We start from the raw sequence: 72,089 nt of genomic DNA, 5'->3' as shown, positions 1-72,089 counted from the left end.
GGTCTACTTCGACGACATCTTAATCTATAACAGAGGCCTTAAAGAACATCTTCACAATGTTAGGAAGGTCTTGATTTTGCTTAGACAACATCATTTCTTTGGAAACTTTGACAAATGTATTTTTTTGTCACGAGAGTGTAATTTTCATTGGATTCCAAGTTGGGAAAGACATTGTCCATGTTGATCCTAAGAAGATCAAGGCTATCCAAGAGTGGCCTATTTTGAAAAAATGGGAGAAGTAAGAAATTTTCTTGGTTTAGCTAGACTCTACAGACGTTTTGTAGAAAACTTCTCTACTATTGCTGCTCCCCTCAGTGAGCTTCTTAAGAAAAATGTGCCATTCAATTGGGGTGACAAACAAGTTTTAGCCTTTGAGACCTTAAAGCATAAGTTAACACATGTACCCATTTTACACTTACCTGGTTTTTCCAAAGCTTTTCATGTAAAATGTGATGCATCTGGGTTAGGGATAAAAGTTGTGTTAATTCAAGAAGGTTATCTCATTACTTATTTTAGCAATAATCTTAGGGGACCAACTTTGAACTATCTTACCTATAACAAGGAGTTATATGTCCTCATACGAGCATTGAAGACTTGGGAGCATTACTTGGTCTCTCGAGAGTTTATTATCAATACTGACCATGAATCTCTCAAGTATTTTAAAGGGCAAGGAAAATTAAACAAGAGACATGCAAAAGTGGGTGAAGTTCCTCGAGCAGCTTCCTTATGTCATCAAACATAAAAAAGGGAGTATTAATGTTGTTGTGGATGCTTTATCTAGACTTCATGCATTATTAGTCACCCTAGGTTCACAAATACTAGGATTTGATGACATCAAACAACTCTGTGAAACTGATCAAACATTTGCATCCACTTATGCATCATGTCTTAAGAAGCCATTTAAGGATTATATCTGTCTGAGGGGTATCTTTATAACAAGGGAAAACTTTGTATACCCCAAGGATCCATTAGAAAGCTTCTTATTAAAGAAAGTCATGGAGGAGGACTCATGGGCCATCATGGAGTTGATAAAACTCTAAATATTTTGAAAAGCAAATTTTATTGGCCACACATGAGACTAGATGTTCAAAGGCATTGCTCTAATTATATAGCTTGTTTACAAGCTAAATCCAAAGTTATGCCTCATGGAGTTTACCTTCCTCTTCCAATAACTAGTGCCCCTTGGGAGGATATTAGTATGGACTTTGTCCTAGGCTTACCAAGAACTCAAAAGGGGTTTGATTCTATCTTTATGGTGGTTAATCGATTTAGCAAAATGGCTCACTTCATACCCTACCACAAAGTAGATGACGCTAGCTATATAGCAAGACTCTTCTTTAAAGAAGTAGTCAAATTACACGGCTTACCCAAAACTATAGTATCTGATAGAGATGTGATAACGGTTGAAAAACCTTTACTTTTATACTTAATTTTGATATTAAAAACACCCTTTCTAACTTAGAAACTTGTTTTAACTCATGTTTTTGCTTTAGTTTTGTGAATAAGAGAGTTGAAGGTGAATTTAATGGTTTTGTGCTAGATTCGCTTGATTTTGTAGGCTATTGGAATGATTTGAAAGAAGAGTTAAAGTACCGAATGGTTGGAATGCAGAAAATTCAACCAAAGTGCAGAAAAGTCAACTAGAGTGCAGAAAAGTCAATCAAAATACATAAAAAGTTGCCCCGAGTGCCAATGCCGCAACTACCGCTGAGTGCTGACGACGTGGGCTTGGACCTGTTTTTTGTTATTTTTATGGGCTTGGACCTGTTTTCTGTTATTTTTATGCCCTATTTAAAGACTTGCACGTCCTAGGATTAGTATCTTTTGATGGTTTGAGCATAAAAACACATTTTTCACCCCTTGGGAGTAGATTTGGGGATGTGACAGCTCTCCTCTTCTCTTTCTAGGGTTTTTCTATCTCTTTCATTCTTACATTCCATTGTTCATCTAGTTTCTCCATGATAATGGGGAACTAAACCTTATTTGTTGTTGGGAAAGATGTAACCTCTTAAACTCTCATGTATTCAATTGATTCTTGATTATATATGCTTTACTTCATTAATTGTTAGGGTTTTTCCTCTATACTCTATGCATGCTTTGTTTAACTCATTCAATTGCATGATATTTGATTTTGTCGATATGGACACATAAGGGAAAATCTAGAACTGGGGAAATTCTCTCGGAAGCAATATTACCTAGACATAGGAATAGGAGGATCGGTTGCCTTTAAGCTTCTGTGCGAATGTAATGCATGATTAATTGCTAGGGAGACAAGACATTGTGAACTAGTAATTAGGAGTAGGCTTTCTTCACTGAGACATCGGGTTTAAGGTAAATTAGAAAGTGGCATTAACATTAATGATGAAGATGAATTCATATGTGCATGAGAGTAAATTAGGTTAACTCTAAACCCAACAACAATATCCTCAACTTCATCCATTCATTCTTGTGTTTAGCCTCAATTGATCAAATTGCATTCATGTTTATTTTATTGCATTTGCATCCAAAAACCCCAAAATTTGTTCTTTAGAGTCTTAATTAGTTGAGTAATCACATAACTGTTTAGTGCCGTGAGTCTCTTGGGAAACGATACTTGGTCTTACCATTTATTATTACTTGATACGATTCGGTACACTTGTCAAGGTATTAACAAGTTTTTGACTCTGTTTTCAGGGATTAAAAATTTGTTTATCAAGATGTTAATTCCTTAGCTACTTTTGGAAAACTTTACGGGCTAAGCTAGGAACTAAACTCCTATTTTCTACTACGTGTCACCCACAAAATGATGGGCAAATCGATGTAGTAAATAGATTTCTATCTACTCTATTATGGGTAATGTTAAGAGGTAATCATAAGAATTGGGATGCTCATCTACCTCACATAGAATTTGCTTAAAATAGAGTAGTCCACAAGAGTACCAATCTTTCTCCTTTTGAGGTTGTCTATGGTTTTAACCCTATCACACCTCTTGATCTACTACCTCTTCCAGAATCATCTTCTTTTCTTCATAAAGAAGCAGTTTCTAAAGCGAAGTTTATCAAGAAATTGCATGAAAAGGTTAAAACCCATATTGAAAAACAAACTCAAAAATATATTGAGTACAACAATAAAGGGAGAAAACAAGTGATTCTTAAGGAAGGTAACCTAGTTTGACTTCATTTGAGAAAGGATAGATTTTCATCTCAACGCAAGTCCAAACTTAGTCCAAGAGGCGATGGTCCTTTCAAGGTGGTCAAGAAAATAAATGACAATGCATACATGTTAGACCTTCCTGAAAGTTATGGTGTCAATCCTACTTTTAACATTTGCGACTTAATTCTTTTCACAAGAGATGCCCAATAGGTACAATCTGAGGATAGATCTAAAGACATATCCTTTTCAAGAGGGAGGGATTGATGGAGGACCATCTAAGAGGCACATAGGACCTCTAACAAGAGTTATGGCTAGAAGGATTCAAGAAGAAGAAGGATCACTTACTACATTACTCCTATGGAGAATCAATTATTAATCCTTCTTCTCTTTGCTAAACACACTTGTATTGTTTTGTAGGTCATAAATAAAGGTTGGAGACCATGCCTATTCATCTTAGGTGGCTTGGCAAGCTAAAGAAAGCAAAGGAGACAAAGAAGAGAAGAAATATAGTTCTTTCCGGATTGAAGTCAGTACATTCTGGATTGGAAAAGCAAAGAAGATTACCTTTTGGAACCAACACCACGCCCAACCAGAACCACTAGGCACCCAGCCTTTTCGCACCATAATTCATATTTTAAAACACGTTTTTAGTGTGTTTCGCATGGGACTTGCAGCCCAAGCTTAGTAGCGGCTTAAATACTCTTCTTTAGTGATTAGAGAAGCTTACAAAGTATGAAATGGAGTCCTTTCTTCACCTATAAAAGAGAGGCTCTCCCCTTTGTAATTTTCAAGTTTGAAATGATAAAGAAATGTTGTTGAGTTTATTCGAGACTTATCCTCAGAGTTCAATCTTCCTTGTGCTTATTCTGCACTCTTTTCTCTAGCTTACTTTCCCCTTGGAAGGCCTTCTGAGCTTGAGAAACCTTACACACTCACCAAACCTCCATTGAACCTTTCATCAAACAGTTGGCGTGCACCAGAGACATCACTCAGCCTTCCATTCCACTGCTTGATTTTGATGTGCGTGGTTGCTCTAGCATGAAGTGTGAAGCTGCTTCCATCAGGACAATAATGAAACTTTAGGCCAAGGATGAGATAGATTCAAAGGCCTATTGCGGAAAACTCCCACTGATAGATTTGATGAACCTACAATGCTTAATTTGTTCCTTTGAGGACTTAAATCTCAAATTAAATTGATGTTAGATGCCTCAATTGGAGGAAACATCAGATGGAAGACACCAAAAGAAGCACATGAGTTGATTGAGAATATGGCTGCTAATGATAATGAAGTTCAAAATGGAAGAGCTCAATTTCAACAAAAAGGTGTTTTTCAACTACAGTCTCAAGATTCCTTGTTTTCACAAAACAAGATAATAAGTCAACAACTTGAGGCCTTATTGAAGAAGCTCTCTTAACTTCCTAAAGAGCTCCAAAATGTCTCTTGAGCTCAACATCATTTAGTAAGGTTGTGAGCTATGTGGTGGAGATCATCCAAATGGACAATGTGACATGCAATCCAAGTCTCAAGAAGAGGTCAATTACATGGGGAATCAAGGCCGCCAAGGCAATTACAACCAAGGTTGGAGACTTCACCCAAGCATGGGCCAAGGACAAGTTGGACCATCAAATAAACCACTATCGCAACAATATCAACAACATCCTTCCTTATCGGACATGACTTCAAAGTTGGAGGAAACACTTCAATAATTCATGCAAGTATCCATCTCTAACCACAAAAGCACTGAAGCTTCCATTAGGAACTTGGAAATACTAGTTGGCCAACACTGAAGTTGGAGGAGAAATCAGAAAAGAATTTTGTAGCCAACACTGAAGTTAACCCTAAGGAGGAATGCAAGGCCATTGCTACAAGAAGCGGAAAGTTGTTGCAAGAGAAAGAGAGAACGATAAAAAAGAGAAGAGAGATTATGTGAAAGAATAAACGAGAGGAGAGAAGAGTAAGGTTAGTGAAAATGATGAGAAAAAAAAAGATCGAGAGAAAACAAAATGAGAAAGTTAAAGATTAGTATACCCTTCTCTAAGGCACTCTAACAAAGGCCTTCATATACAAGATTCATGAAGGAGTTGCTCACTAAAATGAGGAAGTACATTGAAGAAGAAACCATTGAAGTGCAAGGAAACTGCAATGCCATCATCCAAAAGCTTCTCCCACCAAAGTTCAAAGATCTGGGAAACTTCACTATTCCATGCACTATAGGAAAGTTGGCTATTGGAAAGGCTTTAATTGATTTAGGAGCTCGCATTAATTTAATGTTCTTCTCTATGTTCAAGAAGATTGGAGAGTTGCAACTCAAATCTACTCGAATGACTCTACAATTAGTAGACAGATCCATCAAATACCCACATGGAGTGGTGGAGGATGTGCTTGTGAAGGTTGACAAATTTCTATTCCTGGTGGATTTTGTTAAAATGGAGATGGATGAGGATATGGAAGTTCCTCTCATCCTTGGAAGGCCTTTCATGAAGATGACAAAAGTGCTTATTGATGCAGATGATGGCAAACTCAAGTTAAGAGTTCAAGTTGAGGAAGTAAACTTCAAGGTCTCTGAAGCCATGTCCCACCCAAATGATGATGAAGCATGCTTTCAAATTGATGTACTTGAGGAAGTGTGCATGAGTGTGGAGAGGAAAATGCATATGACAAGTTTCTCTCATCCTTGGTGGACAAATGCATGGTGGATATGAGGGAAATGCATGGTGGAGGATGTGCTTATGAAGGTTGACAAATTTCTATTCCTGGTGGATTTTGTTATAATGGAGATGGAGGAGGATATGGAAGTTCCTCTCATCTTGGAAGGCCTTTCATGAAGATGGCAAGAGTGCTTATTGATGTAGATAATGGCAAACTCAAGTTAAGAGTTCAAGATGAGGAAGTAAACTTCAAGGTCTTTGAAGCCATGTCCTACCCAAATGATGATGAAGCATGCTTTCAAATTGATGTACTTGAGGAAGTGTGCATGAGTGTGGAGAAGGAAATGCATATATCATCCCCTCTTGCGAAGACCCTTATTGATGCTTGTCAATCTCTTAATGAGGAAGGAGAGAAAATGATTGAAGAATGTTTGACCAATCTTGATGGGTTGAAGGAGATCCCACCTTATTAAGTGAAGATTGAAGATTTAAAGATTAATGAAAAAATTGAAGAAAAGAAACTTAGGTTAAAAATGTTGCCCTCCCATTTGAAGTATGTTTTTCTTGAAGAGGGTAGCAACAAGCTGGTGATTATTAGCAGTTCCTTATCCCTTACTTAAGAGTATAAATTGGTTGAAGTCTTGAAAAATAATAAAGGATTTGTAGGCTGGTCAATATCTGATCTGAAGGGGATAAGTCCCTCTTATTGTATGCATCGGATATTCATGGAGGAGGATTTCAAGACGGTGGCCCAACCACAAAGAAGACTAAATCCTATGATGAAAGAGGAAGTTAGAAAAGAAGTTCTGAAGCATCTAAAAGCAGGAATTATATACCCAATATCTGATAGTGCTTCGGTGAGTCCAGTACAAGTGGTTCCTAAGAAGGGTGGCATGACAGTTGTTTGTAATGAGAAGAATGAATTTATACCGACAAGAACTGTCACCGATTGGAGGAAGTGTATAGACTATTAGAAGCTAAACAAGGTCATAAGGAATGATCATTTTGCCCTCCCTTCTTCTTCCTTAGGTCTCCACCTCTTCCATTTTCTTCCATGAAAATGGAGAGCTAACTCCATTTTTGTTGGGGAATGATGTAACCATGAAACTCTTATGTATTGCAACTGTTCTTAATGATTATAAGCTTCTTTCATTGATTGTTAAAGCTTATTATTATTTGATCAACCATAGCATGATTTTTGGTTTGCTTGATATTAGAAAATATTGTGTGAATCTAGAACTGGATGAAACACCTAAAGGAAATTGTATCTAGGAATAGAACTTGGACCTTTGGTTGTCTTAAATCTTAATTCTTAAAGCGGATGAACTTGTTAGGTTTTCCAAGGGATTGGAGTTTAATAAGTAAGTCTAATCTCTCTCTACCAAAGGATTGAGTTTGTGTAAGTTAGTAGATTGACATTAGCATAGCAATGAGGAAGTCATAAATTTTACATGCATAAGAGTGAAGTAGGTGAAATCATACCCCAACAATACCAATTCATATCATTTCTAATCTCTCCATTTCGAAGTGTTTTAGCAACAAAAGTTCATTTTACTATCGAAGCATTATGTTTATTTTAATTGCACCTAAATCTCAATTAATGGAATCATTCTTTAGTCTTGATTAGTTAACAAATTATACGATTGTTTGATGTTGCACAAGTCTCTTGGGAAACAATATCTGGTCTTATCGGTTTATTACTTGAAACGATTCGATACATTTGCCGAAGTATTAACAAGTTTTTCGTGCCTTGGGTCATTGAGTATTGGTTTAGAAGCACACAAGCCATAGAGTTTCTCTACCTCTTTCGTTCTTCGCTTTGCTCTTAGGAAACCCTAGCTTGAGAGTGATTTTCCAGTTTTTGGAGCTTCTCTTGCGAAGCTCGAATATTACCCCCTTTTCTCACTCTCTGATTCACCATAACGATGCTTTCTTGTTGATCACAGCCCAAACCAACACAGTGGTCCGAAACACATGTGAGACTTGTTAGAAGTTCAAACAACCCAAATGGACCAAGGCCCAACTTACTCTGCTTACAGATTCAGCCTAATGCACCTGCTCTTTAACCTTTGAGCCTAATTCACCTACTCTTTAACCTTTTAGCCCAATGCTTCATGCTAACCATGTGCAACCCAAATTAGAAATAACCAGTCCAATTCAAAAAACGACCCAATTGTCCAAGGCTTAATCTGCAAAAAGAATGAATTAAAGGGTTAAAATGCAATTAAGAGAAAATATAACCTATTCTAGCAAAAAATATTTTTATTTTGTTTATGAATTTTTTATAAAAGGAAAAAGAATATAATTATTTATAGACCAAATTTATTTGCCTAAAAAGAGAAAGTTAACCTTATTTTTATTAAAAGCCTATTTATACCTTTTTAAATTAATATATTCTATTTATAAATAATTAAAAACTAAAGAAGTCCAAGAAAAGAGTTTTAACACAGAAAAAGAAGAAAAACTAGGAAGTTATCACTATGGCAAGAAAGATCCAAGAGGATTGAGCTTCATTAGAGTTAAGTTGGCCAAAGTTTGTGTTCATATAGGCTAAGGAAGATGTGGTAACCTAGTCTAGGATTCTTTTGTAAATATCAAAATAGGATATTTTAGGCCTTGTGTAATGGGCCAAGTAGTATAGGTTTTAATATTAAGGCATTGTATTTGGGCCATAGTTTAAGCTTGGGCCTAATAGTCTAGTTTAGCCTAAACTGATATAGGCCTAGTTTTTGGGCTTGATGTGAGACGCATGAAATTAGGGTATCTTAAACCTTTCTATAATAGTTGTCCCAAACTCAGTAGATTTGTTTGAGTCCTGGCATAAACAAGACTTCATCTATCACTACTTCTCTCCCATTTTCATCTCGTAGTACAATCCAACCAGACCCCTCTACAGTCAAGCTCCTATCATCTGCAAATCTAATTTTGCTATTCAGAACCTCCTTCATCATGACAAACCAATCTCTCCTTCTAGTCATGTGAGTCGAACACCCTGAATCAAGGTACCATGATGCCTTCTCTAGTTCATCTCCACTTGTTCTTGCCATCAACATTACTGCTTCTGAGTTAAATGTGATGTCTTATGCAAGATTGGCTTGGTTCTTGGGTTTATTCTTTGCACCTTCACCCTTCCAGCATTCTTTTGCATAATGTCCAAGTTTTTGACAATTAAAACATCTAACCTTCTTTTTGTCAAACTTCCAACTCTTTTCTTGATCACCATTATACTCTGACTTGTGATTCATTCGATTCTCAGAGTCATTTGAATCCTTCTCTTGCTGTTCTTGAGCCTCCTTGTGCTTTTTTTTGCCAAACCTATTAAACCCTTTTCACTTTCCATTAAATTGGGATCTGACTTGCAAGACTTGATCTTGATATTGCCTATGTTCATTCAATTTATTCTCATGAGCCTCTAGAGAATGTTGCAGCTCTTCTACCTCCATATTCTCTAAGTCACACGTCTCTTCTATTGCCACTACAATATGATCGAACCTTAGTGGCAAAGTCCTTAGGATCTTATCAACAATGTACTAATCCGTGATTGTATCCCTGCACGCACGCATTGCACGCACATGTTCTTGCACTTTATCAAAATAATCAGCAACGATATCGTTCTCCTCCATAGCTAGACATTCAAACTGCCTCCTTAATGTCTACAACTTCACTTTCTTGGTTTGGTCTCTATCTCCATACCTTTTCAGCAAAATTTCCCATATCTCCTTTGCTGTTTGTGCCTTTGAAATTCTGTGAAACACTCTCAGTCCAACATATTGAAGAGAATAAATCGAGCCTTATTATCAAGCTTTTGCTGAATCTTGAAGTTTCTCTTTTCTTCATTAGAGGCCTTGGTGCTTAATTCAGGCAACCCTTCAAACACCACATCCGCAACATCCTGGAAGCCAAAAATGACATTCATCTTGATATGCCACTCATTAAAACATTTCCCATCAAAGACTGGATAAGACCCTTACATCATTCCTCCTAGTCCAGCCATAACTTCACCGTAATCTCCTTCTTGCACTCCTATCCTTCCAGACGTTCTTCTTCCACATTTCTTGAAGACTCAAGATATCTCCCTTCTTGATGGCCTCAAGATTCACACTCTGAAGAACTCTCACACTACTCTGGATACACTTCTTGAAACCTGAAGAACAAACTAGGAAACTAGTTTGTCTCACTCTAACACTCACAGGTTTCGAACATATGCTCTTGATACCATAAAGGATTAGGCACAAGAGAGGAGAAAAGGTAACATATTTTAAACTGAATGTTATCTGTATTAAAAAAATTGAATGAAAAGCAGAGTATAACCCTTTATTTATAGGGTTGTAACCTCTGATCAGTGCATCAGAAACCAAAAACATGAAAAACAAACAACTATTAGAAAGAAACAACTCTTACAATATTTTTGGCTTAACACCTGTACACCTGAACATATTCTAACACTACCAACAACATGGTCGTCGTTGGAGGCAGCATCGTCCGAAAACATATTTGACTACACCACAACTATCTTCCTTAAGTGAAGTCGTAATCCATCTTTGGTTATTCCTCCAACTAACCTCTACATGTAGTCACCATCCACTGTTTTAAAATCCTTAGCCAAAAAAGTCATCACTGCAACCAACATCAAAGACACTTACTACTAATTTTAGAAAAATTAAATTCAAAACTTTCTAAAATAAAAAATCAAACAAAATCAAATTTTTAAGCTGAGACCAATTTTAATTTTGAGTTATAGTCAAGGAAGTAAAAATATATTTAACTTTTTTTATATTATTTTTTAAACTAAAATAACTTCCCTTTATTCTATTTTAATTTAATAAATTTGACTATGACCATAATTATGAATAATTCATAAGCGTTTAGAGTTTATGGTAATATATTAATTATAAACTTCCTAAACAAACTTTTACTAATTCTCTTACACATAAATTTAAAAATATAATTAAATGCAGTTAAAGTTTTTAGCATATTGAATATAAAATAAATAATCGGTTTCATAGAATAAATATTAATATATTATAAAAAATAAATTTAATATAAAAACTTTAATTTTATTTAAATTAAATTAACAATTAAAGTAATTAAATACACATTTAAATTTAAAAAGAGAATTACTATTTAAAAAAACTTTTTATTCTTTACTTTTGTTTTTCTTTATAAATTTAGCATTCACATTTTTAAATAAAACTAACGTAAATAAAGTTTTTATACCAAAATTAATATTTTTTTAGTATATTAAAAATAAAATATATGAATATTTGTAAGATTATTTATCATTAAGTATATTCAACTTCCATTTAATAATTTCTTTTTAAAATTGTACACAAGTTTATACAAATGAAAAAAATGCTTAGTTAAATTACTTACCTACATAATGAACGATGACTCGAATTTAAATTCTTCAAATTTCCCCTTTACCCATTTTGTTTAATAACTATAAAACAATTACGCTAATTTCTTTTATTTGAAAAGTATTACCTTTACCATTATTTCTTTATATAAGAAATAAAAGAATATTTTTGTTAACATAATTGTGGACATTTGTTAACATATTTATGATTCATTTTAAAGTTTACTAATGAGATAGTCACTAATTTAATCTGTTCATGAAGAAAAATCCATTAAAATAAATTTATTTTAATAATCTTGTGAGAATTTCCAACTACAAGTTGGAATATATCACATAAATCAAATAAGTAAATAAGAAAAATAGTTGAAGATTGACTTATGCAAAGGGAAGTGCCACCACATTTTCATCCTAATCCTTCCACACTACTTAAAAATACAAAGCAAATAAGACAATAATAGCACTGCAAAACCAATCCTCTAACATTTCAGCACCGCCACGTGGCATCCACCTACAACCAAAAAGCAATCGAAACACGCCACGTGTCATGGGTCCGCCCAACATGCCACCTGTCAGTCGCAGAGGGATACGTACCAACAATTTCATATTAGTGTGAGAGAATCTTCCCTGTGCCACACAAATTTACTAAAGTACCCTCCCTCCTTTCCCCCATTTACAAGCACCCTCTATTTTGTATATAACAAATTAACAATAATAGCACACTCGTATGCGTACTTTTGTGTATTCAGGTACGTATCTCTCAATATACGTTATGGATAAGATATACTAAAGGCATCAACTAGATTTAAGCCTCAAAGTTCTAAAAGAAATTTCAATTTTCTCTCTCTTTGTCGGTGTACGCAGATCTTATGCATTCAACGATCTTGGCACCTGCTTTCTGTTGTTGTTCTTCTGGTTTGGCTTTGTGGGGTGAAACAAATTGTGGTTTTCTGGTTGAGGGTAGCTGAAAGGTGGATTTTTGTGTGGAAATGAGAGTGCTTTTGCTGGTGGGGTGGAGTGTATGTTAGAGGGTGGTTTTGGAAAGGGAAGGTGCATGTGGGATCTCAATTGGGTTCTATGTTTGGTGAAGAAGGGTTTGGGGGAAGGGAGAATTAGCTGGTATTGTTGTGGGTTTGTGATAATGAGCAGGGGTAGGTGGGGCAAATGTGGGTGAGGAAAACGGTGTGAGAGATTTGAGTTTTGAGGGAAGTAAATTTGGGACCTGGTTTTGTTCAGTTTTGGGCTTGATCTTCACTCTATAGGTATGTTTTGGAGAATTTTTGGGTGTCAGGGGAAAATGCAGCAAGATCACCGGAAAAAGGTGGAGTTTTTATTGTGTGGTGTGTATTTGTGTTGATTGGCTTTGTAATTGTGTAATTGGGATTGGGGAATAAAGATTGGATTTGGGTGCTTTTGTTTAATCTGAATGTTGTTTGAGATAGACAAATTTTCAGTGTGATGAGTCTATGGTTGTGTTGGTGAATGAATGGTGTGTGCTGAGAATTTTTTAATATAGCATTTCTCCTTAGGGTCCATCCATGATTTAGTTCCTCTCTCTCTCTCTCTCTCTCTCTCTCTCTCTCTCTCTAGAATGTTTCTTACACATGATTTGGCTGGCACCGCTAGATCTTCTAGTTTCCAACATTTTTCGGAGGGTTTGATGTAATGTACTTGCATTTTAACGAATTAGATTGCTATTTTGTTGACCCCATCATATTTTATTTTTCTCTTTCCACACTTGTTGAGTTGAGCCTTTTCAAGTTTGTGCCAATACCTAGTGGCATTCACTTTTTTATATGCTTACAAGTTTTTCCTGATCGGATAAGATTTTGTCTACTATTTGTTCTTGTTTTATTAGGTTTCTGGTTTATTCTATTTTCTCTATGCTTGCATTTCCTTCTTTTATGGAATGGGTTGAATTTATTTTAAATAATTAATTAGGTGTAATAGATTGTATAAAGAGTTGGGATTTGGAGTTGGTAACGCATGTGTATTTTATGTGTTGATGCTCTTCTTGCGGAATCAGTGTGTACATTCCTGCTGAATTGAAAGAAAATAGAAAATGTTGATTTGCTTCAATGCAAATATGTATTTGATTTTGTACAAGTTGAAATATGAAGTTGATTTTGAATTGGATAAAGATGTCGTTTTTTGTAGTCTATATATAAACTTATTTTTATCAATAAATATTGAGGTATATTATTAAAATGCCAATTTAAACATGATACACATAGTTTATTTAGACTTTTATATGTAATTTTAAATGTTAAGAACCTATAAAATTGTGTTTTATTTTAGTTTTTAGCATCGACAAATTATGATATTGTATATTTTTTTAATATTTTTTGTGTATTTTTAATTATTAAAATAATTTTCCTAATACTTGTTCAATCCCCCTTGAGCCACCAATTACCAGTTCCAATACTAAAATATTGATGGAAGCAATTCATGTTTTTGTATTTAATATATTATATATGTATGTTAGTTTGCCTGTGTTACTCCAATGCGTGTAAAAATGGTCATTTTCCTGGAGATAAAATCTGACTGTTGTTGAGATTATAACTCTTTTTGATACTATGATATTTCCCTAATGTGAATTCTCCAAATCTAAAGCAATTTTTTTTCAATTGTGTCTGTTAATTTATCTGCAAGAAGGAAAACATGCTTTTTATTTTAATTTCTATCTATACTGAAGCTTTTGCTTTTACTTTGTTGCTTTAGTTTGATTTGCTAATGTTTTCAGACTTTCGAATTCTAACTTTCTGGATTTTGCAATGGGGAATAAGCTACAGATATGGACTTTTTCTCTGAATATGGTGATGCCAACCAGTTCAGGATTCAAGAAGTCATTGGGAAGGGTAGTTATGGTGTTGTCTGTTCAGCCATTGACACTCGCACCGGAGAAAAAGTGGCAATTAAGAAGATTCATGACATCTTCGAGCATATATCTGATGCTGCTCGAATTCTCCGTGAGATAAAGCTGCTCAGACTTCTTCGACATCCTGATATTGTAGAAATAAAACACATTATGCTGCCTCCATCATGGAAGGACTTCAAAGATATCTATGTTGTTTTTGAGCTCATGGAGTCTGATCTTCATCAAGTCATCAAAGCCAATGATGACTTGACAAAAGAACACTATCAGTTTTTCCTTTATCAATTACTTCGAGCATTGAAGTACATTCATAGTGGTAAACATTGCTATGTCTTCGTTACTTGTATATGTAAATGCACATTGTGTGGCTAATGCCTATAACATGTGCCTTCTACTTTCAGAAGTTGTATCTGAAACTGAATAATTTTTCAGCATTCGCACCAATGGAGATGTCAGAATTGGGCACATTATTTTTATCAGTTGCTTTTGTTTCCTTTTTTATTATCAGTTCCCTCTTAAATCATCTTAAAATTGTACACTTTTAGTATTTGTCAAAATGTGAGACCTTCGTTAAGGGAGGGTCTAACATTTGTCTACTTCGTAATGAGTATGCTTGCATTGATTTCAATATTGTGTATCTGATTCTTAACTTGTACAATGCAGCAAATGTCTATCATCGAGATTTGAAACCAAAGAATATACTGGCAAATGCAAACTGTAAGCTTAAAATCTGTGATTTTGGGTTAGCTAGAGTTGCCTTCAGTGACACGCCAACAACTATATTTTGGACGGTATTTTTCTCTAAATATTTGCATCGTTTGCTTCCTTCATATATTTTAATTTATTTTGGCTTTTCTTGTTTTCATTTTTGCTGTTATTTTGGAGGGAAGAGACTGATGTTTCTTCTTGTTGTTATTTTAATGCATTTGTCTATAGGATTATGTTGCTACAAGGTGGTATAGAGCTCCAGAGCTATGTGGATCATTTTACTCAAAGGTATGGATTTTCCAGATTTCTGTGGACATTGAAAAAGTGAGAGACGAAGTATATGTACTGAGTGTCGACTTATCATACCATCATCAAACATTCATTCTTTTATCTCCTTTTCTATCCATTAACTAACCACATGACCTAGGATTGAAGGACAATCTGTTTTTTGTTATTCTGTAAGTTACATATGTTTTCTGTTATTTTTTATCTGCCATCAAACTAACTCTTCAGTATTGACTGCAATATGAAGCAAAATCTGTGATACATTGAACTAACATTTTGGTGGTTGATGATAAATTATTTACTCAATGTGAAGCTATTGTGTGTTTGATAGGTCTAAGTTTTTAGTAAATCTTGATGCAGTATACACCAGCAATTGATATATGGAGTATAGGTTGTATCTTTGCTGAAGTGCTAATGGGAAAGCCACTTTTTCCTGGGAAAAATGTAGTCCACCAATTGGACCTGATGACAGATCTGCTTGGGACACCTTCACATGATACTATATCACGGGTAAATATTTTCTTCAATTCTGTAAGAACCATTTTAGTTGTGTAGCTTAGGATGCACCAGAAGTTGCTGAAACCGATCATAACCATTTTTTGTGATGGATGCAGGTACGCAATGAGAAAGCAAGGAGATACCTAACTAGCATGAGGAGAAAGCAGCCTGTGCCGTTTTCTCAAAAGTTTCCCAATGCAAACCCTTTAGCACTGCGTCTGCTGGAAAGGTTGTTGGCTTTTGATCCAAAAGATCGGCCTACGGCAGAAGAGGTTGGTTTGTTACATTCTGCTCTGCTTCTTATGTTATGTGCATTGAAATGTGCTATTTATAGTGTGAACAATAAAAGATATAATGAATCATAGTGAATAACAATCTATACTGTGGTATCTTGACATTTGTGATAACTGTTTCTTAAATGCTTTTGTGTGTTCAGGCATTGGCTGATCCTTACTTTAAGGGGCTGGCAAAAGTTGAGAAGGAGCCATCTTGCCATCCTATCACAAAAATGGAATTTGAATTTGAAAGGCGAAGAGTAACAAAGGAAGAAATTCGAGAACTGATTTTCCGTGAGATTCTAGAGTATCACCCTCAGCTATTGAAAGACTGCATGAATGGAAATGAGAGAACCAATTTTCTTTATCCAAGGTTTTTATTTTCGTAATTGGTTTTCAACTGTTTATAACATGTTATCTTTTTCGCCCTCTTGAGAATTGTCAATTTCGAATGTTGCTTTCATCTGAGTTTACTTTTTTGCTGCAATTTTTTACAGTGCTGTCTATCAATTCAGAAAGCAGTTTGCTCATCTGGAGGAAAATGGTAAAAATGGTCATGTTATGCCACTTGAAAGAAAGCATGTTTCTCTTCCAAGGTAATGTTTTTGATTCATAAACTCAGCTGCTCATTGGATTTCTTGTGACATTTGATGCATTCCAATTGTAGTGGTTACTTTTTATTACATTATGCATATGATAAGATGGTAATCACAAGACTGAAAGTCCTATGATACAAATAACTAATTTGATTCTGCTCATGATCGATGAAATTAACGTGCTAGGAATGGAGGCACTATTTATGACTTGTATGATTCATGTTGGTTTGTAAGGAGAGCATAATATGTTTGATCATATTCTCATGCTTTTGGCTTATTGCCAGGTCAACCATTGTACATTCAAATTCTAATACAATACACCCAAAAGATCAAACAAACATTGCTGCCTGCAAAAACCGACCAACTGCTGAGGAATGCAACAGGAATTCCAGAGAAACAATAATTCTAGTGCCAAGGTCAATGCAGGGACCACCAAGAATTCCACTAGGTATGGGGTTGTTATCATTGTTGTCTGTTAAGTTTTCGTGCATGATCATTGATTAATAATTAAAGGCATGTTTGATTCCCTTCTTACCTTTTTGTGTTTCAGAACAATTTCACATTATTCAGCAATCACTTTCTCATCCAAAGTTTGTTTAGTTTTGAATTTTGTTTTCCGAACAAGTATTTTATAAAAGCCAAAATTTGGAAACAACTGATGAATGTTGTCTCATCCTTTTATGTAGTATCATCTTCTAGGAGCCACCTTTTGTTACTATATTTTAGAAAATCAAAAACCCTCTTTTGAAACAATGAACAAAGAAGGCCTAATGATTTCATTTATTTTTCAGCAAAACCTGGTAAAGTTGTGGGGCCAGTTGTTCCATACGAGTACGATAACATTGTCAAGGATTCTTATGATCCTAGGTCGTTTATCAGAGGTTCTGTGCTTCCTACTCAACCTGTTCCCCCAGCGTACTATTATCATCAGAGATCCAGCAATGGAAATCAAGAAAGGGCTGCAACAGAAGCTGACAAGAGTGTGCCTTTGCAAGCAAAACAACATGATCAAGAACAATTTGGAATTAATGCCAAGAGGGCACCAGATATAGCTATTAATATTGATACAAATCCCTTTTTTATGACAAGGGCAGGAGTTAACAAGTTAGAGCAAGGTGATCAAATAGTCATAGAGACAAACTTGTTGCAGCCAAAGACATATGGTGGAAGCAGTGCTGCAGCTGGGGCCACTGCTCATAGAAAGGTGGGTCCTGTTCAGTATGGTATGACAAGAATGTTCTAGAAGAAGGGTGTTTTCCTTGTGAATAATTTGACCAGAGGGCAAAATCTCTGGAGAAAAAAAATGACAGTTTTAGGATTAGAGCTGTTTTCTTGGTGATGCTTTTGTATAAATTTTGGTTAGAACTGTCTAGAGACTTTTGATGATGAAATTTAGTCCTATAATATAAGTGAATCCAGAGAAACACATTTTGGGTGTTTACATTGAAGACACATCCTTGAAACAAATTTCTTGAGGGTTTGTACTTTTAATTTGATTTATGGGATTTCACAAACCTAGCATCTCATATATACCTTACCAAATAAACGACTTAAGTATCATCTTATTCCCTCTAAATTGAACAAGTTTTGGTTTTGATCTTTAATTTTTCATTCTTTAAAAATATTTCATTATTTATTTTGAGGGTGTTGCTCCCTCCACCACCATCCCTTCTCCCTCCACCTTCTCACAAAATTTTTAATGACAAAATTATCTTTCAATTTTTAACATTTTACTTTTAACCTTAAATCTCTTTCTCTCTTTGAACAAAATATATTAAAATAATAACTTTGATGAAAGGTGAAACAGAAGTTGAAGCCTCTAGAGGGTGAGTATCCCCATTGTGTGTGTTGGGAAGGAGATGGAGGCACTGCTCTGAATTGGGTCTTCCCGTGGATTGGAGAAGGAGTTCCTTGGGAGCTTACCTTTGTTATCAGTTGTAAATGGTTCCTTCATATGAATTGATATGAAGTGAGTTGGAGAAAGAGTATATATTGCATTTGATGATGACTATGACCTTTCGAAAGATTACATTTTTTATCAACTTGTAGATGAGATTCATCCAGGCACAGGGTTGGTGGTTATCCTCTTCCAAGATTTACAGGTGATAAATAGATATGATGAAGGGAATGGAAGGCTTCAAAATAGATGGAGCGGTGGCCGCTAAGGATGGTGGAGATCACAAGGTGAGCGATGACAGTGCTGTGTGCCAAACATATCGCGTGAAGAGGGCGGTCTGACGACAACTAGCGGTGGAATTGCGAAAGAAAATGTGAGTAGTAACAACGGTGCTAGCGGGAGCTTTCTGGATGAAGCATTGGAAGGCCCACTCGGAGGCGTTGCGGCTCATATTAGAGGCCTTATCACGGAGACGGGGTTGGCGACGATGGCCAGAAGTGATCGGAGATTTTGTCGATTGAGGAGAACACCCTATCCATATCGTATCTTACAGCTCCTTTGGTTTGATTGTGTGATGTGATGCGATGGGAGGAGGCCGCGACTATACAATTCGAGAACACCGGGGCACATAGGTCAAAGAAAACCAATCTAAGGGTAGACCAACGAAGATCTGCACGCACTAGTTACTACCAACGAACCACCGCCGCCACACCACCGTACCCACCACCATACCACCGCACCACAACATCGCACCACCACGAACGGAGAGCAAGGGAGAGTTGTGGTGAGAAGAAACAGATCTCACCGAAAGAGAGAAGAGAGTGAGATGGAGGTGGGAAGAAACGGATCTCAAAGAGAGAAAGAGTGAGAAAAAGCTGGTGGGGGATGGGGTTGGAGCTTAGCGAGAGTGAAAGTGAGGAATGATATAAGATTAAAAGTAAAATGGTTAAAAAATAAAGGGTAATTTTGTTATTAAAATTTTTGTGGGAAGGTGGAGGGAGAAAGGGTGGTGGTGGAGGGAGCAACACTCTTTTTTGATCTATATTGGCATGTTTCATTTGTTGTTTGGGTTTAATAAAAGATAGTGAACATCAATGTTGACAGTGTGTAACTGTAGCGAGTTATTATACGATTTTTAAAATTTTCAATTTAATTTAAAATAGGGTTAATGATTAATGGTAATTTTATGATTTTCTAATAATGGCTATCAAGGGAAGAAAAATATTTAACAAGTAGTAATGTCAAAATTACTAAAAATAGAAGACCATTTACTAAGCAAGTGTGAGAGGCATGAGAATGTGTGAAATTGAGATTAATACAATTTAAAGGAGGCATTCGGTGGAATAAATTTGATTTAGTTTATCTTTTAGTTTGAAGTTAGACATGTTTATAACATCTGATTTTGTTTTTCAAAATTAGTAAACAATGTTTCTCATAAATGAATTTTGGTGAAAGTTTATAAGAAATAATTCTCATGAGGTGATAATTTAACCTTTATAAGTTTAAATAAAATTTTGCAATAGCAGGTTATTTTCGCTAACTTATTTAATTTTTCAAATAATTAACTGGAAATTTATGTAAATATTTTTTGCAAAATATTATTGGTTATAATTTCTGGAATCAAGGAATGTTATTTTATGTTTCTTACACCCAATCTTTCCTAAGATCTCATTAAATGTCTCTAAAAATTATTTTTTAACTCATAATAAATTAATTTAAATTTGAAAAACTTTATTTATTTATTTTTCTATAAATGTTGATTAATAGAGTTTCAGCTAGACAAGATTTGAAGTTTAAATCCAACGTCCCAGAGGGAAAGTGAAAACGATAACAGAATAAAACTCTGCGCGCGAAAATTGCATTCTCCTTCTCCCTTTCCAGGAAAATCCTCCCAAATTTTCCCGGAAAACGCTCGTCCTCGCGACCTCGTCATTCATTCTCTCGCACTCCTTTCCACTCATCAATCTCTCACTATCCACTGTTCCTCTCATCCCCCCTTTCGCCAACTAGAAATCACGAGCACTCTTCACACCGATCGAATCTCATCGATTTACTTTCTCCCACCGCGATGGATATCGCGAACGGCGTCGTGTCGAAGATGGAGGCGCTGGAGCGTGATAACGCGTCGAAGAAGGACGAGATCCATAATCTGAAGATAGAGATCGAGTCGCTGCGGCGAGAGGCGGAGGAACTGGAGTCGGAGATGAATGCCGTTGAGGAGGCCGGATCAGAGGCGGTGGTGCTGAGCAGCGTGCTCGAGGATCGAGAGAGAATGTTGACGTTTCTGGAGAGGGAGACAAAGACTATGAAGCAGATGAACGCAGAGAGCGAGATGAAGGTGCGCGATCTGGAGCGGAGGATTGGCGTTCTGGAAGTGCGGAAGAGCGAGGAGCGGTGTAAAAGAGTTCGCGTGGAGGAGGAAATGAGAGAGAAGGTTGGCGAGAAAGAGAAAGAGATTGAAAGACTGAAACAGAGAATCAAAGATTTGGAGGAAGCGAAGGGTGTGGAAACGAAACAGAACAGCGAAATTAAGGACGAGGAAGAGAAGAAGGGATTAGGGTTTATGTGGCCCCTGGTTGCAGCCGGAGGTGCAGCCGTGGTTGCTGTGTTTTATTTCTATTTTCGAAAACGTAGGTGACACTTCAAGGTGACATGCTCAACTTCATTTCTTCTTTCTTTACTATTTTTTTTAGTAATAACGTGAATTATATTAGTATTAATAATGTTTTCTTTATATTCTTACTCACTTTTTTAAATCAACTATTCTTCTATCATTCAAGATTTTTAAAGTAGAAAAAAAAGAGGATAGAGAATTTCTTTTGTTATTTTTATACATTGAAATTGGTGCTACTTTTGTACAATTTTATATCAGTATTAGACTATATAAATTGTTGTTTTGATAAAATCATTCTTTATTATTACAGATTTAATAATATTTTTATATTTATGAAGACTACTGACTAGTGATTTTAGTTAGTTTTATTTTATTTTTTTCTTTTCTTACTTTATTTAAAAGTTTATTTGGTTTCATTACTAATATTGAGTAAACATGACATTATAGTAGTTTGTACTTTATTATAAATATTACTGGAATAGTGTTCAGTAAGTTCTAATTATTCAGATTTATAATTATTTTCGTGTCTTTACAATATTTATTTATTTATTTTGTTCTTATAAGAAATTCTTTAATTATATTTTTTATTTTTTATTTAATTACAAAACACAACTTTAATATTTTCTTAAAGATGATGTGGACATTTTTATTTTTACTTTTTATTAAATAATATATTAACAATTTATTTGTTGTTATATTGTTTATTTTATGTATAGTATTGCTTACAATACATTTATTTTACAATATTATATTATATAAAACAAACTAGACTTTTGTTTTGAATACAAAGATTTGAATATTTTTTAAAATGTAATCACTCAACTAAAAGTTTTAAAAGAAAGAATCATCTATAAGATCACAAATTCACAATGTTTTCTTCATCCGTCAGAAGAACAATCTTAAAGATCACAATGTTGGTTGAGAACATTAACTAACGTTAGTTGAGAAATAATCTCAACCTATGTTGCCAAAAGGAAATAAAAAATAATTATGATAGATATTTATAGAAAAAATTCAATTAAAGAAAATGTGTTTGAGATAAATAAAAAACACACTGTCCTCATAAGTTGATAAATAATACTACTTTATATCAATAGAAGAAAAACTTAACCTGTCGGCTAAAAAATAATTACAATAAACTTTTTCTTAAAAGTAATTCTTGTGAACATGGTATTGAACTAACTATACCCAAACGTTAATCAAGTCAACAAATTTTCAATCTTAACTCAACTAATGATATATAAACAAAAAATGATTGAGCCTCCAACAAAATGAAAGTATAAAAAAAAGAAGAAAGAAAAACATAAATACAAAAGACTTTCAAATTATTACTTTTCAAATAAAATTTTGAATTATTTAATTCTAAATAACCAAATTACTCTCTCTATAAAATTTTAATTTCTTTTATAATTGTTTATTCCAAAAACTTATTTTATTATACAATATTTAATTTTTTTAATAAAAAAATTATTCACTTAACATTCTCTCTCAAATGATAATCGCTTTTTATTCAATTTGGTTTGATAATATTTGTGAATGACTATAATAAGTCATTTAAAAACAAATTATACATTATCTTACATTGTTTTATATATTTATGTTAATTAATGTTTGTTTATATCAGATAAAATATTAATGCAAACTATTAATTTAAAATTAAAAAAATTAATCATACTAGTTTGGTCCTCTAATTATATTCAATATTATCTGATTTGATTCTTTAACATTTTTGTGTTAATTTATTCCTTTGTCAACTTTTGTATAACAATGTTAAATCTTATCGAAATTTTATGGATGGAAATCTCTTTAGTATGATTACATCTTTAAAAATTAGTTTTATAATCTAAATATATAGATTTTTAGAACCTTTATTTTGACCCCGATCCTCATTTTTTCCCCTTTCACAGACCACCATCACTATTCAACCCAAATCAAAATTGAGAAAAGTTCGATTATTTTTCAACTTATGTAATTTGAACAAATTCTTTTACAGCTTCTGTAGATTTTGATTAAAGAAAACAAATTAGCATTTAGATTGCATTAAGTTTGATAATAAAAGAAAAATAATTTGGGATTACTTTGCTACTCTAAAACTATGGATTTTTTTTCAGACCTAAAATTTGAGAAATTTCACTATTTAATCTAAAGTAACTTTAGTTTCATTACTCGTTAAACCAATATAATATCCATAGGATTTAGATGTAATAATAATTTTATGACTTTGTCAGCGGCAATAAGCACAAAATCAAAGCTCTTTCATGTGAAATATAGTTTTAGGCGTGAAGCATGAAGCTCACGAAACCTATTGCAATGAGTTCATTTAGCTGTACTCCTTTGAAGCGTATTGTGATTTAAAGTATGTAAAAAGAATGAGCAAGTGATACTTCTTCATTAATCCATAAATACTTGCTCAAATGATTATATATTTTAGATGTTCAATTGTGCTTCAAACATATTGTTTCTATATGCATGATATTTTAGAAGTATGGTAGTGATCTAAATTATAAATAATGAACAATGCTTATTCAAACAATTAATTTCAAATCATCCATACATCTTTTATACAGAAGAGGAGATCAAGCTAATAATGTTTTAAAAAATACTTTCACATATCATTTTTTCATATGATGGTCCAAGTAAATAATATACATTTAATCGTTGTATAAAAAATTGAGTCTCTTGATATTACTTTAGAAGTGATTTAATATGTTCTTTCATATTATATATGTATGTATATATAAATTTTCCTAGCTTTCAGCTTCTTGTTTATAGAAAGAGTAAATTAATCATAACTATGATTCTTTAAAATATACCCAATGTATTACTTGGCAACTTATTTTCCCTAAAAATGTTAAGTGGAAGTAATTTAGAAAATGTGATGGAAATATTTCCTCCATACGGAATAAGTTCACCTAGGTTTGTAGTTGTTGGCCTAGGAAATGAAGCAAGATTGGATTTTTAGTGGTATTTGGGGGAATAACTTATTTTGTTAGAAGGTGAGTGGGGTTGGTTATATTTTATTTTATTTTATTTTCTGTGTGAATGTTGGTTTCATTCCTATCTATTGTTATCAAAGTGGGACATATATAAATTATAATGTAAGATTAAATATTTATAGATTATTTGATAACAGTTAAATAATAAATTTTGTTAAAATAAATTTTAATATTATGATATGAAAGTGAGTTTAACTTTTGTAAGCTGAGAATTATGTTTACTTATATACTAAAAAGTATTAAATTTCCAACAAATATATATTATCATTAATACATATGAACAAATGATGAAAAATAAAATAATGATATGACAAATGTTAGTTGTTTTTTGTGTGCATATCAAATGCTAATATGGTACCTCATTATTAATATAAGTGATTCATTGTTACTATTTTTGACACATTAGTTACTTATATAAGTTCTTTCATGAAATATTTGTAAGTTAGGTAATATAACATCAATTTTTATTATTGAATTGAATTACACTTTAGAAGAAACTTTTTAATCTTTTGGTGCATATAATTTTTTGCTTTAGTATTTTTTCTATTACTTTGAGCATATTTATAATTTTTATGCTCCTTATATGCAGACACGGTGAAAAAAAGATCAACAAGGTTTGCGGAATACCAAATTCGCCAATTGGTACCAAGTAGAGGTCAAATTTAGCTTTGAAGTTGACTCAGATGTGTTGACACAAATGTTTAGCATACTGTGACTAATTTGAGGATATCTTACTCAATTTAAGCCCTAAAACATGAGTTCTTCTTAGAATCTTGCAAGGCAGGGTAGACTAGCAATTCTAAAAGAATTGACAATTATAAATAGGTCAATTCATTGTAGAATTTATACAGGAAACTTATTAATGTAATTTTTTTTTTCCTTTTCTTTTGGGATTTAAGAAAATCTCTTTTCTCCCCTTTTCTACAATTTTTGAACCATTCCTTGTTCAAGCTTCTTCAATTTATAAAGACTATGGAAGGTTAAAGACCTTGGCCAGTTCAGGTAATCTGTGTTAGATACACATTTTGATATTTTTCTAAAATTGAGTTTGTTATTCATTAATAATTGAAGGGTTTTAAATAGCCGTGATACTTACAATATTACGAAAATAAAAATAAAATTTGAAAATAAAATATCAACTATCTTAAAAATAAAATCGGCTTAATCTATCATAAAATAATATTGTACCAAGATAAACAGAAAATCATAACTACCTATTCTTATTTTATCTCTACAAAATCAAACTAAATATTACTAGACTCAAAACTAATAAAATAAGATTTAAACAAAATTATTAATAAAACCCTAAAATTTAAGTTTATCCCAACAAACTCCTCCATAAACTTATATTTTTTCTTCCTTCATTCGGCTTTTCATGTGCATCATTGCACACCGGGTTTGCTTCTTTCAATCAGATTTAAGTTGGAGTTATCCAAACTCTTACTAGTCATATCTTGTTTCAAACATTTTCTCTCCAAGATTTTCAGCTCCAGTTCATACAACCGGTTCTTCTTTGCTTTTACTTGGGTTGTTACATGACCATGCTTATCCTTTAAATACAGTACCTGATCTTTCATAACAATTGAATTACCTTTTTCAATTATCTGACTCATGCTTAAAATATTACTCTTCAGCTCCGGAACATTGTAAAAATCCCTAATCTCTCCACCTCGTCCATTCTTCTGCATATGTCCCTTTTTTATTTGGTTCAAGAACGCTAGATGCTTTCTCTTCCTTTTCAAGAGTCGTCTTCTTCAGCTCCTCAAGCTCAACCCTCTGTTTATTCATAATTTCATTAACTTCATCCAGAAGCCTCCATATATGCTGAATCTCTTCATCCTTTTGTTTGGGTTCCTTTTCCACGTTTGTCGCACCTTTTACCGAGATCACTTCATCCATTATTGAGACCGAATTTTCCATGTCCATTATATTCGAGCTCTTTGTCAACAATATTTCTTATGCATCTTCAGTAAGGAGATTCGTCTCTCCCTTTGTCTCTACCTTGCAATACTTTGCAATATGGCCTGCCTTACCACAATTGTAGCACTTGCTTGATCTACACTCGTTTGCATAGCGACCATACTTGCCACACTTAAAACATTAAACTCCTGACCGATCTCCTCAACCCTTTCCTTGTCCTCGGTCACGCCAATTCTGCTGACCGATTTGCTCTTCATTATCATTGTCAAAATTACCTCGGCCACGTCCACCCCTGTCCTCGGCTTCCTCGCCATCTGCGTTAGGACCTCGACTCTGAGTAATCTGAGTTTTATTCGAGTCAAAATATACTTGTAGTGCTTGATCGTCGGGTTCCCTCTTTTCCTATTTCTTCCTCAATTCGTGGGATTTTAATGACCCAGCTAACTCCTCCACAGTGAGAGTTGAAAAATCCTTTGTCTCTTCAATAGTGACCACGATACTTTCAAAATCATCCGTTAGATTTCTCAAGATCTTTTCTGCAACCCGATTAGGAGGAACCTCTTCTCCGTTCATCCCGAGTTGGTTGACCATCTTCTGTACTCAAGCTATAAACTCAGTAACTCCCTCCTTTTCATCCATCTCCATATGTTCAAACTCTCTTCTAAGAGCTTGTACTCGGACCTGCTTCACTCGAGTATCTCCTTTGTATGCCACCTCCAGAATTTCCCATGCTTCTTTTGTTGACTTTGCATTATTTATTTTCTCTAATCCAGATTCATCCACTACATTATATAGAAAGTACAAAGTTGATCTGTTTTTCACTCGTGTCTTTTTTAATGCAACAATCTGGTTCACTGTCTGATGCTCATCATCTGCAGGTTCATTATATCTGTCCTCCACAATGTCCCATACATCTTGGGATCCAAGAAGAACCTTCATCTATAAAGACCAATTGTCGTAATAAAAATATTAACTATCTTCAAAATAAAATCTGAAAATAAAATATCAACTATCTTTAAAATAAAATCTGTTTAATCTATCATAAAATAATATTGTACCTAGATAAAGAGAAAATCATAACTACCTATCTCTATTTTATCTCTATCAAATTAAACTAAATATTATTAGACCCAAAACTAATAAAATAAAATTTAAACAAAACTATTAATAAAACCCTAAAATTTAAGTTTATGCCAACCATCTAGTGTGTGATTTTGAATTTTGCACTCTTTCACTTTATGTGTTGTTTCGTTATCAATCTATCAATTTTAAACGAATTTAATTAGTTGAATAGTAACCCAGTTGACTGACTCAATTAAAAGTATTTTTACTTTTGAGTAATTATTTTTTGCTTTACTATTTGTTAACTAAGTTCTTTATCGGTCTATTTGAAGAAAAAAATCTTTATAACTAATTTTAGAATATAAAAAAAGATTTTAGAGAAATTAATATAATTTAATTTCTATGAATTAATTTATGCATAAATTAATTATATAATTTATTTAAAATTGTTTTATTCATTCTTTCTTCTAAAGGTAATTACATGTAAGTTTCTCCAAATAATTTTACCAATGAGTAGAATCAACAAAGGTGTAAAACAAAATTGATTTTATTTTTGGACAATGACTATACGGTATGGACCGCTCGGTCCATCCATTAAGGGCCGTTTGGTCTATCCGCTACTTCAACAATGTTGAGCTCTAATTGGGCCAACGTTCAAATTATTATTGAGCCAATAGTTTAGCAGAGGATAAAATAATCAAAGATATTTGATTAAAGATAGATAAGTTGTTTATCAGTAACTGACTGAACATCAAGGTAAGTTTGTTTTTATTCTATTGGATTTGTGTTAGTTTAAAAGATCCATGAGATGACTTATAAATAGAAGGTCAAGAACAAAAACCAGGTACGTTCAATACACACTCTATGAGACTCAAATATTCAACTGTGATAAACAGTTCATTATAAACAGCTCCTAACTTGAGTGTTAGAGTGCCTTTTGCAGGTACCTCCCCCTGTTCAAGAATACAATCGAGCGGAGCAGGTGATAACCGAGCGGTCCAAACTGAAAGCAAGCGGTTCAGACGATCCAAGTGTTTAGAAGCAAGGAGGACACGTCAGAAATGTTAGTCTCTCGATCCTGAACTAATCTCTACCAAAACATTTTGGCACCCACCGTGGGGTCGAGAGTAGGTAGAAGAAACCCAATGGTGACCACAAGAAACATGGAGGAGCAATAGAGCACAAGAGAACTGATCAGAGATATGTAAGCACAGATACAGGCACAAGCACAAACCATTCAGGCACAGATGCAAGCACAACAAGAGATGCAGCAAAAACTCGCAGATGAGATTGTGGCGCTAAGGGCTGAACGAGTCCCTCCCGTGTGGTCTGCCTTAAACCGAGAGAATGACAACGAAGCAAGTCGTAATCAAACCAACCCGAATGGTCGAGATAGAAGGGAGCCAACACCCCTACAAACCGTTCGGCCTACCAGTGTGCTCCCTTTTACGGTGACCATCATGCAAGTTTCAATGCTAGAAAAAACTCCTCCCGCATTGGATAAGTATGGTGGTTCAACTGATCCGGACAATCACCTAAGAACGTGAAGTAACGTAATGACATTCTATACAAATAGCGACCCGGTCATGTGTAGAGCCTTCTCATTATCACTCAAGGAAGAGGCATTGGAATGGTAACCCACTCTTCCTCCCAACACAGTGGATTGCTTCACCACTATAGAAACCCTCTTTAGGAGACAATACGCAGCCAATCAAAGACAGGAGATAACACTGGCGGAATTGGTAAACACCAAACAAGAGAAGGGCGAAACTTTGAAAGCCTTTATGAAAGGGTACACTGAAACCGCACTTCATGCCTAAGACCTGGATATTTTGTTGAAAAATTGTATGCCCGACCACCAAAAACTATGGATGAACTTTAGGAAAGGATTGCTAAATTCATTCGTATTGAAGATATGAGAAACTCAAGGGAAAAACAACAGTAGGAAGCTTCTAAAGGCGGAGTTAGAAAGGACGGCAGATGACCGTTCGGCGGCAACGACAAGGCAGGAGATCCTCGACCAAAGGACTTCCCCCGAACGCCTAAATTTGATCATTATACAACTGTCAATGCACCCAGGGCAAAAATCCTTGAGGAAGCCTTAGGGATGACCTTCTTTTGGTCAGAAAGCTTCATTCACCTAAAAATGATGATGAAGGAAAGCATTGCCAATACCATCAAAACCTGGGACATACTACCGAAGAGTGTGTAACACTCAAAGATAAGATCGAAGCACTTATTCGTGCAGGTCATCTCCGCAAATACTTGAAAGAGGAACGATCGCAGATGAGGAGCCCATCAAGAAGATCTCCACGGAGAAGCACCGAACGATAGTATAGAAAAGAGGAGCGGAGACATAGGCGAAGCCGCAGCTGCAGCCGCAGTCGTAGCCCTGACCGCTGGTTATGGGACATATCTTCTAGAATATATAATAAAAAGTCCTTCCTAACACTTGGAATGTTGCGTGCCAATACAAATAAAATCTAGGGAACGCTCTCCGAAAGCCTCTGGTCCTAAACCGAGAGGTGAGGAACGTTCTCCGTGAACTCTCACTCTCTTCCTAAACTGAGCGGTGTTGGACATCCCCGAGGACTGATACTCTTGTCTACTAGGAAGTTCCAAAACGAACTCCTAGGTCAATAAACCGAGCGGTGAGGAACGTTCTCCCTGAACTCTCACTCTCGTCTTAAACCGAGCGGTGTTGGACGTCCCCGAGGACTGACACTCTCGTCCACTAGGAAGTTCCGAAACAAACTCCTAGGTCGATAAACCGAGCGATGAGGAACGTTCTCCGTGAACTCTCACTCTCATCCTAAACCGAGCTTTGAGCTCCGTGAAATGTCACTCTAATCAACAAAACCCAGGGAATGTTGCTTGATAAACTCTTGGTCTTAATCCGATCACGCTCGACCATCAAAAAGTTCCCCAGCGAACTCCTATGCTTAAGTCCGAACACGCTCGACCATCGTGAAGTTCCCCATTGAACTCCTAGGACATATGCTAAAAACTGAGGAACAATCATTCTCATTTGAATCTTCAACCGAACAGTCTCGCTTGCTTCGTCGTTCGACCTTATAAAATGAGTTTGATAACGATTGAATTTACCGTTATTTGATACTTAATTTTGATACTAAAAACACCTTTTTTGACTTAAAAACTAGCTTGGAAACATAGTTTTGATGAATAAGAGAGTTGAAGGTGAATTTAATGCTTTGATGCTAGATTTCCTTGTTTTTAATAGGAATTGAGATGATTTGGAAGAAGAGTTGAAGTAGTAAGGAGTTGGAACTCAAGAAGAACTGGAAAAACATCAGAAAGGAGGATCGCAGCAACGCTGAGTGCCACTTTAGGGGCCCTAGTGCTAGAGTACATTGTCTCACGCTTGGCTGCCTTTTTTCTGAGCCCTCAGCGCAGGAAGTCCCTGTCTTACACCTAGGCGCCCTTTTTGGGGCGTTGAGCACCACTTCCTCAAGTCGCACCATGCGTGCTTGCTTTCTGAGCTGAACCTGAGCGCTAGTTTTGACCTGCACACCGCTTGGGCACCCTAAGTGAGGCGCTGAGTGCAAGTATCATGTGTTTGGACTCGTTTTCTGTTATTTTTATGTTTTATTTAAGGACTTGGACGTCCTAGGGTTCATATCTTTGGACGGAATAGGCACAGAAACACACTCTTTAATCTCTCAGAGGCGGATTTGGATGCGAAAGCTCCTATCTTCAATTTCTAGGGTTATATCTTTCATTCTTTTTCCCTTATTCATCTAGTTTCACCATGTCAATGGTGAACTAAACTCTATTTGTTGTTGGGGAATGATGTAACCTTTGTAAACTTTCATGTATGGAATTGATTCTTGATTATATATGCTTCTTTCATTAATTTTTAGGGTAATTCTTCTTCACTTATTGCTTGCTTTGTTTAACTCATACATTAGCATGATGTATGATTTGCATGAGTACCGGAAGGTATCTTACAATTCAAGTTCTAGAGAATTATTCCCAGAAGCAGTATTGCTCAGGAATGGGGGTATGAGTTCTGGTTGTCTTAAGCTTCTGATGTTCAGAATTAATTATTAGGAATGCTAGGAATCGTATGAACTAATAATTAAGGATATACTTTCTTTGCCGAGGAATCAGGTTTTAAGTATTTTAGATAGTGACATTAACATTAATGAAGAAGTAGAATTCGTATATACATGAGAGCAAACTAGGTGAAATCTAACCTCAACAACATATTCATCTCATAATATAAAATTCATCCGTTCATCTCTGCACTTTTGTCCAATTGATCAAGTTGCATGCATATTTAATTTTCTGTATTCGCATTCTAAACCAAAAGTTTTTATTTTCAAGTCTTATTTAATCCAGAAATCACACAACTGTTTAGGCTGTGAGTATCTAGGGAAACGATACTTGGACTTACCATGTTTATTACTTGATACGATTCGGTACACTTGCCGGAGTATTAACACTTGCTTCGTTGTTCAGCCTTATAAAATGAGTTTGACCATCTACATTTCAGCCATTCGGCCTCTACTGCTCGGCCTTCCATGACCTCAAGTGTTCAGGTATTCGACCTCAAAGGTATCTGGCAATTCGGCCACACAAGAAAAAGTTCTAAAAAGCAACGACTCAAAGTACAATCAAAATAACATCCCCAATACAACGAGGATGGTCTCTCCCAAGCTCATACAAGTCTTATACTTAACCTTGGCTGGAGCCAAACGATTAACTCGGACTTAGGGGGCATATGTATGGTATACGGTATGGACCGTTCGGTCCATCCATTAAGTGTCGTTCGGTCCATCCGCTACTTCAACAATGTTGAGCCCTAATTGGGCCAACGTTCAAATTGTTATTAAGCCAATAGTCTAGCAGACGATAAAATAATCAAAGATATCTGATTAAAGATAGATAAGTTGTTTATCAGTAACTGACCGAACATAAAGGTAAGTTTGTTTTTATTCTATTGGATTTGTGTTAGTTTAACAGATCCATGAGATGACTTATAAATAGAAGGTCAAGGCCAAAAGTCAGGTACGTTCAATACACACTCTACAAGACTCAAATATTCAACTGTGATAAATAATTCATTAAACCGCTCCTAACTTGAGCGTCGGAGTGCCTTTTGCAGGTACCTCCCCCTGGTCAAGAATACAATCGAGCAAAACAGGCGACAACCGAGCGAAGCAGGTGATAACTAAGCGGTCCAGACTGAAAGCGAGTGGTTCAGACGATCCAAGCGTTAAGAAGCAAGGAGGACACATCGAAAAGGTTAGTCTCTCGATCCGAACTAATCCCTATCGAAACACCTAGTAAATAATTTGAGTTCCTTGGATAAATAATGATCAATCATTTAAATTATTTTGCTACATTCAATTCTAAGTTTAAATTGAATTGATGAACACTTCTATTACCTTCTTATTAGATTGGATATGTAAATGTGTTATAAGTTGTAGTTATATTATATTTAATTTGAGGAATTTAATTATGAATTATCAAGGGTATTCTTACACATAGGTAAATAGGATGTCAAAGTAAGTAACGTGAATTGGTTCGCCAATCATTCAAAATTTTGGTAAGTTGTATTAGTGTTTTGAATTTTTCAATCCATTTGTCCTTTTCGTTTAACTTATCAAGTAGATCAAAGACGGGTAATGACGAGTTGATCCGATTACCTTTATTTTTTAAATCAAAAATTAAAATAAAAAATATTTTAAAAAATTAACTTTTTTGTTTGCGTTATATTATTTCATAGATGTAAATATAAAATAATATTATAATTTAAAAAATTAATATTTACAAATTAAATTTCAATTATTAATTATTATTAAGTAATTAAACATATAAAATTTTAATTATTTTAATTTATTTAATTAAATACATTAATTAATCAATTAAATATAATTCTAATATATATATATGATTAAAAATATGACGGACTAACCTATCAAATGCATTAACCTAATGTCATTAGTGCAAAAATTACGTTTAACGTTTAACGAAAGAAAATTTAACGTAAAAATGACTGGTGACAGTTTTGTAGATAAAACGTCATTATAGAAGTTAGTTAAATGGGTCCCAAACTTCAAATAAGGTATAGACGTTGACTTTTCCAGGGTCAAACGTCAAATAGTCAGCACACATAAATGAAAAGTCACTATTTTATTGCCTTTAGACGTCGGCTACAGGCTCCTCGACGTCTAATTCAAATTAGAAGTCGGCTCCCCCCTCCACGAACGTAAAAAATGTTCGAAAATATCTCATTTAAATGTCAATATTAATTTTTTTATGATATAGGCGTCAATCCCCCTATGTCAAATCTTTTGCAAAATCAGAATTGAAATGTCCTTTTTCAGACATTAAAAATTGCACATAGAAAGGGTCGATGTCTAATACACATTAAACGTTAGATCCCCTTCCCCGGACATTGATAATCTGTGAAAATACCTAAAAGTAGTGTCAAAATAGTTTTTTTATCAATTAGACGTCGATGATGGAGGGGGCTGATGTCAAATGCCCTTTTAAACTCCAAAAACTCAGAACACGAGCCTCACTTACTTTCGAGTTTTCGTTTGGGTTTTGGTTTCGTTCACGTTTGCCATTGCTGCTACAAGGTATGTTTGATTGATTTTCTTCTAGTTAATTTATTTTGGACCAATTAACTTTAGTTTGCACCGATTAAATTTCGTTTCCACCGATTAATTGTGGCTTATGATGTAGATTTGTGCACGAGTTGACAAATCTCGGTGGCAGCATTGAGTGGTCATTCGCCATTTCTTGAAATTCATAGTATATACAATTTTCTGATGTTGGAATCATTTTCTACATTTCGTGTGTGGTAATATTGTGAAAACAAGTTATTATTTTTTTAAAAAAAATGGACGTTGCTTTAGGAGGGTCCGACGTTAATTGACGTTCGGGAAGGGGATCTGACATCAAAGTTAACGTCTCCAAATAAGACGTCGGATCTAGATTGGACGTTGAATGTCAAAAATAACAAACATTAAAAACATTTTTTTCAGTAGTGTGTGAGAACCTTAAAAATGACTTAAGAGCAATGATGAATTTATAAAAAGAGAACACACTAGTAAAGAATTAGGCTTCTAACGTGCCAAATACGCTTCGATTTTCACAAAATCGAAGCATAAAATAACACGATTATATTTTCAAAGATTTTGCGAACTTATAGGTTTTGATTCAATAAACAACTGAAACCATATCTATCTTTTAGGCTCGGTTCAAAACCAACTGAAGTCTAAAAGGGTGTCAAACAATAAAAAAATTCAAAAAATTGACGGACTGGCCCATTAAATATATTAATCCACTATGAGAACCTAGAAAATGACTTAAGAGCAATGATGATTTTTATAAACTGAGAACACATTAATAGAGAATTAGGCTTCTAAAGTTCCAAATATGCTTCGATTTTCATGAAACTAAAGCATAAAATAACGGGTGATATTTTAAAAAATTTCTCGAGCTTATAGGCTTTGGTTCAATAAACAATCGAAGTCATATCTACCTTTTGGTCTTAGTTCAAAATCAATTGAAGCTTAAATGGGTGTCAAATAATAATAATAAAAATTTTTAAAAATGATATTTTAAGCTTTGAATAGGGCCTATGGCTTCGGTTATTTACAAAATCGTTGTCATAGGATCTTACAAAAATGACATTGCCCCTAAAAATTGACATTTTAAGTTGACACGTCTTTGAACAAGGTCTGTGGCTTCGATTATTTAAGGAACCACTACCATAGGATCCTATAAAACTGAAATTTCATCCCTTAAAACTGAAATTCCATCCCTTAAAACTGACATTTTAAGTTTTTCAGAATAGGGCCTATGGCTTCGGTGCTTTAATGAATTGTCGATATAGGTCCCTTACGACTTCGGTTATTTTTGGAACTAGTGCTATATATTTTTGTTTTTGGTTGAAAAATATATTTTGGTGTATGTCTGCATTGTGTATACTGGTTCTGATATGCATATCTTTTTTTTATGGTGTAGGATGTTACAAAAACATAATGATTTGTTTTAAAAACTATAGACTTTAAGTAATAGTTATAGTCAAAATCGAGCAAAAAAGGGTTTATTCCTAAATTTTGACAATGACCGAAGCCAAAGAACCTTAAATTAAATAAATATTTTAGTTAAAATTGGACCTAAGGTAGTAGTTGGTAGAATAACCGAAGCAAAAAAGACTTTTGGCAGCGGTTCTAGAGAGAACCGAGGCCATAAAACCTATAAGATTTAAATAATTATTTGATTTTAAGGAGCTATGGTAGCAATTATGGTAAGAATCACTATCATAGCTCCTTAAAATTAAATAATTATTTAAAATTTGATAGAGTTCGTGACCTTAGTTATCTCCACAACTATTGCCAAAAATCCAATTTTTTATTTTATTTTCGGTTTAGTGCTTCGGTTTTTTAATTGAGTCCTACCCCTCCCTTTTTGCTTCAGTTCATAGCCAAGGCCAAAAATTCATCGTTTTTTACCTCGTCTTAGTATGCCTCGATTCTCAAACCACTGCTAATTGTCGAAAACAACCATTGTCGTATCCCTTGGCTGAATATGTAACATTATGTTATTTTTATAATAAAAGGTTTAAACTATAAATAAATTTCTAATAACTGAAGTTCATTTTATATAAAATCATATCTTTAGAAAAACCATTTCTAGAGTTATCTATCTTCTCTATAAGTTTGTGATATTCTTGAAAAGACAAGAAAACACTAAAGGGAGGTGAATAATGTTTTCGAAATCCTTTCGCAAAGTAGTGTCTAATGGTTTGTAAAGGAGATATAAAATTTGTAAGATGTTTAGACGCTATTTTTTATAAGATGAGTAAGTGGAAATCATTTTAAATAGTAAAGCAATAAACCACATATTTTATACTGGTTCACTCAACCTGAGTTACGTTCAATTCTCCCTTAAGAACTCTTAAGGGGTGCCACTAATATTTTTCAAAGATTACACAAGTTTTACCTCTCTAGGTTTAAACAAGTATTCTTACCACTTCCAGTTCACCTAGTCAATACAACTAGTTCAAGTTTAACCACTATTGATTTACAAGTATTCTCATCACTTATAGTGTCAAGTATTCTAACCACTTTTGGTTTAAATCCTATATACAACACGTCTAGACAAGTGTTTTAATTCTCTTCACAATTTACAACACGGACAATGTTATGAGAAAAGGTACAAATAATAACTCTCAAAAAGAGGATATATGTAATACAAGTGGATTGTACGAGCGACTACAGTCAGTGAGGTAGGGTACAAGAGTGAGATGGACTCTTTTCATTAGGGTATTATGGTACGGTGATACTCACAGTGTTGTTCATGAGTGGGATAATCATGATGGTTGTGTATCTATGATGATGATCATGGTACTTGAGATGTTCTAGGTTATGTTATGTTGATAGTGGTGTTACTATAATGGTTATAGTAAGTAGTTAGCATGAGTGCTAAAGAGTGGATATACCAAGGGTCTTGGTGTGAGATGTTAGTGATGACATCAAGGGTTAGAGATCAAGGATCGATGATCAAAGTTCAAGGATAGGGGATCGAGGATCGAGTAATTTAGTATGATTGAATTGTTTATGTTAGAAGATTATGAATCTTATTGTTATAACTACTCTATATGTAGTGTTTGATTATGGTTGATATAATCAAAAGGTATGTATCTAGTTGTGTGTTTGATTATGGTTGATATAATTAGTATGTATGTATCTTGTTATGGTTGTTTTATTGGTAGCTTACCCCATACATGTTTGTGTTTGTGTGTTTGTGAATGAAATTATCGGCGATGATCGTATAATGTGTTATACGTGACCAGATAATGTTACAGATGTTTCAGAGGCGTGATTGATTCAAGAGAGGATGGGGAATAACCTTGGGATTCATTCAAATCTATTTTGTTTTACAAGTTAAGACAATATAATTGGAGTATTTCCTTCGTTATTTTATTACTCGAAATAATATAATTGGATAAGGTTTTCTTTAAGTACGTTTTTGTGCTATGATAAATTTTGAATTTTACCAATTTTTAATAACCCATGACATCTCAAAAATAGGGGTGCCACAATATCTCAAGATCATACAAATCTTGATAGTAATCACGTTGTCGACATCGTATCAAATTTTATGAGGACAAACTCGTCCATTCCCATCAAGAATTTGATTACAGACATTAAAAATCGGTTCGAATATTTTGTGTGATACAGAAAAGCTTGAATGGCCAAACAAAAGGCTCTTGCTATGGAGTTTGGTGACTGGAAAGATTATTATAACCATTTTTCCGGGTGGTTACATGCGGTCAAAGATACAAATCCTGGTACAATTCTCCAATGCACTGATTCTCCAATGGAGATTGATGGATAACCTGACAGTGATTGTTATGTTACGGAAATAGTTTTCTGGTCTTTCGGTCCTTGCATAAAAGGATTCAAATATTGTAAACTCATTCTCCAAGTAGATGGAACCTTTCTAACTGACAAATATCATGGAACTTTGCTCACCGCAATCGCTTAGGATGACAATAGAAATTTTTTCATTGGCATTTTCCATTGTAGAAGGTGAGACAAAGGAGACATTGATATGGTTCTTTCAACTACTTCGAGAACATGTTACCCCTCAACAAAATATTTGCATCATCACTGACAGAGGGATGGGTATCCTATCAGCCTTAAGATTAGAAGAAATTGGTTGGGAAGAGGATGATTTAAATTTCGTTTATTGCATACGTCATCTAGCCTCCAACTTCAACATCAAATTCAAGAATCAGGAACTTAAATGACAATTCACCAACTTAGATACTATTTAAATAAATTTTACTACCAATTTTTAGTTTAAATTTTGTACACAAAAGTCTTCAAATTTTAATTTTATTATGTGGTTACAGCTTACGAGGTCAAGCAACCTACTGTGATGACAAAGCTCACTGCGATAAGAGACCAATTCCCACAACAAGTAGCTTGAATGGATAAAATTCCATTAAAAAAATTGTCTCAGGCTTTTAATGGAGGCAGAAGATATGGACATATGACCACTAATCAAAACAACATTTGATGAGTGCATGAACTCCGTTCTAAAGGGAGCACATTCATTACCAATTTGTGCTCTTATCAAAACAACATTTGAAGGACACAATCATGGTTTGTTGAATGAGCCTTAAAAGCACAGTACATGCTACAAGCAGGCCATTAATATCCAGAAGAAATCACTTACATTAATCAAAAATATCAACAACAATCCACATTTTGTCATGTTCACCGGTATGATCGTGAAAATTCTGAATTTGATGTTCAGGAAATTTCAACACCTTACCAATATCATCCACATCCAATTTCGTATAATCTCGGGCTAAATAAATGGTGGTGTGATTGTGGTCACTTCCAAGCTACTCGCCTCCCATGTCATCATGTCATTGTTGTTTGTGCATATTCCCATATATCACTAACCCAATATATCGATCCAGGGTACAGTCTTCACAATATTTACAAGGCATACAAAGTACAATTTCACCCCATTAGAAATGAAGATTATTGGTCTGCGTATATTGGTCTGAACTTCATACCAGATCCTCAAATGTGACGCAAGACATCTAGAAGACCAACTACGACTAGAAGTCGTAACGAGATGAATCAATCCACCTCGGATCAACCAAAACAATGCTCTTATTGTCGCAACGAAGGTCATCATAGGGGGACATGTCCATATCGTCAATAGTTTTTTCTTTAATCTTACCTTTTTGCGATCCCTTCATCAATTAATAAAATAGTATCATTATTGTTTATAAATTTTCTATTACGGTTTTAATTTGTTTTTACGGTTCTAATCAACATTGTCTTTAGAATGACATTGAATTAATTAAACAATAATAACATACATATATGGTAAATAAGTATGCCAATGTAATCAACAAACATAACTTACATACATGGTCAAGAACCAAAAAAACTTTGTTTTAACACTAAAACCCTCTGGTAATCGATTACTAGAGGCCAATAATCGATTATCAGAGAGTTTCTCTCTAATTACACAGTTGATAAGATTACAACCCTGTTGTAATCAATTACTAGAGAGTTTTTGCCCATTCACACTACTAGTAATCAATTTCGGCAAGGGTGTAATCGATTACAGGTGAACTCGTCACTAGTAAAAAAAGTAGTTTCTAATGCGCCATATGCACTTCGATTATCTAAAAACTGAAGCGTATAAAAATGCGGTGGCATTTTCGTAGTTAATGCAAAGTTATATACCTCGGTTCAAAAGGAACCGAAGCGGAAGGGTGATATTGCCTCGGTTCTACGAGTAACTGATGCCTATACCTCTGCCTAAGGCACTTGTCTCTTCTATAAGTCAGACTTTTCGTCTGATATCTTTTTAAAAAAGGGCCTATTGCCTCGGTTCGATTAGCAACTGGTGCCTATACACCTGCCCAAACCTCCAACTCCTTTGCAAGACAAACTTTTCGTCTCACATCTTTTTGAAAAGAGGCATATTGCCTCGGTTCGATCAACAATCGATGCCTATACACCTGCCCAAACCTCTAACTCCTCTACAAGACAAACTTTTCGTGTGAAAGCTTTGACAGAACTAGCCTATTGCCTTGGTTAACTAACATAATCGAGGCAGTATGTTTGGCCATACTTCAACCTCTGAACATGAAGCTTCCAAATTCCCTTTGTCAACATTTAAAAATCATTTAATATAAGTAGATACTAGTTCGGTTATAGGGGAACTGATGCCATAGGCCATTTAAGCTTCGTTTTACCCGGGAATCGAGGCTTATAGGTTTTACTTATTTTCAAAATTGTCATTCGGTTAAACGTTTAGGCATCGGTTAAGTGAGTAACCGAGGCAATAGCGCTTCTATTACCTCTGTTAAATGAATAACCGAGGCAGTAGCCTTATTTATAAATTTCAGTTTCGCGAAACAAGTTACCCTACATTGTGCATCTTCCTTCTTCCTCACCTAAACCTCCATTTTTTCTCTGGCCATCCTACGTTTTCCTCCTTTCTCGCGACCTCTTCCTCTTCATCTTCTACTCCTAAACTTCTTTTGCAGTTTCCCTACATTGTGCATCCATTTGTTGCGAGAACTTATGCACCGTTGTTCTCCCCAAGTGTTGCCTCCACCACCGTCGCCGCTGTCCCACCGCGATTCCTTCATTTTATGGGTGTCGCCTTCATCGCCGCCGATCCGCTGCGATTCGTTAAATTTTTGTGTGCCACCTTTGTCCCTACGGTTGTCGCAGTCATCGCCCCCGCTGCCATAGCGGTCGTTGGTACTTCCCATCACGGTAACTTATTTAAACCCTCTTTATCCTTGTTTGTTTTGATATTTCAATTGATATATTGGTTGTGGTTGAAAATTATATGTAGTAATTGATTTAGATGTATTTGATATATTTTTGACATTAGAATATAAGTAAATTAGATATAGATTCAATAAAACGGTATTAGGGTACTCTTTATGTAATGGTGACTGGACAACCCACATCAATGTAATGGTCTTGTGAAGTTAATCAAGTTATTAATAGCATGCAATTGGAAAAATCAATCCTCCACCATAGTTTAACCTTTGAAAAAAATTTAATATGAGATAAGTAAGGCACTAAGATTATTTTTCATCAATATAACCCTTTATTTAATCTATATTAAATTACTATATATCATATCATTTCTTGATTTCATGTATATGTTTGGTGTCAATAACAAGATGGGGTTCAGTGATGTATATGGGTTCATTGACCCCCAAATGACTCATGAAGGAAATAAATTTGATGACATCCAAACATACATCACCAGCTGCTTTGCAACGGGAAAAAAGATATATTTTCTCCCTTATATACTTGGGTAAGTGAAGTTTGTTAACTTTAAAGTTTCATTTATGATTTTAGTATATGACAATTAAGTTATTACCAATTTCAGGTGTCATTGGCAGCTACTTGTGATCTCCATACCGGAGAACACTGCTGTATGGTTTTGTTTATTGCACAAGTCACCTCCCAACCCTCTTAGACAAGTAGTAGATTGGTAAAAACCTTAATGTTTGAACTTTCTTTGTTATATAAATGTATGCTAAAACAATTTTTTTAATAGTTCCCTTGCAACACATATGATGTTGTCTGGGAGATCAACTAGTAAAACTAAAAAGCTTGCATGATTGGCCCTTAAGGTTTGGTATTTTAGTCCATAATTTGTTACATTTTGTATCATTCCAATTATGTTACTTAACATTTTATAATTATGATGATATATTGTAGTGTAATAGACAAACCAGGTCACATGAGTGTAGTTACTATATCATGTATTGGATGATGACCACTATTCGTGCACATGTTACCAGTGGATGGGAAACGATAATATTTTGTTTTGAATTTTGTTTTCTTTATAGTTTAGATTTCATATACACTAATTGAAATCATTGTGTTTTATATAGAGATTCAATTTTACTAGTTCAATTCCAGAGAAGTCACTTAAACTCATAAGGAAAGGACTAACTAAATATATAACTCAACTGTATAATACTATGTAGATATTAGGATATAGTAAGTTCTAAGTTTATGTTTCTAAGTTGATTTATGCTTTGTACATTATTATTTGTTTAACATTAATCATTGGATTGATTTATGCTTCTAAGTTGACTTATGATTACATTGAATTCATTTATGCTTCTAAAAAGTTGATTTATGATTACATTGAATGAATTTTTGTTTTAATATAATTTTTATTGAAAATATATGCTTCTAGATTGTGTTGGACTGTTCTGGGTTGTTTGTATATATGCAGGTCTGTTTCTACAGTTGAGAATGTTACAGAAACAGACCTGTTCTTAAATAAAACAGGAGAATACGCTTCGATTGTTACTATAACCGAGGCAGAAAGCCCTCTATGCATCAGTTCAGGTCACAACCGAGCCATAAAGGTTGGCGAAAAAGTAAACATCACTCTACTACCTCGATTCAGGTCCCAATCGAGGTAGTAGAGTCCGAGATACTGCCTCTGTTCAAAAGGAACCGAGGCGAAAAGTTCTTCAAAAAATAATAAAGAAAAGGAAAAACCCTACTGTTTCAATTACCTGTGAACCGAGACTTTTTGTCTCGCCTATATATGCCTCGGTTCAGGAACCACTGTCTATAGACAAAAATAACCGTTGTCGTTTTCCTTGACTGCATTATGCCCCCATTGCACGAATTCGGCACTATGTAATCGATTATAATCAATTACAAAACAGAGAATTGAAGCAAAACACATTTTAACAGTAAAAAAATCTTGATAACAAAAACTTGTGAACTTCTCCCTGCAAGTCAATTACAATAAAAGATTGAATGAACAGATTTTAACAATAAAAGAATCTTGATTAATTTTTTTTGCACAATTCCTCCCTAAACCTAAATTTTTGGTGGGAGAGGGAAGGTGCCAATCGGACAAGAAATCGCTTTTGACAAACAATGTTGTTTTGACACCTAAGCCTCTTTTCTTTTGGGATTTCGGATTGTTTGGAGTGGCATTGCCACTGGTGTTGTCGTTGGATCTTCCTCTTCCTTTCTATCTTCTGTTTCCACCGCCCATTTTTTTCTTCAAATGATCTACAATTGCTTCGTAGTTTGAGGGATAGCTATAGGATTATGTGCATTATCATGGAAGATGAAAATTAGTGCGGAGAGAAGGAGGAAGATGGAGCGAATGGGTGAGGAAAATGTTTGGGAGAAAGCGAAGAAGATTATGATGTCTCTTCTCGCTGTGTATTTTGGGGAGGCAGTGACAGCTACAATGGGGAGGAAGAGGAACGGTTGCAACAAGGACACACATAATGCCCTTGGTAAAGTAAAAAGGAAAAAAAATTCATTTTCAAAATATAATGATTCAAAACTCGAACGAAATTTAAAATTGTGTTATAATTTAAATACTAAAAATATATTTAAATATATATATATATATATATATATATATATATATATATATATTTAAATATTTTATAAAATTAGGAGGTGCGCCAATCTGCTAATTTACCTACCATCGTTGACAAGACGAAGAATTTCAAACTATTTTAGTATGATGGATTAGTTTGACTCATCTCAATTTTAGTAGATCAAAACGGTTGAATGACCTGTTTTACCACTCATGCTCACAAATTAGAGAGTGTTATAATTACATTCTTTTTTAATTTTGTAATTCAAGGTAATAACTAATATATTGAAGCAACCAACAAATTCAAGTATGAATTTTGCTGAAGATATATGCTATTCTTTTATGGGGTGATCGAAATGTGAAAGAGAAAACATTGAAAGACTCAATGTTAGTTAAACAAAGTTTAATTAATAATGCTTATGAACCTATAAATTTATAAAGAAAAAAAAACAAAGTTAAGCAAAAACATTAAAGCGAGAAACAACTTTGAATACACAATTCCAGCAAACGGGATCATATATCGGCCAATAGCTTCAAATTCATTCCATTTAATAGAATAACAACATTTCATGCACAATTCAAATATACATGTTACGTGTAACATAACAACTACATCTTCCCTCATAGAATTTGTTTGGATCCAAAGATAGAATTGCCTTTGAGAGTCCAAACGAGCTTATATCAGTCAATGAATCCATCTTTTCCTTCCTGATATAACGTCCATTTGAATTGATGAAATTAGATAAATGGAAAATGCATGATAGATTGAACTTCTATTCAATTTGATCTAATAAATTTTCCCTGCGGCATTCGTAAGGGAGACCATGTGAATAGCGTCTAAAATCACGACAATAATCATAGACAACCCATTTGGAAAGCACCCTTTGCATTTCACTCTTCTTCTCTTCAGTAAGACCAGTTGCTCTTCCACCATTGAAACCCTTGCAGCTTGCACCACCTTCATTTGCAATGCAAGCATCAGCATTGAAATTTCTGAAGCTTGCCACGAATGGAGCATATGACAGATCAAGCTTCACTGCCCCCCATCTTGTTGCCCAAGCATCTCCATTCCAAAGAGTTGTGTACATCCTCATTGGTCTGTTTGTTGGGAAAGGAACACCAATAGTCTCTCTATTCAACATAACCCTAATGGGAATGTCATCCACCAAGATTCTGAAATCGCACCAAAAAAACATTTTTTAGGTAACCCTAATGGGAATGTCATCCAATTACATTATATATACACATGTTTTGTTACTTACACTATGCGATGAGGGTTCCAATCAATGGTGTAAGTATGGAAGTCCTCTGTTGGATCGAACCAAAGATAATACTGCATCTCACGACCACCCACACCATCAGCATATATATTCGTTGAGAGAAGATAAGGGTCTCCAGTCAAGTTTCCCAAGAACTCTATATCTATTTCATCATGGTTTGCTCCTTGAGAACTTAGCTGCACATAAAAAACATATCAATGACTTTGCCATAAACAATCTTGCGTTCTACGTTGTAATAAGCTGAAATCTATAAATTGAAAGCCATTTCTCACACTAAACATGGATTCTGGTTTTTCTCACCGATATACATATCAATAGAGACAAAATTTATAATATATAATTAAGTGTAAATCTCGTTTTATGAATCAATTTTATAGAGATTAGTTAAAGATAAAATCCACTTTTTTTTTTTAAGTATAAAGATATATATCTTATATTCACGAAGAGTTTGGTGAAAAAAATGTTAATGATGAATTTGGAGGAAGACATGCATACGTAAAAGGCTGTGACAGTTCCTGCAGAGTTTCCTGGTACGAGCTTGATTTGCATGTCGAATCGTCCAAACAAGTACTCATTCTTGGAGCCAATGCCTGAGCCAGAATATTGGTCCATTGTGAGGGTCATGCTTTGCCCTCCATCTTTAATGTCGACCCTTACATCTCCGAAGAGATTGTCAAAATCTTGGTAGAAATTCCCACCCAATGCGAGTGTCGTTATGGCCAAGAAGACAGAAACAAGAAGAGGAACGGAACCACAGCACCAAGAAGCCATTTGCAATTGTAAGAAGGCACAGTGTAAGAAAAATGTGTATATATTAAATCACTTTTTCCTGAGAAAAATGGAGTTGTTTTTCACGTGTATGTGAACGTATCTGTCAAACACAGGCTGTGATGACTGTGTTCACAACCCCAATGCGGTTCTCGTAATTGCAGTTATGAACTGCAATTCGAGATGTTTACTGGATAATATGGTTTTTTAAAGGGGGAGAGAGACGTGAGAAGAGTTGGATTTCATGGCACCAATGATTTAGATCTTTGGCTCTTCGAACTTGGTGTTGGACAAAAGGTCAAAGCTCCATCAAAATGGGTAATTTCTTAACATAGAAATGCTAAACATAGAGTGATATGTATGATATATAACAACACAAGTTCTGGCCTTTGCATGCATGATTATAATGCCGCTTTTTTTAAGATGTTTTTTCCCATGAAAATTTACTTAATTTGCTAGGGTTGGTTTATTTTTCTGCTTTTACTAAAAGGGGTAGCAACCATGAAAAGCTTGAAAAATAGGTGAGTTTTACTAAACAATACTGTGTTTATGTGTGGGATATGGAAGGAATTAATAGTTGTAAGGTAACATACCGGCAGCGTTGGTATCGTCCCCGTATTCTTCCATCCCAAGAAGTGTTGGTTTTGAAATGGAAGATGCTATGACTCTAAACACAACTTTTATATAACATTAAACTATTGTTCAATATATAGTAAATATTATATCAATTAGTTAGTTATATTTCTAATTAAATTTTTGTTAAGATATATGTAAGAATATCTTAACAATTTAAATAATTTATAATTGTATTTTTCCCTTTTATAAGAAGGAACTATATAGCTTTGTGATTATTTTTGGTTTTCCATTGGATAATTGTTTAATTATTTTGGATTCAATTAGAATTTTGTGTACAAAAGCAATAAATGTAAATAAATTTTTTCCATAACATCTAATATTTATTAATCTAAAAGTTCACCAATGCTATGATTTATGTGCAACAATTTATTTGATATTCCAAATTCCAAAAGAGGATCCCACAAGCAATCATGGAAAGATGTTCAGCAAAACAGTTACAATAACAGGAGTAGCTTCTAACATCATTCCCACAAATTCTGCTACCATTTTACATTCTCATAAATAGACTCTGCACTCTCATATGTCATGCCCTGTGCATATGCAACAGTGATTGCCTCACTGTTTCCAACAGAAAAAAAAACTTCAATAACTATTATTTAAAACAATTAGTTAAGAAATTTAACGAGTTTGTTTGTTAGAAATTATAAAGAAATGTAGTAAGAAAATAAAAAAAAATGTACATTTGTGTATTTCAATAAAAAAGATTGTACTCTCAGTAGCCCAATATACCTTAATTCAAATAGAGCTGTAAAAACGGGTAATCCGGCTCGATCCGGCCTAGCTCACCACAGATTGATCACTTAGTGAGTCAATTCAACCCGACTCACTTATTTGCGAACTGAAAAACGGATTGGGTCATTGACTCATTTAATTATAAGTTTTTTTAAAAATAAAATATTACAATTTTTTTAAATTCAAAACTAAATAAACGTTACACTAAAATGATCTTAAACTCCAAAGACAATTCAAAGTAAAAAAAAGTATGATATAATCCCAGCGTAATCTAAAAACATGTACAAAAGACGAACAAATAAGTTTTTTATATTGATAATTTTTGTATCAGTTGTTCAATTATAATATTAGAGTCTTGAATAAATAAATTTATAATATTTTTCTCTCGTGAAACATCTTCTTCTTTATAACCATATACAATATAATGAAAAAAATGCTAACTATTAAAATACAAAATAATAAATAATAAAATTAAATTAGGTGGGTTGGTGAGCTAATTCAGCTCACCACGGGTTCAACCCGATGAGCCAGATTCTAACTGAGCCGGGTTGAAAACTAGTTCACATAAAAGATTATATTTTTTTCAAACTCAACCCAGCTCAAACCCGTGGTGAGCCGGGTTGGCTCGCACATTACAATCCATTTTGACAATAATAAATTCAAGATCCTTTTAAATAAAATATCACTTCCTGACATAATTTTAGTAAACTAATCTAGAAAATATATATTTTTATCTGCTGTAAATGTAAATATGAATATAATTTATTCAGAGACCAATTAAAAATAAAGCAATTAATATTTTACTGAAAAGCATAAGTGTAACTCAACTTTATTTTTATCAAAACTATTATTATTTTAAGATGAAATAAATAATTTTAATTCACAATGAATCTGAACCAATATCACCTTCTCTAATAAAAGTCTGAGTACATTCAATTCTCTTGCTGCATTTTTGTTCAACTTCATCTACTTTCTGTCAACCTTATTTATTTTGGAATAACTCACTACTCTTGCTTCTGTATTTGGGGCCCACTTTTCCAACCATATGCCAAATATCTCCTTTAGGTACAATACTACTGCAAACACTAACCTAATGTCTTAAAAAAGTAATAGGAGTATTAGTTAAAGAACTAATAAATAAACTATTTTTTTATAAATTCCATTTAAAAATGTATTATAATCATATCAAGAAAACATCGCTAGTTTTTTTATAAAAAAAAAAAATTGTCGGTTTACATTATATTTGACTTAAGTTTTATACTCAAATTTATAGTGTTCTTCTCTAGTCTTGAAAATGGACACTTTTTTCTAATTTGTTTTTTTAATATGAAATATATGTTAAAATATACTTAATCTAGATAGTTATTAAAGTTAGTTTTAGTATTTTTGGTTTCTTTAAAAGGAACTTTTTATTTGTTTGTCTAAATAATTACATTTGACCTAGTTATTCCTTTAATGATATATATATATATATATATATATATATAAGAAAGTTAAGTTAACGGCCATCTATAAATTAGAAAGATATGGAAGAAAGGAAATATGAATTAAATATATGACAATAATTTAATATGTTATAAATTCTTTATTTTAAATACTTCTAAACAAATTATCTTTAGATCATTTGCGAAAAAGACCACATCTTACATTTATCCGGATTTTAATATTAAATTATTTTCAAAAAAGATATTCAACTATTATTAGTAATTTATACATTTTAGTATAAAAAATATCTCTTTATTTTTATTTTTTCATTCCCAAAATGATATTAAAGGGGTCAATGATGTTTATACTGGTAAAACTTTTCAAGTTTTTCATTCTTTAATCTTTAAAATATTGGTTTCAGTATTTATAGGTTATGTAATATGAAAAATTATTTTCAAAAGAATATTCAACTATTATTAGTAATTTATACATTTTGGTATAAAAAATATCTCTATTTTTTTTATTCCCACCTTCCTTATGGAATTAAAGGGCCAATGATGTTTACACTGGTGAAACTTTTCAATTTTTTCATTCTTTAATTTTTAAAATATTGGTTTTAGTATTTATAGGTTATGTAATATGAAAAATTCATCACTAAGAAAAAGTCTTTTGTCAGGCTTCGGAAAACCCACCCAAACCCCACCTGTCGGGTCTCATTAAAAACGCACTTAAAAACCCTTTGAGCGGACGCCAGGTGTCAAGCAACGAGAATCAGAAATCAGATAGTGGGATGCAGGTGTCAGCAGAAGAGCGGACGCTCGTTTTGACGTGGGAAGAAAACTGATTTTTCTGAAAGCTTCTGTCCCACTCTCTTCTGCATGCACCTTCTCCTTTCCAAACTCTGACTTTCCATTTCTCCTTCTTCTCTCTAGAAAACTCTCCCTTCTCTCTACTGTAACTTATCATTCTCTTCTCCGATCATCATTTCAGAAACCGTAGAAGTGTTCCCGGCGTCATAAGCTTCATTTTGAACCGATCATTTCCGAGTTCTGAAACCGGTAAGTTTTCTCCTCCTTAACCTTTCGTTCTTGTCAACATGCAAACCAAGTTCTGGTTTCATGAACCCTTAGTTATAGTTCTGAATCATTGTTGGTTCGTTATTTGATTTTGGTTCGTAGAGCAGTTGAGCGTTAAGGGTAAAAAGGGATCTTAGTTCTTTTGCAAACCAAGTTGCAGACTGTAGGACGTCCGTTCACACTAGAGGTAAGGGAAGCTTATTAATTTAATTTATTAATCATGTGTTGCATGAACGTTTGTTGTTTTGATTGGGTATGGAAAATGATTGTGCTATGCTGAATGACTGAATGTATGTATAAAGTATGAATATTGATATGGTTGTGGATATGGAATATGATTTCTTGGTATGATATGGATGGTATAAAGTAAGCAAAATGATTATGATATGAATTTTATAAAGTTATGAAATTATATATTGAGAAACGAATTGAATATAAATGAGATCTGATTAGTAAACTTTCACTACGATAAAGTACGTTCGTCACTTAACGGTCATTGACTGTTCGGTTTTCCTGGAGAACCTAGTTGAAACAGGATTCTTTCATTTGGAGAGAACCCTAGTTGAGGACAAGCGTCCTCGTGTGGTAATACTATGTTAGAGCGTTCGGCCAAGCATAGTTGTATCCGAATATCCCTTGATAAAGTAATATATATATATATATATATATATATATATATATATTGGTATAATTTCGCCGTTCGTAAGTGCTCGGTCTTATACCGAGCGCTCGTATTGAACAGTGCTCGGTCTCATACCAAGCGCTCATATTTAGTAGTGCTCGGTCTTACACCTAGCGCTCGTATTAAGTAGTGCTTGGTCTTACACCTAACGCTCGTACTATTGTATAATCAATATTGATAAAATAGCGTTCGTCCAACTTCAGTAATATTTTCCTTTATCATGTTCGGTCATTTACTGGCATAGGATTTCCGTATGTGAACTGTTCTAAATATAGTTCCTTAACATCTTAATTATTCTTCTTGCATTGGATCCGGCCTAGGGCCTCCATACTTGATTTCTTCTTTAAGTATTGGTTTAAATTCAAGAGAGTCAGTTCATCCAACTGATTCAAGTGGTAGATACCGTTCGTCACATATTCCACTATTTTACTCGGTTCATTTCTTGAATCTAAAAGTAACTCTCTTGGTCTTATTCTATTTTGGAACTGGAAAGCTATCTGTCTTGTCTCAAACGTTCGTCCTCGTTCTGAGTGAGGATAGAACGTTCGGTATTCTGGTGTCTTTATAAACCTTTGAACAAAGATGAGATTTAACTTATTGACAATAAAGATGAGTTTGATAAAACTGAAAATGAAAGATGGAATTGAGAATGATTATGAATGCAATAAGAAAAGAATGTGATATGAATGAAATGATGTGAAGTTGAACGAGCGTTCCGGGGAGGAACGATTCATGTAAGAATATTGGAAATGGTAAAGTATGACTGTGGGCATGCTAATGCTGGCTGTTCATCCTGATGTTTCGTGGGTACTCGTCCTCACGTAGAGGAGGGTAGGTCATGTGTGGAAACGGCAGGAGGTCCCGTCCTTAGGGGTACTTTGGATGAATAGGACTAACCTCGGGTGGCAGCTGATGAGAGTATTCCAGTTACTACATCACCCGGGTGCACGAACGCCTGTAGCTACACAGATTCATACAGTCCGGACGGTCGGTCTAGTATCAGGGTTTAATTGAATTGTTTATTTTAATGTACTTGAATGTGCTTACATATGAAAACGTATGTTATTTCTTGAATTAAATTAAATAAGCTTACCCTGTGTTTCCTTGTGTTGTCTTGTTGTACGTCCGTCTTGTCTTTGCAATGATCATCCGTATGGATGTGAGCAGATGGAAGCGCGTTACTTGAAGAGGCGCTGGAAGAAGAAAATTTGGAAGATGCGAACCTCGTAGATGTGGAAGTGAAGGCCGAACAGTAGGACGTTCGGTTGTAGTTATTATTTTTGCATGAAGTGACCGTTCAGTCACTTCCTTTTCCTTTTTGTTATTCGACCGTTCGGTAATTTAGCTTCGGTAATTTAGCTTCTGTAAGCCGTTTGGTCATGTTTCACTTAAATCTTGTACTGTTCACTCTTTGGGAACTCTATGTAAGGCCGTTCGGCCAAGAGTGTTCGCTTGTTTGATGTAAAACTGAACTGGTTTATCATTCAATGTAATTAATTCTATTATATAGTTTTACTGTATTTTTGGGATGTTACATCTTTCATTAACCTTGTGCGTGGGATAACTTAAAAGAGAAATTCATCTATATGAAGAATTTAATTTTTTTTTATATTACATAATTTATTTAAATAAAAAAATTAGAAAAAAATTAAAGTTAAGAAATTTTGAACGATATTTTAAATGCATACAAAAGAAGAATTTTAAATATCCTAAAAATTATAAGAAATTTGAAATTTTGTTTCTTTCTACTTCACGTGATTGAGCCAAGTCAATCGAGTTGGCCCAAGAAGGCTTAACTAAAGGTAAAGAAGGGTCAATAAGTAAAAGTATGAATGAGTTCACTTGGATTAAAGGTCGAGGCAAGTCGGTCTGGATCAAAGGTTGTGATGAGTAGATTTAGGTGAAAGATCGAGATGAGTTGATCTTGGTCGAAGGTCAAGTCGATTCAGTTTGGGTCAAAGGTCAAGTTTATTCGGCCTAAGCGGAAGGTCGAGTTAATTCATCCTAAAACGAAGGTTGAGTCGATTCGGTCCGAGACAAAGGTTGGACAAGTTGGCCTAGAACAAAGTTCAAAAGAGTCATCCTAAGGCCAAATATGGGATGAGTTAGCCCGAGTTGAAGGTTGAGACAAGTTGGCTGAAGGTTTAGACAAGTTCGTTGAAGGTTGAGACAAGTTGCTCTATGCCGAAGGTCGAGTTGACTTGGTCCAGGCTAAAGGTTGAGGTGAGTCGGACCGCTGAAGGTGGAGTTGAGTCGACCCAAGTCGTAGGTTGAGTTGAGTCGACTCAAAGTGAAGGCTGAGATGTGTTGGTTTATTGATGAATGCATATTTATGTTCTCATTTAGCCTTTAATATTGGATTCTTAATGGGTTTTTGTACTTTAATAGAATATTTTAAAGATAAATCCAAGAATCACAAATAATCAAGATCATAAGAAGTCAATCCAAGCATAGCATGAAAAAGTAAAAAAAATTGGCTAAGCCAAGAAGATAATTGGATTATTTAAAAGATAATTGGAGGATATTAGATTATCATAAAGAAGATTACAACGATAGAAAAACCCGAAACAAAGTTCAACTATATAAAGAGACTTAGGGAAACACATTAGGGGAGCTTAGGAACCCTTTGGGGAGTTCAAATTTCGTCCACCCTCTCTTCTGTCATGTTCTCCACCCTCTCTTCTCTCATGTTCCCCACTCTCTCTTATTCTATTTTCATGTTATTTCAACATTTCATGGAGTGTTAAGCCTCTGAATTGATTGTGCTGTAATTTCTTAGTTGGATTCTGAGGTTAGATGAATAAATTTGTTTGTTCTTTTTATTCTTGGTGTGATTTATTTTTATCTATGTATTTTGCTTTTTAATCAAGTAAAAGTATTGATTTTTACATTATAGAAATTTAGCATGGTGCCAAATTTACATAACATATCAATCATATGAGTCCAAGGGTTTTTAATTTTATTGAGAATTTACTTTGATTAAAGTTAGAAACTTTCATATGATTGAATGAGTTTTTGTCAATAATTGAGGATGTACTTAGATTAGTGGTAAAAAATTTAACAAGAATTAATCAAGAATGTACTTTGGTTAATTAGTTTTTCACTTGATATAAGAGGTAAAAGAATAGACATGATTAAGTATAGTAATATTTAATTGAGAATGTACTTTTGTTAAGATTGAGAACACCAACAAATTAATATAGAATTTACATCGATTAATTTGAAAATCTAAGATAATAATTAATTGAACAATAATCTTTAGATAACCAATGATGAATCCTATTATGAAAAAGTAGTGAAATCAACCTATTTTCGTTATCATTCTTTTTTTTATCTTTTTAAATATCGTTATAAATTTCTTTCTTTCTATCTTTTGTTACTTCATTCTTTAATTTTTTTTCTTTATCTTTACCTTCTTTATTATTTTACTAACCCTTTTGTATAGTTTTTATAAAAATTAATTTGTTAAGAATCAATTTTATGTTTGTTGGGAGACGACTTAGGGTTGAATTTATCCTTTCTAGTTTTTTGGCTACTATCTTAGCAATATTGAAGTTGCTATAGTTTAATAGTATTAATTTGATCGCGTTAACAACAGCGTTATCACTTACGTTAAAGGTCGTGGACTAGTCAGGTGGCCCGAATTGAATGTTGAACGAGTTGGTTTGAGTTGAAGGTTGAGCCAATTTGACATAGGACAAAGGTCGAGCATATTTAGCCTAAGTCAAAGGTTGAGATGAATCGATCTAGGATTAAGGTCCAATCAATTTGGCCTAGGTTGAAAGTCAAGATGAGTCAGTTTGTGATGGTCGAGGCAAGTTTGTTTGGGTTGAAGGTTGAGATGATTCCTCCTAAGCAAAGTTGATATGAGTCAACCTAGGCCAAAGGTCTAGTAAATTTGGCTCAGGTCAAAGGTATAAACAAGTTGGTTGGAATGGACGAGACAAGTTTACAAAAGGTAAAGATCGAGATGATTCAGCTTGGGCTAAAGGTCCAAACAACTCGGCCTAGGCCAAAGGTTGAAGGTCCAAAATGACTCGACCCAAGCCAAAGGTAGAGTCAAATTGGCCTTGGTCGAATGTTGATACGATTTGGTTCATGCCAAAGGTCTACGAATGTCGAGACTTATCGACGCAGTCAAAGATCCAAATGAGTCAGCTTAGGCCAAAAGTTAAGTTTAGTGGGCCCTGACTAAATCTTGTGACACTTCTGTAAGATAAGATTATCTAGAGAGACTAGATTGTCTAGCAACTCGAGTTTTGAAGTGTAACAAACAACACTCAATGAAATATTGATTATAGAATGTAACGTCTTACGTTGGCATGTCCTAACGGATAATACTAAATGAAAGAAGTGCTTATTAGATATAATAATCTATCCAGAGTATTAAACGAGATAAAAATTTATAAAGAATGTAATATTTGATGAAAAATATGTCTAAACACAAGTAGCGTCTATTATAAAGGAAACATAATCCATGTAAACGCTGAACTAAACGTTGATGTTAAAGATTCAATATCCAGACGTGTTGAGCCACTAAGTGTTTGACAAAACAAATTAAATAGGATATCAGTATAATGCGCTAAACGCCATCAAAAGATATATAATTATATGATATCTCAAACATGTCCAATGCATAAATATAAAAAGCATTGAATGATAAAGAACTCCTAACATAGTGTCTAATCACCATAGCACTTGAAAAAAATGATAAAGCCTCTTGATGGAAGATGCCTGGAGGAGAAGACTGATTACGCGTGTCGCGAGCTCCTTGAAGCTTCCTCAGAGAGTATAACGCAGTGGAACAAAAGAGAGAGTTGAGATCGAACATGAAATAGAGAAGAATTCAAGAACTTAGGGTTAATAGATTGAAAACCCTAAGAAGGAGGACAAACCATAATCTAGACCGAAGGAACCCGAGAAAAAGGGAAAAACTCATATCGGACTGATTAAACTGTTCAAAGGCTAGATTGAACGGTAGATAATGAAGAACAAATGGTGAAGAGGCTTTTAATCAGAATAAAACGAAGAAAATTGGTGAAGATGAAATTTGTACGGTGAAAATGGTGGAAAATTACCTAGATGCAAAGGTAATAGGTGGAAAATATTATTCAAGGGAAGAAATGGCTAAGGCAAAGAGAAACGAAAATAAAACCTGTGATGAAGAACAACTTGCATCGAGGAGAGCTCTCGAGAGAAAACGAAGCTCTCAATGACGAAGAGTGCGAAAATGAAGATGTTGTCTAGAGTGCACGAGAGAGGAAAAATGATGAGGTAATGGCCTATGACGCGTGGCTGCAGTGGATAGGCAGCTTGGAGCGCTGATGTGCGCGCACAAGAGGAAGACATGGCTAAAAATGTGTGGCTCAAAGTGGAGGAGGAGAGAGAAGCACCATGGAAAAAAAATTAAAGAATGAAGGAATGTTCTTGGAAGGTGGCTAAAGGAAGTCTTTGGACTCTCTAGCCTGACTTTCAAGAGAGAATTAATTCTGATTTCAAAAATTCAATTCTCATTATGCTCAAAAGTTTTTAATACAATGGTGGAGATGGGTATTTATAGTTACCCATGCTCCATGAAAGCTAAAATGCATATAAATAAAGCGTAAAAGAAATACAAGAGGACAATGAGGAAAGTTTATCAGGTTGTCTTCCATCACCTCTGCACATCAAGCTCTACTAAGCATAACTAAACGATGTACTAGAGCTTAGACAATCTTATGAAATAAGCGTTTATAATATTATATCATAACACATCAAACATTTTTCCTTCAAACAATATTGACACGTGCCAAAATGTTTTAAACACACAACATGCTTAATGATCATCAACGGTTAAAACATTTAATTTGTACAAAAAATTGTTTTGTTGCTTGCATGTTTTATTCTTGTTGTCTATGTAGGTAATATAAAAAACCAAACTCTATTTAGAAGCTCTGCACAAAGAAAAAAAAGACATTGACAGATATGAAGACATTCCTAGAATGTTTCTCAAAGTATTTAGCTTTAGAGAACCATACAAGCTAGATATAAAAGAAAACATTGATAAAGCATTGTTACTCTACAACATAGACCTCAGTTTGACCAACTACCTAAATAGGCTATGAAGTCTATCTATAAGTCAACTTTGTGTCCAACGATTATCTCTTAAGAGGGCTATATAAAGAAGATTCACAGAAGAGAAGGTGTTGTTGAAGATTATTGAAAAAAAGAAGAGAAAAGAGAATATATACAAGAAAGATCAATGATTACTTACTCTATTGATCTCCAAGCTCATATTGTCTGAAGCTCTTCATTTTAAGCGAAAGAACTTTACAATTCTCAGATTTCATTATGTTGTATTTATCCTCTAAATAAGAGTTATCTAAATCTATACTTGTAATCAAACATTAATTGTGTTTATATATGATAAGTGTGATAATTACCTATTATTTTCACTTACAATAATCTCTTTTGCATATGTTATGTGTTAAATTCCCGTGAAAAGATGTACAAATTGTGTATAAATGTTTCTAGATGTGTATGATTGCCTTTGTATGTTTATTTTGCAGGAAAATAAGGATTGGAGAAGAAGAAAATGTCTCTTCCCTGCACAATTCGCTCAAGCCAACAATCATTCGCTCAAGCTAATAAATAATCTCATTCGCTCAAGCAAATAGTGTTGCTTGCTCAAGCGAGCCATATTATTTAATTCACCCAACGAATTTGAAGCTTGCCCAAGCGAGTTAAAGTTTTTTGGGCACTCATTAAAAGGCTCGAAAACGAAAACATAGTTATTTTTTTACAGTGGGAACGCTGCAGAAGCTCTCTAACTCGAGTTCAGACGATTCCAAGGTGCAAGGCCGCCATCTTCCACCATCTAATCCATCATTTTCACTTCATCTTGCTTCCTTGATGTCTATGTGTAGCTAAAACTCCGTATCATTAGGGTTGGAAGTAAAGTTTTGAAACTCTTTTAAACTTCTCTCTTTAATGTATGATCTTTGATGAATTTTGTGTTTTATTTTTGTTATTCATGGCTATGATCGAAATCTGAGCTATTTGAATGGTTTGAATCATTGGAAAGTGCTTGAGACCACATACTTAGGTAGAACAACTAAGTATATTCGATTCTAGACATAGATTGAAGTGTTTAGTCATCATTAAACATCGTACTTAATGCAAATATTGTTCTAAAACAACTAAGAAATTAGTGGTTTTTGTTCAAGGTTTAGAACTTGTCATCTAAGGAATTAAAGGCTTGTATGCTTATGATGTTGATGCATGATTCTAGAAGAACGGTATTTTGTAGAGAAGAATACTTTGAACTTGAAATCTAATCCCGATGAATCTAAACTTGACTATTGTTGTATAATTTGTAAATTTGAAATTAAAATTAAAATTGTTTATAAAACTCTTTTGATATTCCTAATTGTAGCTAAATTAGTAAATTTTCACAATTAGCAAAATTTAGAACAAATCTTTTGGGAAAACGATATCTGGTCTTATCGGTTATTACTTGATACAATTTGGTACACTTGCCAAGGTCACTCAACAATATATTCAAAAATAAATTAAAACACTTGTATTGTTTAACTCCATTAAGTTAATTCTAGTCAGTACTGAGTAAGGGAACTAGAAGTGGTTAATAATACTTGTATACTAGGAATGGTTAAACTCGGACTAGTCAAGATTGACTAAGGGAACCAAGATTGATTTATAATACTTAGGAACCATGAGTGGTTGATAATACTTAGTGTGTACCAGAAGTGGTTTGTACTAATTTGTAATATTTGAAATAGATTAGCGAAAACCCTAAAGAGGTCTTAAGGGTGACTGACTAGAGGTAGCCCAGGTTGAGTGAACCAGTATAAAAATGTTTGTGTTGTTGCTTTCCTTATTTGAAACGTTATCTTAAAATGCTTTATTAAATGCACACACATCTAACAACTACAACAAATTGTGTAAGCCCTACAATAATTAATAATCGTTGTTTTGTGAAAGAATTTAAGAAAATTATTATAACCCCCTCCTCCTTAGTGTTTTTCCTGTATTTAAGATTCGATTCATGCTTAAGGTCAAGACAAATGTTGAGACGAATTATTTTTGATCAATTTGACCTAAACCTCGTTTAACGTAAATTGAGAAAAAAAATTGCAATTCTAAAATGAAATTTTTTTTGAAGAACTTTGAAAATAAATAGCATTAATCAAGATTAACTACAAAAGATAATCAATATTAGTAATTTTATTTTTAGCAGTGATATGATTTTTAAATAGTTTTTTGAATTTAGTGGCAATTGAAATACTTTGTTTGAAGACGAAAATTAAAATTCACTATATTTGAATTCTTTTTATCAATTTTTTTTTAAAGTGAAACAATTTGAAATAATTCAAATTTAATGTATTTGAAAGTCTTAACTTGTGTTTGGATAAGGTAATTTAAGAGGGTGATTCATTTCATTAAAGAATTTAAAATTCTTTATGACAAAATATGTTGTTTAGATAAGGAATTTTGGAAGTTTTAATGCTAGTGTTCGACAACTCCTTCAACTCTTCTATTGATGGTTGTAAGTATACATCTATATCATTTATGGTGCTCGCTTTCTAGAAATGATCATGGAGAGAATGAATGAAATTTGTTTCATACACATCCAAGGAGGAAGGTTGTATGGTATGAGTACATAGCCAAATATTGTGATTGGTTCTCAAGGTGCCATATGGATTGAACCCATCAATAGTTAAAGTGAGTCTCACATTTTAAGGGTCTAAGACAAATTGAGGGTGCATCAAGTCAAATTTATTCCATGCTTAAGAATCTCTTTAATGTATTAAGATGCCTTCATCTATACTTTGTGATGCATGCAATCTCATATGATCAACTATTTTAGATGACAAAAACATCTTCTATAGTCGAAGGTTCAAGGGAAAATACCTTAAGACCTTTCCAGGAATCTTCTTTCGCTTAATTCACAACAATATCATCATCAATTGTATTTCTCTCTTTTGGCTTCCATCTTGATTAAATGCATGTTTAAATGCATATGCTAGCAACTCTAGTATCATGGACATGTGTTATCACTTATTCTTCATAGACATTTGATGTGATATAACTAGACTGAGAAAGTTTCGCATATTTATCACATCCTTTATATAATTCTATTGTCCATCTTGCATTAAGTCAAAAACATATGTACCATCATGACTTCCAGTATGGCTTGACTCTACACCAAAATCGTCATCATCGACTATGTCATTGTTAGAGCAATGATGTGCAAATACATCATTAACCATTTTACACATACTATCAATAATTGGAACTCCCACCATCTTCTTCGACCATGACTTGAGGAGCTTGATCATTTACTTTTCTATCCCCATGTAGAAGTTTCATTTTATACCTTTTGTAAAAGGTTTAACAATTAAGTGCTCATATACTACTTCATGACATTGTCATTTCTTAAAATTGCATTTCTGACATTAACATATTATCTTTTCGCTAATACCACTATTATAGTGAATGCAAAGTCTTAAAAAGGTATTCAATCCTCTCATATATTGACTTGTATTTCGAGGCATGTATATCCATGATTTGTACGTAAAATTCAACTAATTTTAAACCAGTTTCACGAACCTCAACAAAACATTAATTGAAAAGCATTACAAGTTCTTTGATTTGATTAGATAAAAAATTTAACCACAAATAAAATAAAACACAACAAGTGAAAACAAAACCACACATCTAAGTCAAAACAGAGAAACTTGAGAGCAATCATGCTATTGATAAACAAAATATTTCCATATCAAAGGTAGTATAAGGTTTTTTTACTTACATGAATGAAACCAAGATTCTAAAACCTAATTTCTTCCCAATTTGAGTACTTCAACCACCCTAACTACTCATTTCAAATAAAATGTAAATAAAAAAGAAAATGTGATATCAATATACATAAAATCAAAATCAAACGAAACAAGGAAGGTGTTGTTCGTCTCATAACAAGTCTACAATCTACCCTTGTTGTTGGCTAGGACTTTCCTATTGTTGCCTATTAATTGAATGACACCCCTTTATAAGATTAAAGGGAAGACTAAACATGAATCAATGGGATGCGATTGTCATAACTTTGTTAGGGGAAGATTAATAAAGGAAGAACCAACAAAGAGAAGAAGTCTAGAAAATCCTAAAACAAAGACTATGTTTCGAAGAAGCAGCAGCACCAAACCAAACTGAGTTGACACATATGATTTACACGACCATAATCTTTTTTTACGTTCCACTGCTATTATGCAAGAAAGAAAAGGTTGCACACAAGCTCTCGTTCTACAGTGTGGTGGCAAGACTGATAGAAGATAAGTTTCTTAATTTCTAGGGCTTTAGGAAAAGGGTAAGGGGATGGAAAAGGAAATTGAGATGAGGTTCAAGCCAAGAGGGAATTATGAATTGCAGGAGAAGATAAGTTAAGGGTGAATTAAAGAATGAATCCAATTTAGGGATTATGACAATAGCAAACAACAATGAACATAATGAACGAAGAAAAAGAGAGAGATTTAGACGACAACGGCGTGATAATGACGGAGCGAAGGACGAAAACTTAGTAATGAAGGACAAAGAAAATGAACTTTTGGAGATTGCGGTTTGACGACTTAAAGAAGACATGAAGAAGAATAGGCCGACCAAAAGAAAAAATTAGAAGTGAAAGAGAAACATAATATTTAAGATGAGATTCATTTCACAAAATTAGTAATTATGATAATAAAATAATTTCATAATATTTACCGCGATTTAATTCATAAACAGTCAAAATTTTTAAAACATAAATAAAAAAAATGATACCTAACTTCCGTTTTAATAAAACTACCAAAAGTTTAATAAAGTTTTTCAAATTGTCAAAAATTAACCTTAATAAAATTTGATATTTTTGTAGTGATTTTTGAAGCAAGGTAATCGTCTTTTATAGAAATGTATGTTTTATATAATTTAATATTTTTTAGTGGAATATATTTTGTTTGCAAGTACTTTTATAATATCTCTATTTTTTTTAAAAAAATTATGAGCAATCAAAAAATATATTAAATATATTAAATATAAGAAATTAATTAAGGATAAATGAAGATATTGAATATAACATAGTAAAACGTTTTCTAATCCATCTTTTTCAATTGTCCAATTATTATGAATATGTATTTTTAGCATTGTTAATAACAAATATTACATTATAGTAAAATACTTTAAACTCATATAAACAAAATTAACTATGTCCCACTTATGAAGAGTAATTGTTAAGTTTGGTCTCATTTTTATACGAAATAAAGAGACACCTTTAACTAAAGTACCTTTAATTATATTATACTAGCACTAAAATATGATTACAATTAACTTGTTTATATTTAAGTCTACAAAACATGACCTATATTTTTTCACTTATATTTGATTAAGGAGAAACAACATATATACTTTAAATCCTTGGAAGTTATAAGATTGATTTGGTGTGTTTGTAAAAAAGAATGAGAGAAATTATAGGTTTAATTTTCCAAATAAAAAATATTAATAACTAATCGATAAAAAAGAACTTAATAATTCAAAACTAATAATAGGTATTTTTTAAAGCATATGGTTATTTTAAAAATTTAAATAATCCAGTGAGATTATTCTTCTCCTAATTAATTTTCTTTTTATTCTCAAAACTCAAATTTTAAATTTATTATTTCTTCAAGCTAAACTTATGTTAGTTAAAAACGACTATGCTAATTATTGTGAATAAAGCGGTTTAGTTAAAGAATTAAAATTATTCAAGATTTAGGCATGTGATAATATTTGGAGCAGATAGCTGTTTCCCATTCAAATATATTATAGGTATTCTATTTAATGGTACTAGGGGTTATTTATTAGAAAATAAGTTTAATTCAATCCATAAAATCTGTCAATTTGTAAGGTGAGGTTTACTCTTCACTTATATATTATAATTTGATCTAACCTTCTTCTTTATTTTTTTTTTCCGTCACTTTCATCAATTAAAAAAGTCAAGGAATTAAAACTATATATTTTATTAACAATACAGCATGCAAGAGTATTACCAATATATTTTTGTTATACCTTTTCATTTTAATTAATTGATTGATGTTAGTGTAAGACTTATATATAATATATATTTGATTAGCAGTAATTTTTTACTACAATGTTTTTATTTTCATTCTTAATTTTCATAAAAAAAATATGTCAACCCAATATTAGTATTTTTTTTAATAGGAGACGAAAATGAAACAAAAGTTTTAACATTTCACTAAAATATGATAATGTAAATCACTATGATTTTTAAAATGCTAAAACATCAATAGTATATTTTATTTATCTATTTATTGAAAAAGTGTAGGAAATATACTTGTGTGCACTAAAAATTTTGCTGCATAAGTGGAATACAAAAATTAAACACTAATGGCATTGTTGGGCAATCTCATTTAATGGAAGACTGAAAATCTGACATTGTTGACTTTACACACAATGGTAGAAGAAGTTTGGTGTGCATGTATTGGCCACAGTAACCTATTCTCTTCTGAAAGACAACCTAGATGCAGAACTTGCTAGCTGTTCCCAAGCCATAGCAATTAAAGTTTTCTCCTTTGTGGAACCAAGGTGGGTTGGAAATTGAAAACTGGTAAATCAGATTATTTGCTTTCTATCAGGTGCACTCAGTTTTCCATGTTTATGTGATTGCTTTCTGAATATCTATTTATGAATACAGAAAGCATATATAACTATATTACATATATACCATGAATTGGTGGTTAAAATCAACCAATTGAAACTGTTCCTGAGGGAAATACACCTTGCATATTTTATATGTTGATATTATTTATACCTAGGGCATGTATGTCTCTGTCATGGTCCAACAAACGAGGTGGCTCTGTGTTATTGATTTCACTGTCAAGGGATATTATATACATATTCATGTGAACTTTTCTAGTTGTATTGAGTAGGAAATAAAGATGCCAAAATAAGTTTTCTGAATCCTAAACCCTTTTAGAGAAAGGATAACAAAGAAAATGGTGTGTACCTTCAATTAGTACCACATTTGCACACTAATTCCTTAAGATTTTGATAAAAAAGAAAAGGATTTGTGGAGAGAGAATTTGGATGTGTTAGACATGTCCAACTAAATTTTAGTCATGTGGTGAAGGTTATTGAGAAAAGTTCAGGCTTTATTACTGGAAGAAGTGAATTAATAGCAAGAGTAAATGCACCCTGCAAGACATCAACTAACCACACACTCTTCCCACCTGCTAATATTTACTTCACTTCTTTGAACCATTTTATATTCCATGCTTTCTCCCTTCTTCAAACCACTTCAAAATCCTCACCATTCTCTCTCTATTATACATATCTCTTGTGTTCTAAGCAGCTAGAAGCAACAATGGAGAGGAAAAGAAGCCATACCTCTCTTACCATGCTTGCAATGCTTGTTGGATTACTCTCTCAGAGCCTTGTCATTCCTGTGATGTCCATAACTGTTGAAGATCAGAAGAACTACTACACCCCAGATCCACATGCTGGAAATCCCCCCTCAGGTTTCTCTGATTCTCTGTGTAATCCTCTAACTGAAGAAGTACCTACATTAGTCTAATACTCATGCAAGAGGCATGCATAGTATATGTATCTAGCAACTTTATTATCTAAGATAATTTTTCATAGCTTGGAGTTTGAAATGAACCAAAGTTGGAAGTTCATAGAAGATTTATATATGATACTGAAATACATTGTCTTGATATCTTCTTATTCACTCATTTCAGGCTCACACAGGAGTCCTCCATCTCATGGCCATGGAAGCTCTCCACCATCACATGGTGGAGGAAACTGTGGATCATCACCCCCACATCATGATCCAACACCCTCAACTCCATCAACCCCATCAACCCCATCCACACCATCAAACCCTCCTTCAGGTGGATACTATGGAGGTAGCCCCCCAACACCTATCACAGTGAGCCCACCAACCACCCCAGTAGACCCTGGCACCCCCTCTATCCCCTCACCACCTTACATTCCTTCCCCATCTCCCTTCACTGGCACATGCAAGTAAGTTACTTCATTTTAAGAGTACATGCATTTCTCTCTCTCTCAACAATAACAATATTCTTAAACCAAACAGGAATAGAAAGTTGTGATATGAAACTATAAAAGAAAAAGGTTGTTTCACACCATTTAACACTTATTTAGAATAAAATGGTCATTAAAAAAAAACGGAACGATAATATCATATGGGAGTAAAATAATTTCGGATGTAAAAATACTAGTATCCAAGTATAAAATATATCAATACATCCAAGTTACTTTCCACCATTTATATCACATCTTGACAGAGTCACCTTTGCTCTTATTCTTTCTTTTCTTTTCCTTTCATGTCACATAGCAGTTTATACTATATGACAAGGGTACAAGGAGAAGTATAAGAAAAAATGACGTAAAATGAATTTTGTTATGTAATATATAATTCATAATAAGTTGTTACATTACTTTCTGTGATATATAAGATGATGGATGTTTTGTTTGAATGTTCAGCTACTGGAGGAATCACCCAGCAATCATATGGGGAATCCTAGGGTGGTGGGGAACCCTAGGAAGTGCATTTGGTGTGACCAGTGTTTCAGGGTTCAGTCCTGGTCTGAGCTTGCCACAAGCACTTTCCAACACCAGAACCGATGGTCTAGGAGCACTCTACAGAGAAGGCACAGCTTCATTCCTCAACTCCATGGTGAACACCAAGTTCCCTTACACAACCAACCAAGTCAGAGAGAGATTTGTGGCCTCACTCAGTTCTAACAAAGCTGCACAAGCACAAGCTCAGCTCTTCAAGTTGGCCAATGAAGGAAGAATGAAGCCTAGACCATAGATTCATCATTTAGTCTTAGTTTTATTTCGTGTGTCAATTTACTGTGTGAATTTAAAGCATTTATGTTTCATATTTCTGTTAGTTTCTGTCATTCAAGCCTCTCACATGCGTTATTAATATGTCTTTAGATGGATATCATGTTTTTTTTCTTCCAGATTTAATGCAAACTTTCTGGTATTGGTTGAATAAAGTTTATTCATCTAGAATGTGCATGGGTTCATTCATCTGTTTAAATTTTAAATGAATCAGTGCTTTCTACAAGTTATTATATTATTTTCAACTTTATTTGAAAACACAATTTTTTCATTTTACAAAAAATATTTAGTAAGTTTTAAACAATTGTTTGAATTCAAAAGAATCTTGTGGTTCTAAAAAAAAGTTATTTTAACCATTAGACTTTCGAAAAAAAATTAATGTGGTTAGGAAAAGGAATAACTTAAAAGAAGATTTTTCAATTTTGCAAATCTGGTTGAGAGTAAGATAAGTTTTGCCTATATTTGTATAATTTGTTCTTACTCTTAGTTTATGTGTATTTTAACACTTATTTTAAAAGTATTTAACAGTAATTTGATCTCTTTTATATACCAAATACTGCTTTAATATTAGTTAATGTATATTATATATACATCATGTAATAAATTTTCTGTTTTTCCTTTTTCTCTTATATTTTGTTTTATTATATCAACTTCATTTTTTTAATAAAACTCCGATAACATCCAAAGTCATAAATCTTTTATAAAACTCATTTATCGGAAATGATATCTATATGATCTAAATGGTCAGTTACGTCACAAACATGACAATACATTATTATTAAGATCACATTATTATTATTAAGATCATGTAGTTATGACTCGCAGAGGTCGGTCTATTGAAAAATTATTTTTAACCTGACAAAATATAATTATTATCAATTAGGTCGTAATTATATTGTTATTAATTTAAAATTTATTTTAAAATTTATAAATACATGAGATAAGTAATGATATTTAATATGTTTTAATAATTTAAACTTTCAAATATTTAATATTTAATGACTTTAAGAGTACGTTCGACCGATAATTCTAAGCATAATATATGAATGACAAAAATTAACAAGTAGCATAAAAACGAGTATTTGAACCACTAATAATCCATACAAAAGTAACTCATTGACATCTACCCATATCCGAAACAATATCCAAAGTCATAAATTTAAGATTTACGGTTTGATATTGTGAAACTTCTTTATTGAATTTTAAATAGATTATATGAATATAATGATAAAAAAATATTATTATTTTTATTTTAAAAGCAACTTCTAATAAGTTTTAGAAATAAAATATCATAAAAGTAAATATAAAACTCTTACAATAAAATAAAAGTTATGATATAATCTTAAAAAATATATAGTATATAATGAGAAAAAAGAAATAAAGAATTAAAATCGTAGTGTTGAAATAGAGATAATCTTAATTACACCTTAAAAGATTCCAATTCCAACCATTTTAAATGTTGTTGTGTATGATTTCTAGTAATGGTTGTTGGCAATAGCCATGGCAGGACCGATTACTGCAATTAATATGAAAGAATAAAGGCTAAAGGCTGTTGTTTGGTTTGAAACATTAAAGATGTCAATAAAATTGATTTCGAAGTTATATCATCATCAATAACTTTCATTAAAAAATTTATTCCCTCTTATTATTTAATATTTAATATGCGTTTGATTAACTTCAAGTAAGATTTTACTTGGTTTAACGTTTTATTTCATTTTAACTAATCTAGATTTTATTAAAATAGCTTGTTTATTGGCTTGGTTTGGTTCCATCTATCTATCTATCTATCTATCTATATATATATATATATATATATATATATATATATATATATATATATATATATATATATATATATATATATATATATATATATATATATATATATATATAATTTATATACGACAAAATATAATTAATGACTTTGAAGTGATCCAAATTTCACACTGATGCCTATTTTTTTAATTTTAATAATAATAAACAGTTTCATTTAAATTTAGATTAGCTGAAATTATTTTATTGATATCCTAAATTTATATTAATTAAAATTCGGCAAGAACAAAATTAACTATCCGTTTCAAAATTATTATAACTTAAATCTATTACATATTAGAATAGCAACTAATATACCATTGTGTAACAATAATTTTATTGAAATAGTTTTATTCTTTTCATAAATGCATAATTTTAACTAATTAAGAAAAAGAAACTAGTTAATTCACAGACATACTATAAAGAATAATATTTCATTATAAGATAGTAAAATCATCAATATTTTCAAAATTTTGGTATATTTAAAGGGAGGTATTATTTGTCAATCTTTCCATAGTAAGTATTTTTATTTTTAATTTACATTGCATAGGTCATAGAAGATTAGGAACATTGAAAGTGTCCAATATTTAGCCTCGGTCTATGAGAAATGAATAAAGGTGAAATAATAAGTAAACTCTCTAAAGGGAGAGTTTAAATAAAGTTTGAAATTTTTTCGTAATTAATGTTAGATGTTGTTTATAGGAGTTAAACGATTAGTAGTAGTTTTGAATATTTAAGGATTTTTTAAAAGTCTTTAAATATTTATTAATGAAAGACAAAGTTAAAAGCTCATTTCATCCTGATTCACTCAACCTGAATTATGTTCAGTTCTTTTTTAAATACTCTTAAAATTTTCATTAACTTTAACAAGTTACAAACAAATTTTATTATTCTTGGTTTACAACAACCCAACTCCTTAAACTCTTTAATTCCCATTGAGTTAAACAAACCAAATGTTTTAAATAATTTCTAATTATCCAAAAATAACTAGGCTATTATTATTATATTCTTCATGCAATCTTGTATTTACATAGAATTTTGAAAAATATTTTTTACTTTGAAACATTAACTTTTGATAGAGTTGTTATAGTTTTTTTTACGTTGTGAGATACTATATTGTGTTTTTCAGGAAAAACCATGTTGTACGGATTGGTCAAACACAAGGCATCAAAAAAATATTCTTAGAATATCTTTGTAACTCTTAATGTCTTTGTGAATGATCATATAATTTTTTATAAAGCACTTGCCCTTGATAGAATATGCACAAATAAAGAAAGATTACACAATAGAAATAATAATTATTTGTACATTGAATTTAAATCATTAAATAATTTGCTATAGCCTTTAAGATAACTCAATTATTAGAGCAATTATAATGGTGTTTAGTTATATATCGTTTAATGAGTTATCCTAAACAATCTTTTCAATAAACATCTATAAACAATTTTGTTAAACTTAAAAAAAAAATATTCCTAAACAGTTATGTCTTGATAAAAGGAATAAAAGCACTCACATGCTAATTGTAAACATAAGGAAAGAGAACAACAAACTAATATATTATAATAATTGCAATTCAAATATATTACTTTATAAATTAAATTAGACAAAGTTTATAAATTTCAAACTAATTTTGAGTAAGTTTATTTAATTTCCAATTAGTATTATCTTTAGTTCTCATTATATACATCGTTACTTCCTTGTAGATATTTTTTGGGTTAAATATGTTTTTAATCCTTCAACTATCAAGTGATTTTAGTTTTAGTCCCTCTTTCAAACTTTGGTACACTTTGATCCTTGTCCTTAAGGAAACTATAATTTTTCGTCCTCCAAAACTAACACCGTTAAATTTAATCTGATGTGGCTAACGGTGTGCCACATCACTTTTTTTTTCTGAAACGTGACGATCTGTTCAGACCGTGAGACTTTTCTCTCTTATTCATCTCCATCATCCTCTTCAATGCCTTCAATGTCGTCAACAATGCCGGCAACAATGCCATCACCTTTTTACGAATCGCGATTCCAGAAAAGAGAAAGGAAATCTCCTAGCAACGTGACCTTGTGCCATGGCGAAAGAGGAAGAAACTCTTCCTACGTTGCGTGACGAAGAAGCCCTACCCAAATCGCACCTCCACAACGTCGTCGCCTTCTCCAAACAGCCAAAACGATGCCAAGGTTCTAAATGTTTGTCACCACCAAAACCACAATTGTAAAGAAATCCTCTTTTTCCCAAGGTTAGGTGGTTCGCGAGCAAGGAGCAACAGAGAAATTGGGGAAAAGAAAAATGGACTAGGGTTTTTTCTCAAGTTATATGGAGCAAAAATTCTAAAGGAATTTTTCCCAATTTGAAAGAATTTGTTGTTGTAAATTGTGACAACTTGATAAATTTGAAAGTGGACCAAGACTGTTAAATGTATAGTTGTTGAGGTAGATAATGCTTTTCTTTTTCAGAACGAAACTTCTAATTTCCCATTGAAAAAAGATAAAAAAGAATCGACAATGATGTTATCAAGTATTACTGAAATCATATATGTTGTATCATATAATTTGATCACTATAAGCATTAAAAACATCAATTAACTGCATTTGTATATCAACAGAACATACACATAATATTTGATAATACAAATATGACATTCATCCATGGGCATGGGAGATTTCATGTGAGCCATTTTCTTCCTAGCACCAAACCTACTAGACTAAAGAATGGTGATACAGGAGTTTGTTACAACATAATACATTGAACCAAGCTCAATTCTATCGACAACTCTCTCACAATAAAACAATACAATGAGCTATTGAAGTGGCCAGAGAAAAAGAGAAAATATGAAATCACCCCATATGGAGGAAATTGCGGCAGGTATAAAAGAAATATCTAAGATGCAGCAATAACCTTGGAAGAACTACCTCTATGTTTCCCCTATCCTACGATAGTAGAGCTATGAGTAAACAAGTGCATTTTAGGAGATAGTTGTGCCACAACTGGATATGGGTCTATTTAAGGGTAGCTTTTTGTTATAAACCGTAAATATGTTACAATAAAAGGGTTCAATGGGATACTTCAGAGGATTCTTGAGAATTAGAAAGTTATTAGGAGCAGAGCAAACCTCTCAAAATATCTAGAACTTGCATCATTCTCTGAAAGAGATATTCCCCCCTAATCAATAAAGAATTATCTCTCCTTCTCTCTTTGTCAAGAATTTGTTGTTGTAAACTGTGACAACTTGATAAATTTGTTTCCTTCATCCCTTTCAAGAAATCTTGGGAAGCTTAAAACACTTCAAATATGCGATTGTAACAAATTGGAAGAAATTTTTGGAAAGGAAGAGACAATGAAACATGGAGTAAGTGAAACGTTTAAATTTCCTAGTTTGTTCTCACTAAAATTTATTCATTTGCCAGAACTTAGTTGTTTTTATCCTGGGAAATACCACCTAGAATGCCCTAGATTAGAAAGCTTAGTTGTGTACTTTTGCTATAAGTTGAAGTTACTCACATCAGAATTTCACTGTCACAAAGAAGCAGTTATACATAGTGATCAAAATTGTTCCAATTATGCGTCTACAACAACCCGTGTTCTAAGTTGAAAAGGTGACTAAGCATGGCACAAACAATTGTTACTTTTTTTTTCTTATTTTCCTCCTAACTAACACCATGCATTAATTGATTGGTCCTTAATTGCTAGGTTGTTCCCAAGCTTAAGGAGTAAAGTGTCAACCAGAAAAGCATTATCTTGTTGTGCAATGCACATTGCCATAAAACCTCCTTCACAAATTAAGTTTTCTCGGTCTAATGTCAGATCCCCATGAACTTATGGTGGGATTGGTTAACACCATAAATTTTATCTTTAAACTTATGAAAGAAAGAACTAGATACACGTTTAGTTAAAATATCACAACTTGAAACTGCATTGGAAGATGAATAATGAGATGAGCAAGTTTTTGTTAAACACGATTACAAACAAAATGTAGGTTTAATTCAAAATGTTTGGATGTTGGGTGCGTAACAAGATTTGTAGCAAGAAGATGATGTACAATTCCAGCAATGATGCATGCACTAATGCTTACACACAAGGTAATAAAGGTTTAGAGAAAATATATAGCGCCATAGATCACAAAAAATAGATAAAATTGTCTACCATCATTCTCGTATAACAACTTATTTGAACACAGACCAAACTTCAATCAATACCGAAGTTATCTAAACACCCTCATTCAGACACTAAACCATTGCCAAGCAATACAGTCCATTGCAACCCAATTCAGTATACTGGTAGAATATTTGCTTTTAAACTCGCACATTATACCTCATTTTATAACAAACTGCTGCCTATCAAAGCACGGTGACAGATTTGAATTTAAGTTCAACTTATAGGCCTCGGTTGCATGACAAACCGAAGCACAATGGAGATACCACCTCGCTGCTTTCAGAACCGGTGCCTAAAACCACCTACCGAAGATGCTACTACTTCGGTTTCTTTGACAACCGAGGCATAAAGCCTTTGCACCTGCAACTCACTGAACACGCCAGTTACAACTTTATGAAAAGGTTATACTACTTTGGTTCCTCTCAGAACTGAGGCATAAAGCCTCTGCCACCTCTGCACCGTACCACTTTTTGAAGACCTTTTGAAGCTTCAATTCGTTTTGTCCAAGAGTTACAACCTTGGTTGCTTTAGAAGCGGTGTCATTGACAGTTTCGGCTTCGGTTTCTCCTCTGACCGAGGCATATAGTGCTCTATTGCTTTGGTTGTTTTTGAAAACTGAGGTAGTATCATTTATTAAGTTGAAAAGTTTCAGCTCTTGTTTCATTTTTCTCGCGCTGCTGGTTTGTTCTACTTCTTCTTCTTTCTCTCGCATGAAATAAGCTTTGTTGCTTCTGCTTCTTTGCTGCTTCCTCGCGCTGTTGCTTTGCCTGTGCCGCCACCACTGTTGCTTCATCGCCACCGCGAGTCCTTCGTTTTATTTGTGCCGCCTCCGTCGTCGCCGCTTCGCTGTCTTCATTTGGTGTTGCCTTGGTCACTGCCGTCGTAGTCGTTGATGCCCGCGCCCTCACTGTGCATCACGGTAAGTTTTTGAAATGTCTTTAATATTAATTTGAGTTGGTCTGTTGGTTGAAACTATTCCAGTGTCCCTGCTCTCTGCGTTTTGCTTTATAATTTGTTATGGAAACATCTACTTATTCAAAGGAACAAACTTGATATATATACAAAGTTTGTGTGGAAGGCTTCTTCTCTGGCTAGGTTTTTGTTTTCGGTGCCGTCTTGTGTTACCTTTTAGGGATGGAGTTCTTCATGCCGATGAAAAACAACAAAGCACCAAAGAGAGCCATATTCTGCAAGGAATTATATTATGTTTAGAGAACAAATGTAAAAATACATATGGGAATATTGTATTGAAAATAAAGTTTTAAAAAATAGTCACGTCTCTGACCTGTGTAAATTTGATGAAAAGTTGAGTAAATTCTTTGTCCTCGCTCTCATAATTGTAAAAATCATAGTGGATAGGAGTAGTAATAAGGTGATGCAGGAGCTACAGCCAAAATAAATAAATTAAATAAATAGTCAAAACTAAGGGAAAAAGAAGAGGAGCATGTTAAAAGAATATGAAATTCAATTTATTTGGGAAAATTTGAATACAAACCAGAAGGAGAGCTCCAAAAGAGCTGCCAAATATGAAAAGAACTCCTCCAAGGCCCTTGAGAGCAATAGCCCCATCAATTAAAATTTTTGTCTGCTCAGGACATCAATCATATAAGAGAAATTCTACCATACAAGATAATATAATATACATTCGAGATATAAAGTACAATTTTTATGTAACTAAGGTGATATATATACACAACAACTTTAATACTTTTCTTCTCAATTATACCATTCATGGCCAACACAGAGTGATAAATCTTGTCTGTTGAGAACCCTAAATTTTGTATAGGCAAGCACCAATAAGCCTGAAGGATAAAGGTACAATCCTCGTTCAACATAAATTGCAAGTTCTATGAGACAG

The 72,089-nt window shown here is 33.4% G+C and overlaps 6 protein-coding genes across 13 annotated transcripts in view; 4 read left to right on the top strand and 2 right to left on the bottom strand.

Annotated features, from left to right (window-relative positions):
- Positions 1-5,226: 5,226 nt before the first annotated feature.
- LOC108341624 (uncharacterized) lies at positions 5,227-5,835 on the top strand. The gene has a single exon (XM_017579286.1). It carries the CDS (start codon positions 5,227-5,229, stop codon positions 5,833-5,835), a length of 609 nt encoding a protein of 202 aa, XP_017434775.1.
- A 6,056-nt stretch (positions 5,836-11,891) lies between these two features.
- On the top strand, positions 11,892-17,812 carry LOC108343020 (mitogen-activated protein kinase 10). 7 transcript variants are annotated; one of them, XM_017581031.2, is made up of 10 exons: positions 11,899-12,396; positions 13,927-14,325; positions 14,673-14,800; positions 14,946-15,005; positions 15,363-15,512; positions 15,617-15,772; positions 15,937-16,148; positions 16,273-16,371; positions 16,656-16,819; positions 17,163-17,812. In XM_017581031.2, exons 2-10 carry the CDS (start codon positions 13,929-13,931, stop codon positions 17,612-17,614), a joined length of 1,818 nt encoding a protein of 605 aa, XP_017436520.1. In that variant the 5' UTR covers positions 11,899-12,396; positions 13,927-13,928; the 3' UTR covers positions 17,615-17,812. The 7 variants fall into 7 exon arrangements, with proteins under 7 accessions (XP_017436522.2, XP_017436523.2, XP_017436520.1 ...); XM_017581032.2 differs by having other exon boundaries at positions 13,921-14,325; XM_017581028.2 differs by having other exon boundaries at positions 11,899-12,455.
- Positions 17,813-20,087: 2,275 nt separating this feature from the next.
- Positions 20,088-24,683, top strand: LOC108342666 (peroxisomal and mitochondrial division factor 1). The gene is made up of 2 exons (XM_017580460.2): positions 20,088-20,915; positions 24,468-24,683. Exon 1 carries the CDS (start codon positions 20,337-20,339, stop codon positions 20,904-20,906), a length of 570 nt encoding a protein of 189 aa, XP_017435949.1. The 5' UTR covers positions 20,088-20,336; the 3' UTR covers positions 20,907-20,915; positions 24,468-24,683.
- Positions 24,684-43,377: 18,694 nt separating this feature from the next.
- LOC108318677 (xyloglucan endotransglucosylase protein 1) lies at positions 43,378-44,987 on the bottom strand. Its single transcript, XM_017556279.2, has 3 exons — positions 44,557-44,987; positions 44,044-44,237; positions 43,378-43,954 (listed from the first exon to the last, which is right to left on the bottom strand). Exons 1-3 carry the CDS (start codon positions 44,830-44,832, stop codon positions 43,555-43,557), a joined length of 870 nt encoding a protein of 289 aa, XP_017411768.1. The 5' UTR covers positions 44,833-44,987; the 3' UTR covers positions 43,378-43,554.
- Positions 44,988-62,687: 17,700 nt separating this feature from the next.
- LOC108342390 (protodermal factor 1) lies at positions 62,688-64,447 on the top strand. Of its 2 annotated transcripts, none has more exons than XM_017580163.2 (3): positions 62,688-62,918; positions 63,141-63,426; positions 63,910-64,447. In XM_017580163.2, the coding sequence occupies exons 1-3, from the start codon at positions 62,765-62,767 to the stop codon at positions 64,238-64,240; spliced, it is 771 nt and encodes a 256-aa protein (XP_017435652.1). In that variant the 5' UTR covers positions 62,688-62,764; the 3' UTR covers positions 64,241-64,447. The 2 variants fall into 2 exon arrangements, with proteins under 2 accessions (XP_017435652.1, XP_017435651.1); XM_017580162.2 differs by having other exon boundaries at positions 62,688-62,936.
- Positions 64,448-71,352: 6,905 nt separating this feature from the next.
- Positions 71,353-72,089, bottom strand: part of LOC108341414 (uncharacterized) — a 1,717-nt gene continuing 980 nt past the window's right edge. The window contains 3 exon segments of the mRNA XM_052879520.1: positions 71,353-71,418; positions 71,517-71,615; positions 71,727-71,816. Of these exon segments, the coding sequence (XP_052735480.1) occupies positions 71,353-71,418; positions 71,517-71,615; positions 71,727-71,816 (255 nt within the window).

The sequence above is a fragment of the Vigna angularis genome, chromosome 6 (assembly GCF_016808095.1).
Source record: "Vigna angularis cultivar LongXiaoDou No.4 chromosome 6, ASM1680809v1, whole genome shotgun sequence".
NCBI classification, from domain to species: domain Eukaryota; kingdom Viridiplantae; phylum Streptophyta; class Magnoliopsida; order Fabales; family Fabaceae; genus Vigna; species Vigna angularis.
Note: the sequence above shows the minus strand (reverse complement) of the source record. Positions and strands in the feature narration are given on the sequence as shown.

Bases quoted from the DNA above. Each gene is read 5' to 3' on its own strand.
- LOC108341624 (XM_017579286.1), top strand. From the start codon at position 5,227: ATGAGGAAGTACATTGAAGAAGAAACCATTGAAGTGCAAGGAAACTGC.
- LOC108343020 (XM_017581031.2), top strand. From the start codon at position 13,929: ATGGACTTTTTCTCTGAATATGGTGATGCCAACCAGTTCAGGATTCAA. The intron at 16,149-16,272 runs GTTTTTATTTTC...AATTTTTTACAG, and splicing joins ACCAATTTTCTTTATCCAAG to TGCTGTCTATCAATTCAGAA. The intron at 16,820-17,162 runs GTATGGGGTTGT...TTTATTTTTCAG, and splicing joins ACCACCAAGAATTCCACTAG to CAAAACCTGGTAAAGTTGTG.
- LOC108342666 (XM_017580460.2), top strand. From the start codon at position 20,337: ATGGATATCGCGAACGGCGTCGTGTCGAAGATGGAGGCGCTGGAGCGT.
- LOC108318677 (XM_017556279.2), bottom strand. From the start codon at position 44,832: ATGGCTTCTTGGTGCTGTGGTTCCGTTCCTCTTCTTGTTTCTGTCTTC. The intron at 44,238-44,556 runs GTATGCATGTCT...TTTTATGTGCAG, and splicing joins GAACTGTCACAGCCTTTTAC to CTAAGTTCTCAAGGAGCAAA. The intron at 43,955-44,043 runs GTAAGTAACAAA...GTGCGATTTCAG, and splicing joins TGGAACCCTCATCGCATAGT to AATCTTGGTGGATGACATTC.
- LOC108342390 (XM_017580162.2), top strand. From the start codon at position 62,765: ATGGAGAGGAAAAGAAGCCATACCTCTCTTACCATGCTTGCAATGCTT. The intron at 62,937-63,140 runs GTAATCCTCTAA...CACTCATTTCAG, and splicing joins AGGTTTCTCTGATTCTCTGT to GCTCACACAGGAGTCCTCCA. The intron at 63,427-63,909 runs GTAAGTTACTTC...TTGAATGTTCAG, and splicing joins CCCTTCACTGGCACATGCAA to CTACTGGAGGAATCACCCAG.